We start from the raw sequence: 72,089 nt of genomic DNA, 5'->3' as shown, positions 1-72,089 counted from the left end.
GATCATGAGTATGAATGGAACATGTGACAATAGGATTGTAGAAAAACAAGCCTTCACTTGACTTGCTCCTGTAAATGTGGATTTGGCAGCTTCCCACTTTTCCTTAGCAGCACTTGCAATAGTTAACTGTTAAGTTCCTACTACATGAAGATTGTAGCTATGCAAGAGAAAGAAATTTTTCTTCCTCAAGGACAGGTGATTGCTGTTTCAGGTAGTCTTTACCTGCCATAACATGGATTTGTGTACTGCAAACCAGAGCTTTGGAGGTGGTGTGGCTCATTTTAGGTCCTGATGATTCATATTGTAAGGAGCAGATCAGCCCTCAGTACATTTTTTCCCTTTTGTATGTCACCACCAAATGAAAAAAAATAGAGAAGACTCCTTGGTTTTACTGGGCTCTTCAAAGGCAAAAGAAGCTGTCATCAGTGATTAAGCAGTTAGGATCATTTTTGGCTACGTATGTAGTGCAATGAGTAAATAATTGTACAGCCGAGCTGAAGTTAAAGCTCTTCTGACTACAAATGCTTTAAAAATAAGAGACAGGAAATTACTTAATTAGGCAACATAATAAAATAAGTTGGCAAGTTTTCCTTCATGATGGGAGAATCCAGAAGAACAGAGCTTTCTTGATTAAAAATGTAGACACTGGAAAATATCAATTTATTAAAACCTAAACTTCTTTAAAAAATGATTTAATTTTGGCCAAATTAATTTTCAGGAAGAGCATTTGCCTGGGATGTGAGAGAGCAGGGCTGAATTCTCTGTCTCAGAACAAGTGAAACATGAGACTGAATCTCTCTCACTCCCACAATTTCAGGTTTGGTTTTTTTTCAAGGGCTGGGATGTTTTTTAGGCCTTCTGGTGAAAAATGGGAAAATTTAATCTTCAAACCAATGTGCTAAGAATGAAATAACCAGCCCTGATAACTTTGCTGAAAGGATGGGGTGGTTTTTTTCCTCATAAATCCTCTGGATTTTGCAGTGAGCGTGGGCAGTCATTTTCAACTACTTTAGATAATTGTCTGGTGGTTGCTCTTCCAGTTTGTATCCAAGGGCAAAGAATTATTGGAATGTGTGACTTGCTACGGATCTTTTTAGATTTCCTCTCCGTCTGTACCAATAAGGCAGTAAGAAACAAGCAATGTTTTCACAACTCAAATGGCTTCCTCAGTCTGAGAATTCATTCATAGATTGTAATAGGAGGAACATGACTGGCATGGCCCAGGAACAGCTTCAATGTGTTACAGCAGGAAACAACTTGCAACATCAAACCTGGCACTTCTGTGGGAGTCAGAAGCAGGAGGGATGAATGCAATTCACAACAGAAGGGCTTAATTAACACATTGATCATTGAGCTCCACAAAAGCCATGGGAATGCGATTTCTGTGATGCTTCTGATACTATATGTTACATCATTTTTTCCTCCATCTAGCAAGAATTTCCTCCATCAATTGTAAAGTAACAAGGGGTTCCTCTCCATCTGAACTTCAGACAGCTGTGAACTGCTATCACTTCTAGCTTGAAAATACTTTTGTTTTTTTCTTCCTTCTTGAATAATAGATTCAGATTCCTTCAAGGGAGAGAAGAGACCAACATCCTCTTTCCCTCCCACTCTTGGTAGGAGTACTTTAGTCTGTAATTTTGTTTGAGTGCTGTTAACAGTGATGGCATGTCATGCCATCTGACTTACGCTAGTTCAGGTCACTGGTGCTGCTAACCTAACAGAAGAACTTTCAGGGGGATCCTACCAACATCTGTTCGACCCGATCTAGGTGAACCTGCTTATGCAGGGGGGTTGGACTAGATGATCTCTAAAGGTCTCTTCCAACCCATACCATTCTATGATTCTGTCTGGGGCTTTGAGCCCAAAAAGTTGAAGTGACAGTCTTCGTGTGGGCTACAGAATTTTTTAGGCTAGTCAAACACATTAAAAGGTGCTGTGAGAGCGATAGAAGGGTCTTATTAAATCTTGTCACAGAATTATCTCATAAGTTATTTAAATTTAGTGTAGAAAAAGACAAAGCCTTTCTGTGCCAGTGGAAAAACAGTTATTAGCTGTACACCTAGCTCTTCACTAACTGTCTGTGTTCAGGAAAGGCACTTTGATATCACTGTGACTAGTTCTCTGAAAGTATCAACTGGGTGATGAGAAGCTGTCAGATGAGCTATATGGTACACTCAGGAAAGGAATGGAGAACTAAAAGGGTTACTAACGGGGTCAATATTCAGTGTAGGGTTAGGTACATCAAATAATGTCAGGTGATTCCATCACAGCAAGCACACCAGTGTCTTGGAAAGATCATAGAGTTCTTATCCTCTCATCACCAACAGAGTACAGCACAGAGGAAGGTGTCACAGATGATCGGTGATGTGGCATGGCTTTGCTAACAGGCTCCTCAGCTTGGAAATGCTGAGAGGATTTTCTGAGTCATGAAGGGTAATGGAGAAAGTGAGCTGGAAAAGATAGGTTCATTCTTTCTCACATAATCAGAATAAGGGGTTCCTAGCTAAATTATTGAATGTCAGGTTAAGAAAAAGTAACAGTGTTCCTTTTTAATCACAGTGTGTTGTTAGTGTTTAATGATTAATGTGCAAGTCATTTCCATGGGAAGCCATGGAGGCAAGAAAGATAAGGAGTTTAAAAAGAGACTAGACAGAGCTATGAAAGGAAAGTTAATTAGTAACTAATGAATATGGGCATGACCTTTTGCTGACAAGATGCCTAAAATGCTATTACTGGAAAACTAGAGAGTATAACAAATACAGACAAAAGTCTTATTAGCCTTGTTCAGCTAATGTTTTTGCAAGTATTGCAGCTGGCCATAGTCAGAGACAAGAGATTGTCTCAGGGGCTGTATGGTCCCTAGATTTGGCACTACATGTTTGTTCTTCTGCCACATTGGTTCTAGCAAGTGACGATTTTTAAATGCTTGTATTTTGTTAACCCATAAGCTACTATTCAGAACAAATGCAGGTTAATGATTTCACTTTAAACAGTGACTGCTGGAAAAAATGAAGATTAGCTTCACTAGAAACAGATCAGCATGAGATTAGACATTGCCCTATCTGTGCATATCAACATAAAGGAAAGTGGGAGGGCAGTGCAGTTGAGAGAAGATATGAAAAGGTTTCAAATCTACATTAAATACTAATGCCATAAGTTTGTGCCTATAACATTCTCACTCAGTTATTCAGTGGACAAGAGGATGAGGTTAAAACAACATAACATCCTGCTTTCTGATTATCATAATAGCAAAGTCTTATGTTCTGCCATCTTCTGGGGCTCCTTAGAGATACGGTTTCCTTATTTTCCTGTTAGGACTTCCTAAAGGACACAAGCAGTAAATGATGCAGCATAATGAAGACATTATCATCTGAACAATGCTTTCTCTTCTGCTTCAGTTCTTCCTCAAATACAGCGACCATTTTTAGGAGTCACAAAAATGAGACAGCCTACTGTTTACTTGCTTCAGTATCTTACTGTACATGTTTGTGCACAGGGCACTTTAATCTTTACCAAATGAAATGGATTTTGTCACAGATTTGGTCACTATCTTATTTTAAAGGACTAGCCACAGCTCTGCATTCTTCACTAGAAGTTAGACCTGTACAGATATAGAATTGAATTTACATTCTCCAGTGATATAGTCAATTGGCTCAAATGAATATATGTCACTTGTGAATGGGGAAAGGAAAGCTAAAGATAGTCTACCATACTGAGAGATGAATATCTGATAAATGCATGAACAGCGAGAATCTTACCAGATATACCCCAGATATCTTTTGGGGTTAAATTTTCACTTCCAAGTAATGACAGCTGCTGACTAGGTCCTTTGCTAAGATCATCACTTCAAACATATACATAGAAGCTGTCAGTGGGTTTTTTGAACATCTGCACAGTGAAAACCAAACAAGACATCAGTCAACTCTTCTTTCTAAAATTAGAAGCAGCACCCTAGTGAGCAAAAGATGCAAGAGATCCATGGTCTTTCATAGACACTGGACAGGCTGATCCACAGGTTTTACAAAAAACATGTTATGGGAAAGGTTTAACCAGGACTGCACCGTTTTAAACCCCAAGTTATGCACTGGATAGCTCAGAGCTGCATGGGTTCACATAGCTCACCTTCTGTCAGCTTAGATTTACTCCCTGTTTTGCTTTACCTGTAAACCTACTGCTGTGTTTAAATTGTCATTGTCAACAACTTTTCAGCTGTGTTACTAAAACGCACAGAACAATCCCACGATAGTGCCAATATGAGTTCAATCTCACAAGCAATTAAACCTTTATATTCTGGTTCTGTCTCCATCAAGTTATTCTCTGTAAGGGTGAAAGTGTGAACTACTTCATCTAGTACAATAACCACAATTTGGCCAGATACTTGAACTCTTAATTAACTGTACGGTTTTCAGTCTCTAGACTCAAATGAGGCATGTGTTGTGTCATTCACTTTAGTTCTGGATTTCTAGGTATTCATACTGTGAATCTGAAAAAGGAGGAGTATCACTTTAGCCCTCAAAGAGAGGTTTATTTTCCACAGAAAAGGAGGGATGGAGAGTCCTTACTGAGGTGTCTCCCCAGCACAGATTCAAAACGTGGCTGAGATCTGCAGCTGGACCACAGGCACCCACTTAGCTCTCAGGTGCTAAGAGCTCAGGACTAGAGGCAGTAAGCTATGTCTTCCCAAACCCAATGTAAAGCAGTAATGGGAGGCAAGGAGGAAGAAAAAAGTGGTTGGAACTTAGGTTTAAAATAATTTTTGCAAATTGTGGTCTTCCCCACAAGAAACAATCCACATTGCTCAGGAAACTTAAAATGCTTAGGGCTATAACGTGCTCTTAGTTGCCACGTTGTGCAAAAGAATTTCTGTTCAAATAAACCTTTTTCCTCTTTCTTTCTGTGGCTTATGGGGTCTCATTACTGTAATATCTTTACCTCATAAAATAATACGTTATGAAAGATATGTGCAAAGAGAAATGCTGCCATTCCCATGGGAATATGCAGCATGGAATGATGGGAGTATTTGAGCCACCTCAACCAGTTTCAAGTTCCATTTTCCATTCTGGCTTGAGGGGTTTTAAGATCACTTTATCTCCTGAAACTTCAAAAACAACCTGTACAACTTCTCACTTGTGATGCTTTTTTGACCTACTTGGTTAACCAAAGTTCAGCACCCTGTGGGTTGTATCTATCTGGAGGAGAGATTGATGATGAACTCGGGTATCTTTGATGCACTTCTTTTAGTTCATGTTCTGCAAATAAAGTTTTATTTCCTGACCACAGAGTGCTTTGCGTAGGAAACTCTTCTTATTCACAGCTCCAAGTCCTGTTTTAGTGTGTTTTATCAGATAGTGTACTGCATTTTCTTGAACTACAGATTAATTGTGGTTGTGCATTCCAGATATAGCCATATGCTGCATATCTGCTGTACAACTTCTTAACAATTAGCCAAAGTCTAATTGTGGTTGTGTTGCAGAAAAGCAAAGCTTTAGACTGCTCTTTACTACTGATCACTGTTTTGACCCAATGGGCTCACAAAAAATTGCATCAAAACAGGACAGCATCTTCTGCAAGCCTGTGAATTAAGACTGCTATACAATGCTTTGTTGTGGAACAGTAGAAACCTAAGCACAGGTGGTCATCTAGTAGTATTTTGTTGAACAAACGCTAGAAAACTAGAATGCTCCCAGCACTTAAACTGTTGCCAGAGTCACCAGGAATCATCTGCAAAACAAAGGAAAGGAAGAACAAACAGTCTGCCTTAACACAGTGACAGTCTAAGAGCACAGGCATTTCCTATAAGTGACTGGCTATCTATTGCATGAACCAATGGATATCCAGACAGCAGTGTTGACCCGACTTAATTATCTTTTGTTTTTATAGAGCTGACACCTGGCAGGGAGATAGATTGGAGAAGTGATAATGCATCTATCTGTTTCTCTAAGAAAATCTGTACAGTGGACTGTAAACATAAATTATTCCTAATGTTGATGTTGTCTCCACCTTGCTACCTCCATTGCTTTTGTGGGTGCTTCTTAAGAGTCTGGGCTTACAATCCATTTCCATATATTTTATGTCTTGCTTCTAAAGTGACTGCTTCTACACCCTGTGTGTCGTATGACCAGGAAGTTGATAGTATGACTGTAGTGTTTCCTAAATTTTCCTGCAGAGCACTTCTAAGGGTTTACCTCTCTGTCACAGCTCTCTTTTCTGAAGAAGAGACATAAGGTAGGACAGAGAACTGTGGGCATGCAGGAAGTCATCTTCTGTGCTCAAGCTCTGACAAAAAATGTGTAAAATACGAGAGCTACAGAAAGAAATGAGGTTGAGTCCCAGAGTCCACCATTCATTAGGACTCCCAGGTTTAGGGTGGATATCTGGCAATGGTCAGAGAGGTTTGCTCTGCAGCTCATATGCTGCAGAACCAGGACTGTGGAAGAGGTTGGAAGAGCTCCAAGGATTAATAATCACAGAACTTCAAGTTCATGCTGTTTGACAGGAAACTCCAAATCTGCACGCTAAACTAAGTCTGGGGGAGAGAGACTAAAGCCACGAGTTCTCAGCTAGGAGGACAGGAAAAAAGGAAAGGAAAACTTAAAAAGAGAAAGAAGCTGAACATAAAAACAATTCTCCTTCACTCTTTTCTTGAGTGGGGCCTTCTGTGAGCAAAATCCACACGTGCAGGCTCTAGGGAACCTGTGGGCATGGCAGAGAAACATGGACTTCTCTTTGCTGAATTGTGCCCCAGCGTTTTTAGAAGAAAAATCCCAAATCTTGGGATGAACTCAAAAGAGATCAGATGAAGAACTAAATATATCTCAAGAAAATAAATGAGATGGTGTGTTGTAAAATGAAAAATGTAGCAGCCTGCAGAATGCTCCACTAACTTTTAATAGTTTTTTTTTCCGGGATTTTGCTAGTTCTTCCCATGGATTTACAGACATGGGGTTGGAGATACAAGCCCTGCAAGTTCTCAAATGACTGTATGCTCTGTACTTTCACTTCTTCAGATCACTATTTTCTTCCAAATGCCAGAAGCCTGCCTGCTTGTCTGTACTCTTTCAGAGCCTCTCTCTCCCCTCTGTAATCAAAGGGAGTCTAGACATCACCTTGAGTTATTTTTAGCCTTTACCAGGGAAACTGCTAAATAAGTTAGAAACACAGTGTTACAGGAAATGGAATAAATGAGCAGATCTTTTTAAAAGTGCTTAAAATGACACAGTGTGGTTTTTCCCTGGCAATCTTTCTTAGGCTGTATTTAAACATACAGTTCAATATGTAAACTATAGATTATAGCCTGTATTATTGCTGTAGTTTATGTATTATAAGCTTTTGTTAAAAAAGCATTTACTTAGAAAGAGAGAGGGATTACTTTGCAATATTCAAATCAACTGATGTGTTGGAACTCAGAGCCTTTAAAAGACACTGAAATAGTTTTGATCTTGGGAAAAAGACGTTTCTGACTCAGACTAAAGACTTAGAGAGAACTACCGTGCTTAAAACAAGGGAGCTTGGCTGCGGCAGCAGGTAGCTGAATTTGCTCTGTGCCTAGCTGATGGTTCTTAAGAATGCACTGGACTTGGAGGAGATACTGACATTTCTCTTGCATCTTATAAGCCTTTTGAACTCAAGCCTGAGCTCAGTACATTTTTATAGAAGGTATCTGGAGATGGCTGAACCCTTTCCAAAAGAATTCTTTCGAGCCAATAAAGGTCCCAACCCATTCTTTTCGTTTGATTTTAAAACAAGGGCAGTTAGAAGCCATACACTGCATTCTGGGAGGCTGAGACACAGGTCACATCTGACATTGCCTTTTGAGAATACCAGCAATCTCTGTTTTAACTTTCTTGCATGCCATTGATGTTACATTCCTTTCTAGAATTAAGATAAAGATGGATTTAGATGAATATTCAACAAGCTTTCACAGTGGTGCGCTGCAGGTAATGAACTGGAATTGAGGTAAAGAACTGAAGTGTGTGAACACACAATATAGTCCCACGGGTCACATGGTTAATGTACAGGATATCATGATTACCTCTGTAAATAAATATTTTAATCAGTGAAGTACAAAAAGATGATAATAAATTAGTTTTTATTTCTATCTTTCATACCCAGACTATTCCTCCATTGACATGATTCAGAGTTCTCAAACTTTCATTTATCTTGTTGATCTCAAGCAGGAACTCAAGTTAGTCCAGTGACTCATTTCAGTTAGCTGCTTCACCATCTAACCAGGAAAATCAAAGTCAAGATACAGTATCTTGAGTGCCTCTGTTACAGATTTAGACTTACTATTTCTCCTCTAGGTGCATGCCAAATTTTGGTATCACAGAGGCAGCTTTGCACGTGGCACCTCATTTAAATCTTTTAGAATATTAGAGATTAATGTACTCCCTGGCTGTGGAAGAAGAGCAGGGATGATGAGATTTCTTCTGTCTCTTTGTGAAAGATATAGATTGTTTTTTGCTTTTGAATGAAGGGACCAAATGTAATGCTCAGAACTGAATTTAAAGTGATTTTTTCTAAATTTCTCCTATTGAAGCAGTATAAACAAGTAAGTCTTGTTTGCTCTAGATGTGCTTGTTTAAGATGTATGAAGTACTTGGCAGAGGATGAGGAGGATGTCAGTTTTATCACTTCCTGACATTTTTCATATTAAAACAAATTGCTCCTTTCCAACTCCATTTTTAAACAGCCTGCAGTGTGACCTGACTCCTAGTTCATTACCAGCCTGCAAGAAACACAAAGCGTTTATTATTTTGATTTGTTTTGCTTACTGTATTTTTCTGTTTGTTACTTTTTCTACTGTGACAACAGAGTGTAGTTGCTGTTCATAGTAATAAAGGCACTACTGCAGCTTCAGCTGCTATGGCTTATCAGCCTCAACCCTTTGGACATGCATCAACAAACTTCAAAAAGAAAAGCAGAAACAACTTAAAAATTCAGTACACAACTATTGCTCTTTATTTACCTGAGTTTCCTCAGGTAAAATCCTTTGTTTGAAAGGTTATTTGGTGGAGTTCAGAATTCTCTTTTGAGATAGAGAACCTACATATGTGCTCATGAATGAAAAGTGGTTCATGGCGGAGGCACAAGTGCTGTCCCATGACTGTCTCTTCTACCAACACACTCCCTGGCACAGATCTGGCTTGTATATCAGCCAGCACTCTGCTAGGACATAGCTGCTGTGGTACGGGGATTAGTCCAGGCTAGGGGACTTTTCCCAGTCAGAACTGAAGCTGAGGACACCCTGTTCAGATCTCCCTTTGGTGTTCAGTTTAGCCAGACGGAGAGAGACCTCAGACAACCTGTTTTCTGGCCCATTGCCTTCTTTGTGCTAAGATAACTAAGGGCTGTCACAGCACTTCTGGATCTCTCGAATTAACAGGACAGAATAGTCTATAAATTAAACTTCATTTTATAAGTATGTAGTGGTTTTGCCTTGGCCAGGTTTTGGTAGTGAGGGGGTACAGGAGTGGCTTCTTTAAACAAAGATCTGCCAGAGCTTCCCCTGTAGCTCATAGAGCTAATGCCAGTCAATTATAAGATGGGCCCCGCTGCTGCCCAAGATCTGGCCAATTAGTGACTGAGGTAACACCTCTGTGAATAATGTATTTGAGAAGGGGAAGAAATTGTGGGACAGTTGCTAAACTGCAGCAGCAACATGAAGTGAGAATGTGAAAACATCTCCGCAGACACCAAGGTCAATGGAGAAAGAGAGGGAAGGCCCTGAAAGAAAGACTCTCCTGTGACCTGTAGTGAGGACTAATGGTGAGGCAGCTGTGTCCCTGCAGTCTATGGATGCCACTGGGGAGCAGACACTCACTCGCATTCCATTGGAGGACCCCACACCGGAGCAGGTGGATGCCTGAAGGAGGCTGTGACTCTGTGGGAAGCTCACCCTGGAGCAAGTTCCTGGCAGGACCTGGGAGCCTGTGGGGAGAGAGGAGCCCACACCAGAGCAGGTTTGCTGTCAGGGCCTGTGAGGGACTCAGGCCGGAGCAGTCGGTACCTGAAGGACTGTTCTCCCTGTGGGTGACCCATGTTTGGGCAGAGTGTGAGGAGCTGGCCCCGAGAGAGGCCCCATGCAGTTCGTGAGGAGCTGCAGCCCATGGGAAGGACTAACGTTGGAGAAGTTTGTGAGGGACTGTCTCCAGTGGGAGAGACCTCACACTGTAGCAGTGAGAAGTGTGAGGAGGCTTCCTGCTGAGAAGAAGCAGTGGCAAAGTCCACCTGTAATGAACTGACTTGTAACCCCCATCCCCTGCATCGCTGTGGGGGAAGGAAGTGGAGTTCTGGGAAGAGGAAGGGATAGGGGGATTCGGTTTTATTTCTCATCTGCCTGTTCCAATGGTTCATTAATAAATCAAACCTTTTCTACCCCAGTTGAGTCTGTTTTGCCCATGATGCTAATCTCTGAGCAATCTCCCTGTCCTTATCATGACTCACAAACCTCTTGTTACATTTCTCTCTCCCCTGACCAGTTTAGGAGGGGGAGCGATATTATGACTTGGTGAGCATCTGGCACCCAGCCAGGGCTAAACCACCACAGACTATTAGGTAATAAAAGAAACAAACCCAACGAGCAAGCCTCATTCCTCTTTGTGCAGAATAGTCTACCATGTGAATTCACTAATTTAGCACTTAATTCATGATGTTTCTAATTCACAAGTTCTTGAATTCATAACTTTTGCTTGTAACTCATGCACCTACGAGCAAAAGAGCTACCTACACAACGGTGAGAGTGCTTATCCTTCCTTCTCCATGATGATGTGGACAACCCATATATCACTTTGGGAAGCATGAAAGTCTCAGAAGCCCAGGTGCTGTTGGGTCTGCTTCAAAAGGTTTTTTAGGCTAAGCTGACATATTTATGCCTTCCAGCTTGGAAGTTTTGTCTATACAGTTTCCATGAGTTACTGGATCCTGAAGAAATTGCCAAACAATTGAAATGCAAGGATGATGGCTATGGGAGACAGCAAGCTGCAGATGACAGCGGCTGCATAATGACCTTTAGCACCTCTTGGTCACCATGTTCTGCCTACATGTTGCCCTCACATTGTCCTAGTGGCACTGTTCCCAGCATACATCAGGCCTTAGTATGAACTATGTATTAGCCAAATCTGAGCAAGAGCTGAGCAAACAGTCACAGGGATGCAGGTCTATGAAGCAGTTTTCAACTTTGATGCAAGTGCTGTATTTTCTTAAGACAAAAAAGATATAGGAGCAGGGCAAGGACATGGCAAAAGATAAGAAATGACACTTTGAAGCCTGTGTAATGCAATGCTTCTTCCATTGGAAAAAGTTGGAGCTCCCAATTAGGGATACAGAATTTTTTTTCATCTAAAAAGAATGTGTGCTTTGTGGTACACTGCTACTGTAGGCTCACCTTCAAACTCTACACCATTAATTACACTGGCATCCACCTGGAGAAACGTAAAGTGCAATCTGCATCTTTCTCACATCCAGTGCATTCATCCTTTGTAGCCTTCATAAAAGATATGAGGTGACTTTATTAGCTCATCTAGATGTGGCCAACTATACCAGTATTGGGCTATCAAGGCACAGCAGAAGTTTTTGCTTGGCTTTTTAGGGTATGTGTACACATACTTGCTGAGAGATGCAAATATTCTCACCAATTAGATGTGGTATTTTGTAAGCAACCTCTGTTTCTCTCACAAGACTGAAGCAGGTTATGGGGAAGGGTGAGTTGCTGCATGCCCTGATGGAGGTAGCTGCATTAAGGAGTGAGGACATGCCTGAGAGTGCCACTCAGCTGGCAACTTGAGAACACCTCCAGGTGCCCTCTTTGAGGCAGAGATGTTGGCATTAGAGGACAAGGAGCACTGAGTCACTTTCCCAACTCTGAAGCTGTGAGAGAACTAAAGAAATATTGTAAGGGATGTAAATGTTGTGAGAATTTGGGAAATATTTAGGCACACTGGCAATTTTTTAGGCAGCTAGGGAATTGCTCTCAAGTGGAATGCTATTGATCAAATCTAAAAATATGCAGAGCTTGAAAAGAGAGTAAGACAGTTTGGTAGCATCTTCTCTTTTTCCTTGCCATGCTTGAAAGAATGAGATAAAACAGGAATCTCCTGCACATCCCTTTATTTTCTATTTTTCCAATTGCCTGGAAATGAGGGAAAGAAGTGTAAAGAGGTAGAGCAAGCATCTCAAGAAACTTCAAAACAATCTTACTGCTTATCATTTGATACACTCATACCATGAAAATGACAATTTCCAACTTCTAAGGGATTTATAAGTATCTCTAAATTATAAGTTACGCATAGGTTAATAAACTCTAAGGTGTGAAAGAGACAGGAAAGGATAAAGTGAGGAAGAAAAAGGATGTATAAGGAACAGGATGATGACAGACACTTCAGGTACACATTTCAAGGTTTAGTCAAAACTAGCTGAGTACTGGCAATGTCACTACATGATTTAAATAGTGCCTATTACAGCCTGACAAAATCTCTCCTTGTTGAACAGCTGGATTTTATATAATACAGAAGAATGATATCATTTGATACCTAAACTATCATCTAATGTGGTTTGCTGTAATTCTGGAAGAAAATTCTAGATTAAAATGACCATCATAGTTTACGTTTCAACTATGGAACTTTGACCTTGTGCTCACTGGTATACAAAGGAAGATCTTTTGAAACATTTTGAGAGGACTTTTGCTCTCCTCCTGGGTTCAGATTAATGATGTCATCCTTCACAGCTCTCTCTTGTAAAATTAAGATAAGAAAGCATTTTTATTTAAAATCACAGAATGGTAGGGTTGGAAGGGACCTTTAGAGATCATCTAGTCCAATCCTCATGCAGAAGCAGGGACACCTAGATCAGGTCACATAGGAATATATGCAGATGGGTCTTGAAGACCTCCAAGGAAGGAGACTCCACAACCCCTCTGGGCAGCCTGTTCCACTGCTCCATCACGCTGATGGTGAAATAGTTTTTTCTTATTTTTAAGTGGAACTTTTTGTGTTCCAGCTTCATCCCATCACCCCTTGTCCTGTTGAAGTAGGCTCAGCTGCTTCTTCAAGAAAACCAACTCAAGAGGAACAGTGAATCTCATCCATAAAATGAAAGACTTCACAAAGTGTTTCACCTAACCAAAACACAGTCTATTATTTTTAGTGAAGTTTTTGTGAAATAAGAACTTATACAAAAATACTGGGCTGCTTAGTACTATGTATAAGAAAAATGCCTCACAAGCCATTTGAAGCATAATCAAGCATCAAAGAAGTCACAGCCATGTCATTAAAATGGGTAAAATATTGATTTTATTTAAGACAGTAATTTATAAAAGCATTATCTCCTGCTTACTAAAAAAGGTCAATTTCCATCACTAATTGGGTCAGCTAACCGCAAAGGTACGTGCTTCACTTCCTTTTCAAACATGTCCTTCGGTGGCTTCTGAGAAAGCTACAGCTTGTGTACTTTACAGTAATTTATTGAAACACTCCAGAATTGTTTATGTTTCTTTTATAATCATTACCTTCCTGCTGCTCTGTTTTTCTCCTCTTTACCTCAGTTATTTCCTCTTTTCTTTTTAAAATGTTCAGTTGCTACTCTATATGAAATTTTAAATGTTTGGGTTTGGAGCTTTTTTACCCCTTTTCTGTAACTTGATTAGACAATTTTTTGTTTCCAACTATTCTTGCTTACTTCTGTGTTTAATTTTGCTTCTCTGATAAAGCTGTGCACATATAGCATTTCTCTACTCAGATCCTCAATTCTTTACTAGTTCAAATACTCCTTTCCTCTCTTCTTTTTTACAACAGGTTTGGCTTCCTATTCTCCTTCTCTAATTTGTTTAGTTTAGCCCTACTTGTTTTTGTCATTAAGAGGAATTAAGGACTTTAAAAATGAAACACCATAAAACATTAAATGTTGATAGCTCATTTATGAAACACACTTGGGAAATACAGTGAGATGATGTCAAATGCTAAATGTCAAATTCCTGCCTATAAAGAAAATGGAAAATTCCACAATACAGTGTCCAGGAGAGTCTTTTGAGGCTTAACAACCTACAACTCTGAAGATTTCAGCCTTACTGAACATGACTCACTGTTTTTCAGTTGTTAGTGCTGAGCAGACAGAACAAGTCTGTGGAACAATAGCAAACTCCAGTCTAAGAAGAAAACAGGATATTCCTTGTATTTATTCTACTACCCTACAATGAAACTAGACACTACTACTGAGAGAGGGAAAGCAGTCTCTCCTTGGCTGTCCATTCCCATTCTACCGCTGGTGAGCAGGTAGAAGGAATCAATCTGCACAAGTACACAGGACACAATATCCGGGCCAGAGGGAAAGAACAGAGTAAAGTGGATGTGTCTGGAAAGTGGGAGAACTGGGGCAGGCTGGGCATGGAGTATAAGACTAAGCAGACTAACTCCCATTAAAGTTAGATTAGGAACAAGTGGCTCATATTCTGGTGAGAAGCTTGAGGAATAACAAAATAGGTAAAGTGGGTAGGAAAGAGAACTTGATAAAGAGAAATTTTTGAAAGTGGTGGAGACTGTCTAGACAGGGAGAATGGTATTAGCTATTTTTGTAGCATCATAGTACAGACACTCCTCCCTAGGCCACATTGTTATGTGGGAGTCAGCCAATGTCAGGTTGTTGTCTTAATCATCCATGTGGTGATTAGAGACACCCTGACATTCTTTTCTCTTTACCCTCCACATTAAGTGTATTAGACACAAACCCCATTGACCAAGTCTGAGACTAAGTCTGGATCCAGCTGCACTTAGACTTCTCTCTGAGGAGTGTAGAAAGGAAGGTCCATTGTGAACCTTGTGACTCAATAGGAGAGTCTCTTCTGTTTACAATGTCTGTATCAATCACTTTCTAACAACCCAAATATAATTTCCTCTCACAAATTTCTCCCCTGTAGTAAGAATGAATCTTCCCATCTTAACTCTGTTAAGTAGCCTTTCACAATAAAATCACTTCTGAGTGATTTTTAAGTGATTTAACAGCTAAGTCACTCATCTGGACATGTAGGAAGAAAGAAGCAATGTGGGAAGAGTTTGACAGGACATGACTGTACAGGGGGTGGGAGATGGAGAAATGGGTGTAAAAATTAGAGAAGAGGAAACTGGGAGCTGGTAAGAATAAAAGGACCGTAGTAGTAAAATGTTTGAATGAGCAGCTCATGGACAGCTACACTGAGAAAGCCTCCAGAAACAGGGAAATGACAGGGATACTGCAGGCATTGGTTCTGTAAGGAGGAGGAGGGAATGAGGCTACACGTGAAAGAGGACTATGACTGTGTTTAGAGGTCTAAGAAAATAGAGACTGTGACAACAATCTCACAAGACAGAGGAAGTAGGCAAAAATGTGGCAGATAAATCCCAGTGTGGGTAGATGTAAGATAATGCACATAGATAAAACTAATCTAGGCCATATCTACACAATTCTGAATGCAGAACTGGAACTTACAGCTCAAGAAAGAAATCCTGAACTAAGCAGTGACAGTTTTCTGAAGAGATAGCCTTAATGTACAGCAGAAACCAGAAGACTTCACTAAATGTAGTGAGAATAAAAAGAGAAAGCATCATTCTGCCAAAATACAAAACTTTGGGACACCTGTGCAGTGAGTATTGTTTGAAAAATTGAGTTTTCTTACTTCAACATACAGATGCACTACGCAAAATTATAATTATAATTAAGGGGATGATGCAGCTGTTCCATGAAGGAGACAAGAGGCTGAAACTTCTCCATTTAGAGAGAAGGTGGCTGATGGGGGAGAAGAAACATATCACTGAGACTTAGGCAGTTCTGAAGGCAATAAGTAAGATAAATGTAGAATCTTATGGTACCAAGACAGAGGGTTGTCATTGCAACCAGCACTTTGCTTAAGAAGAGATGGTACTTTGTACAGTCAGTAAACCTTTTGAAAATGGTTTGTATGGATATTTGTAGAGATAGACAGTTTCAACAGCTTAAAAAAGGATTTAGCCACATTAATTGTCCAGATGCTCTGAGGGAAACACATGAGCATATCTTGTTATTTTTAATTCCTGGTAATTTGGTGAGGACCTCCATGCCTTATTTCTTGTCTTCTACTCAAGCCCAGCTCAGAAAATATTTGTTTCTATATGGATTTATTTTTGGTGGTCAGCAGATTTTTTTTTTCCCCAGCATTGGCTTTGCAGTCAGATTCTGTTAACACAGAGAGTTCACTCTACAAATGTGGTCAGGACAAGACAAAGTGCTGATTACAATTTTTGCTCTTTATAGCTGCTGATAAAACTGAGAAAGAAGGGCACATCATAAATCTGGCAGCAAACTAGACATATTTCAGCTATCTTAGCATTAAGAGAGTTATTATCAGCTGAAAAATAAAAACTAGGAAAGGCCAAGCAGGAGTGAAATGCATGAAACTTAGAGACTACAGCTGGTTTCCACCTCTTTAGAATGAGGGATGCTTAAGAAGTCTGTCTTTAGGAACGAGAAGCTGCTAGTCCTCATGTGGATCACATTCATATTGCACATGTGGAATGTAGATGTGAACTAACATGTACCTATTGTAGATAGCCACGCTGTCAAATATTACCAAATATCTGAAAATGTGGAATGAAAAAATATTGATAAAATTAAATCACTTCTTCAGTGGAAAACAAAGTTGCAACATCTACAAGTGCTGACACTACTTTTCTTCTTTGTGACTATTACAGTTCTTCCTTTATTGAGTGTTACAGGGAGTGGCAAACCACAGAAGTATAAGCACAGTGTACTGACACCTTTTGAGCAATGTTCCAGTTGCAGTCTAAGTTGCTGTAGTGCTGCACTGATTGCTATTATGCCCCGTATTTGACGCAGTAGACTTTATTACCGTTGCGTAACCCCACTTGTAGAACAAAATCCTCTTGAATGAGAAATTCAAAGAGTGTTCTAGTGATGTCCATGGAAAATTACTCTTTCCCTTCCAGTGAGGAACTGTTTTCCCTGTAGTCTGCTTTTTTCTATTTTATTTTAAATGTCATCAGTAAAACAATATCTTTAATCAATCTCATTTGAAAATCATTGTTAATGAACAAAACTGATGACCGACTTCAACACTGCAAGAACTATCGCTTTCCAAAAGCACTGTGGGATGCTTCTTCAACCCCTTGCACTACCAGGATGAAACAACTGGTTTTAAAGGAACGGAATTGCTGCCTAGCTTACTTCAGCACAGACTATCCTAAGAATGCTTTTCAAAGAAGGTTTTCCAAGTAGCCGTTGCAGTGAAAACATACAGAAAAACTCATTGACCTTTCATATGCAACTGATTTGTAAATAGAGTGTGGTTTGTCCAGTTTTAAGTTGTTATAACTGGCTGGCATCAGACTTCAGAAGGGGAGATACAATAGCAGTAGTAATTAATAAGTAGTATCATGGATGGGGTTGGTGAAAACACTGTAAATTTATGGGTGAGCTCTTTTTAATATTGTAAAAAGTATCCCCTTGGACAGAGATTTTCCATACTCCACAGTCATTTAAGTTTGTTTTTTTTAAAAAGGGAAGTCACTCAAATCCTCCTCATACCAGGAAAGGCTGCGGGAACTGGGGCTGTTTAGTCTGGAGAAGATGAGATTGAGGGGTGATCTTATTAACATTTATAAATATCTAAAGGGTGGGTGTCAGGAGGTTGGGACATCCCTCTTTTCTATAGTAGATAGTAACAGGACAAGGGGTAATGGGATGAAGCTGGAACACAAAAAGTTCCACTTAAACATAAGAAAAAACTATTTCACCATGAGAGTGAGGGAGCCCTGGCACAGGCTGCCCAGAGGGGTTGTGGAGTCTCCTTCCTTGGAGGTCTTCAACACTCGCCTGGACATGTTCCTATGCAACCTGATCTAGGTGACCCTGCTTCTGCAGGGGCTTGGACTGGATGATCTCTAAAGGTCCCTTCCAACCCCTACAGTTCTATGATTCTATGAAATCCATTCAGAAATTCTTAAAATGAGGCTAAAGAAGAAAACCACTGTGTCTACATGCTTTAAAGTCAGCATCAGGAACACAGCCTTTGTCAGAGACTTGTAGATTGTATTTCTGTGAAGTGCTATGTGGATTTGGCCAATTTCTAAATCACTGCATATTTCACCTCATACATGTTCATATTGGCTAAGAGTTACCAGCTAAGGCCTTTGAATATTTTTCTTTTATGATGTTTTCTCTGATTTCTGTCTATGCTCTGGGGCCTTGGTTTCTGTGCCACCAGAGAGGAAGTGCAACATTCTTGCAATATCCTATTCATAAGTTATTGATGTCCCTTTCCAGAAAACCTAGAAAATTCTGGGTCCTAGCTGCTGTAGATATCAGTGTAAGGAACTCAAGGAGATAGCTTGTGACTGCTCTGTCCAAGGCCAGCTGGGACTATGGGTTAGTTTCTCCCATACATTAGGGTACCTCTGAAAGTTGCCCTTATGTGTACCTCCCTCAAAGCAGTCTATCAATATCACTAGATGATTGCTTTGCTTTATTTTCTTGTTTCCCCTTGTCTACTCTGTCATTCCTAATGACTGGATCTCTGAGGTTAATGACTGAGATGCACAGAAAACATAATGGCAAGGTCCAGAAGAGGAACCTATCAGACACAGAATCCCCTGGAGGGGCAGGAGACCTTCTCTGAGTGAGGTGCAGCCTGCTAGCCATGATCCTTCCCCTCCCATTGTATTTAAGCATCAATAAAGCAACTTTACCCAGTCAGCATGAAAGTATGTCTCATATAGGTAATGTTTTCAGTAAATTGAAACATATCCTTGAAAAGCTGCTCTTGAAGAAAGCAAAACAAGCTTTGAGAAGTTCCTGCTAAGTGAAACAATGGAAAATATCAGTTTGGCAACTTGTCTGACCTGTGTGCTTAACTTTCTAAAAATGGAGATAAGGTCTGTTCTGTGAGATTTATGTTGGAGACAGTTTGTCTAAAGTAGAGATTTGGCTTCTTTCCTTTACTTTAGTCCTTTCCCTTATACCCTTTACCTTATTTGCTCCTTCTCCCAAGTCACCCTGAAACCACTCAGTGCTGCTGAGTGACACAGCAAAACACCACACAAACGAAGGGTGAAGAAATAAAGAGAGTGCTTACTACTACATGAGAACAAAAATTATTGTTTTCAATTCCCCTACATGTAATGTGAATTTCCACCCTTGGCATATGCTGTTAAAGAGGAAAAGGGGAAAAAACCAAAACAACATAGTGCTTTGGTCTGGCTTCTCTTCCCTCCTTCAGGCTTCTGCTGAGTAGCAAGAAACTGAAATCAGGACGATATGAAGCTCCTTCATCACTTGGCAGCGTAAGGGAGATTGAGAGAGTTTAGAGTTCAGAACTGCTCCTCCCATTTGTTCTAGGAATAGAGGACATGTTTTCTCCCATGGCATCACCTTCCTAGCCCTCGAAAGAGTAGCCAGGGACCTGGAGGGGCCATAGGGGATGGTGGGGATATGTGTGAGGTGTGGTATATGGAACCAGACATTATAGTAAATTGAACTTTTCCATGCATCCCAAACAAGAACTATAAAAGCACAGCTGCTTTGTCCATTTTACTTCACTTTCAAACTCTGTGCTTAGCACTCATGAGAGGTGTATACTACCAAAAGCTTACACCACCATCAGTTCAAACTAGCACTGTGATACTAGTAGTCCTTAATTTAGATTTTGTGCTTCCTCTTGTATTCTGCTCATGCATCTTGTCTAAGATGACATCCTCTCAGACAGTGAAATAGCACTAGTTTTAGGGAGACCCCCAAAGGAAAAAGCCTTGAAGTGGTTTGTGCATTCTCTTCTGCTGTTCTCTTAAACTAGTTATATTGCTCAGTCTCACAGGCATGGACCTTCCTTATCTCAGTGTTGTTGCATTGAGCTGCAGAATCATCACAGCTGCTGTGAGCAACAGCAAATGGAGTGAATCATTATTGAGTCTAGTAAAAAGACTTAAAAATTAGCAAATGTTGATTTCATGACAGCAGTAAAAGATACTGTTGAACTGTGGTTAACCTCTGAGTCAAAGCTGCAGCTGTTGGTTGTACCACTTTGGCCCTCTCCCATAGCAAGCCTGATGACATTTGAATGATGGATTTGAATTAGGATTCCAGTTCAAACATTCGTCACAAACTTGCTCCTAAAACTCTAGGTTGCTCTTTTCATAGAATCATAGGATGGCAGGGGTTAGATGGGACCTCTTGAGACCATCTTTTGCAAGAGATCATGAGCAGACTTTTCTCTACTTGCAAACACAGCCTTGTTATACCTTGTAATGATATTCCACTTCACTTTTCTTAATCTTTCTTCTCAATGTGGCCCCAGAAATCTGGCCTATCTTCTTCCTTGCATTCCTTCCTCCCTGCTCATATGAACTCTCTTCTTGCCATCCACTCTGCACCCTAATACCATCCTTTTCAAAAGGCTATCTCTGACTGTCCATGCAGGTCCTGCTCAAATTTTCCTCTTCCTTACACAAATTTGGCATATCTGATGAACTTCAAAGGTCTAAGACAAAGTTTGAGATAGTAATACTTTCTATAGAATTAAAATTATCAAAACACAAACAGTATTATCTCAGAACAGAGGATTTGGAGCAAACAGCTTTGCCTTCCTTGGAAGATCACAGAGACAGTCCTCATTCATTGTTATTGCCATCTTTGTCCTCCCATACGAAAATTTCTTAGTAAGATCCTTTAGTTTTACATATATTCCATGCTCTTTTAGGCAAAGAAGTACATCACAGCTGTTTGCCCATTGCTTTGTGTTATCACAGAATCATAGAACCATTTAGGCTGAAAAAGACTTTTAATATCATAGAATGGTAGGGGTTGGAAGGGACCTTTAGAGATCATCTAGTCCAATCCCCCCTGCAGAAGCAGGTTCACCTAGATCAGGTCGCATAGGAACATGTACAGGAACATCTTGAAGACCTCCAGAAGGAGACTCCACAACCCCTCTGGGCAGCCTGTTCCACTGCTCAGTCACCCTAATGGTGAAATAGCTTTTTCCTTATGTTTAAGTGGAATTTTTTGTGTTCCAGCTTCATCCCATTACCCCGTGTCCTGTTGCTAGCTAAAATAGAAAAACGGGATGTCCCAACCTCCTGACACCCACCATTTAGATATTTGTAAATATTAATAAGATCTCCCCTCAATCCCCTCCAGACTAAACCAAGCCCAACCATTAATAAGGGGACAAGACATGACTGGGATGCAATATTATAAAAATGGTATCATAAATAATAAATATGACAGTAAAATTCTGTTAAAAAGGCAAGGGGGCACTAGAATTGAATAGCTGTGTAATTAAGGGTACTCAAACACTTGAATTTCTAACCCATACTTTCTACAGTGCTCACTTAACCTTTACACTTTGCAGTATAAAGGTCTGGGTATTTTGAGGAAGCTATTTTCTCTGGTAGAATGCTAGGAGGCAGGAAGGCTGGCAACAGTCTTCTTGCACTATCACCCTCTATTGTGCCTGACATCTCAAGACAAAAAAAAGCTTCAGTGGAGACAGTGGAAACTGTAAAGAGGTGAGAAGACTCTGTCTGGCTCATTGAAAGAAAAGCTTAGCATTAACAATATAGACTTCTGGTTCGGAATGTTTCTCAAGGGCTGTGCTTTTCTGAAATATAAACCAGAACTTTGAAATAGAAAACTTTGAACTTCTGTTCAAAACTAGAACTTCTCAGGAGACCACAGCCTAGAATAGTTCCAAATGGTTCCTACTTGCCTCACCTCTTTTCTCAATTAGATCATCATCAGCATTTGCTTTTTTTAGCCAAATAATATTTATCTATCACATTAATTTTCCTCCTAAAAGCATTATCAGAAGACATTTACTACATGTAATTTACTTCCATCAGATAATGACTTGTTTAAACCAGACATATAAGCTGATGAAAATTGTAATACTACTCTTCATCCGTCTGGAGCATGCTAATCTGGGACATTTTGAGGGCAAGGTTGTGTGAATACCCCTTTTCATTGTTCCCAGCTTTTAGTTACCATCAGAGTGATCCAGGAGATTTTGAAAAGTCATTTACCACAGGAGAAGATTGACAAACCAAAAAAGAAGGACATCCCAAGACATTCTTTATAAGTTCACCCCCTGATAAGCTCAGCCCAAACCTCCTTGATGGGGAATAGTCACAAAGAAATCCTGATGAGTACAGGACAAATAAACTGTGATAATGAATTGACCTTCCAGAGAAACAGAAGTCAGCAACAGATGTTTCAGGAATTGATGTCCTACACCTACTTATGTATCTACCAAAAAGGTATTTATGCCAAAAAGGTATAAAACATACTTTACTACCTATCCAAAAGAAGCTTCTCTGCAAGAGATCTTATGGACAGACCAAACGTCTGTCAGAGACACCTGGAATCCATAACGTCGATCATCTTTGAAGTGAGTATTCTTGTGTTGTTAGCCTAACTCTTGGGAGTAGTTTGGTGAGTGTCATACTGGTAACACCTTGCATAATATGTTTCTAAGCATGTTCACAGGTAAAGGTTCATAAAAGTACACTTGTTTCACTAATTGGAATTCTGTAATACCTTGTAACATACACATATTTGCTCTACTTTCATAATAGATATTGTAATGTTTTAACCCCATCTGGCAAGTAAACCTCACAAAGCTTCTCACTCAGTGTCCCCACAATGGGATGGGAGAGAGAATCAGAAAGGAAAAAGTGAGAAAACTTGTGGGTTGGGATAAAGACAATTTAAGGGGTAAAGCAAAAGCCATGTACTCAAGCAAAGCAAAATAAGGAATTCATTCACCACATTCCATCGGCAGGCAGGTGTTCAGCCATCTCCAGGAAAGCAGGAGATGGAATGTAACAGTTACTTGGGAAGACAAATGTCGTAACTCCAAATATCCTCTTGCTGTATTCTTCTTCTCCCAGCTTTTATTGTTCTGTGTGATGTCATATGGTATGAATCACAGAATCTTAAGGGTTGGAAGGGACATCAAAAGATCATCCAGTTCAACCCTCCTGCCAGAGCAGGATCATCTAGAGTAGGTCACAAAGGAACTTGTCCAGGTGGTTTTTGAATGTCTCCAGTGAAGGAGACTCAGCAACCCATCTGGGCAGCCTGTTCCCATGCTCTGTCACCCTCACAGTGAAGAAAGCCTTCTCGGTATTTCTTTGGAATCTCTTGTGTTCCAGTTTATATTCATTGCCTCTTGTTCTACCATGAAATATCCCTTTAGTCCTAACTTCTTGTGCACTCCCAGTCTACTTGCTGGAGGGGTGGTGTTGAAGGCAGAAAAGGCCTTGATGCTGTTCAAGCACTGCTCAGCAATAACCAAAACATCCCTGTGTTACAAACACTGTTTCGAGCACAAATCCAAAACATAGCCCTATGCTAGCTACTATGAAGGAATTTAACTCCATCCCAGTCAAAATCACCACATACATATACTTGCTTTCATAGTGGTTATTTTGTAGTTACTTGCAGCATATTAATATCAATATATTTTAAAAAAATAATTGTAGTTTTATAGTAATCAGTAACAAAGAAATTATCAGAAACTTGACTTCGGTGTCCTTGAGTGTTGCAGAATCTGGAGAATACCATGGTCACCATTTTTAAACACCCACGGGTCAGATAACCCTCACAGAGTGTGACTGTGACTGCTTCATACCCATCTCTGTAGGTACACACACGGGCAAGGATAAAAAGAGCACATGGAAATCCAGAGAAGGAAAGCATTTGAATTCAAAGGACTTCAAAATGGGCTTCGTTTATTTTGGAACATAGCAGCTTATTGTGCCATCTCCAGCTGTATTTACTGTGGGTGGAGAGCTGGTTTTGATTACCAAAATCCAAGCAAGATATTATTTGTAGCCCAATAACTCAATGAATGCAGGAACAGTATTTTATGTAACTTTTGCATCACAGGTCAGTTGCTAATGTTAAGCAAGGACCATGGGAACAGAAGTGACTAGCTGGGCAAAAGGATACACATATCTTTTCTTTTACTCCTACAACAAGGTAGTCCTTGAGTGACTGTCAGTATGAAAAATAAAGAGATGTTAATGAAATTCAGCACAAAAACTCTCTGTGGTTGTTGGTAATACCAATATTGGGAGGTTTTTCTCCTTTTATTTTTTTTCTTTTTCTTATTATTTCCCCCTCCTACCCCACCTTCAAAATGCCAATTTATAGCTATGGTCCACAATAAAGCCAGATAGAATGAATGACTCCGAGGGAGAAAGCATAATGCTAGAAGGACCTGGGACTGCTTAACACCTCTGTCAGCATATGTCAACTCAATTTTAAAGATTTCATCAGCAGAAAACTGGCTCATGAACTACTTCTGTGTTCCATATTACTATTTGCTTTCTTTTGGCTGAGGAGAACACTAGCTCTTAAGGTAATGGAAAGTTTCAGCACAAAACCAAATAATCTCCTCCAGGCAGCTTCAGAAGCAACATGAAATAATTAGTCCCAAACACAGAATTATAGAACCATAGAATCATTTCGGCTGGACAAGACTTTTAAGATGATAGAGTCCAGCCTTTGTCCAGGCCCTGTCAACCTCTAGACCATCTTGTAGAATCACAGAATCACAGAATGGTAGGGGTTGGGAGGGACCTTTAGAAACCATCTAGTTCAACCCCTCTGCTAAAGTAGGCTCACCTAGACCAGGTCACACAGGAACATGTCCAGGTGGGTTTAGAAACCTCCAGAAAAGGAGTCTCCACACTCTCCTTGGGCAGCCTGAAAAGGAGACTCCACACTGTCCCTGGGCAGTCTGTGCCAAGGCTCCCTCACCATCACAGTGAAATAGTTTTTCCTTACCTTTAAATGGAACTTCTTGTGTTCCATCTTCATCCCATTACCCCTTGTCCTGTCACTAGATACAACAGAAAAAAGTGATGCCCCAACCTCCTGGCATCCACCATTTAGCTGTTTATAAATATTAATGAGATCCACCTGCAGTCTCCTCTTATCTGGACTAAACAGCCTTTCCTCATTTCCCTAAATGCAACATCCATCTGTCTCTTAATCACCTCCAGTGATGGTGACTCCACCACCTCCCTGGGCAGCCCATTTCAATGCCTGACAACCCTTTCAGTAAAGAAATTTCTCCTCATGTCCATCCCGAGCTGCCTTGGTGCAACTTGAGGCCATTTCCTCTTGTTCTATTGCTTGTTACTACAGAGAACTGACCGACTCCCTCTTCACTACCACTTCCTTTCAGGTAGTTGTAGAGAGCGATAAAGTCTCCCCTGAGCCTTCTTTTCTCCAGGCTAAACAGCCATACCTTATATGAGATGTGTTCCAAATCCTTTACTAGCTTGGTAGTCCGCCTCTGGATCCCTTCCAGCAGCTCAACGTCCTTCTTGTGGAGAAGGGCCCAAAACTGGACACAATATTTGTAATTCAGTATTCATAATTTGTAATTCACAGTATTCATAACGCAGTCCACCAAGGAAATTATCTTCCCTCTTCTGCAACAAGCTGCAATAACAGGAATTAACATAAAATAAATAATTAAATTTTAATAGCATAAAATATATTAGGGATGCTGCAGGCTGTTCTGGCAGTTCTGAGGACTAGATTCATCATCCCAGAGCAGACAGCCATGATAAAGATTTCTGTCTGAGATAGATTTTAAGTAGACAGAGAGGACAAGTCAGAAGACTACTCCCTGCAACTCTTGGGGATTACAAATGGATCTGTGAAATGAACTCTGTCTTAAGTGCTCGAGTCAGGCTTTGTGAAAGCCTGAGAAACATGGGAGCTGAAAGTCCTGAAGAGCTTGCCCTGAAAGCTGTGTCAAGAACTGCAATTGGGACTTTACAATATGTACTGAAGAACAGTGCATAGATATTGTCAATAAAGAAATAAAAACCTAGTAACAAGCATAAGAGCCATTTTCCCCAAGCAGCCTGATAGTATCAAGTTTTTGACTGAGGGATCATGTTGTAATTCCAGCTGTATTCACCAATGTAGATTACTGCGGCTTTTCATAAGACTTCCTTGCAATTAGGCTGGCATTGGATTCCTACTCAGTTTGTGAACAAAGCTTCTGATGAATAATCTATCAATAACTAATGACAATGACAATACTGTTTATTTGTTATGACATTTTAGCAAAAACAAGGTGAGAAAAGAGAAAAATCAAGGTTTCTGCAAGAACTCAGTGACAATGCCAGTACAGAACTCCTAAACATGCATGCAGCAGACAAAAAAAATTACTCCTTGACAAAATCTTAATCAAAGTATTCTGCCTAATCTCTGGAAGCATTTAGGACAGCACTTATTGCAGTGACTCATGTTCAGACAGTTAAAGCTCAGCCCTATGAAGGACAGCAAATTACTTTGCAAAGGGTTCATGCCCCAGTCATGGGAAATCAATTGAAGCAGATAATTATCTCATTTTATCATAAGCATCATCTTCTACACATCTGCTGCTTTGATTTTCTTGCTTTCTTTTTCTGCAAGGAATGTTACAGTTCAGGCAAAAGTAGCTCTGTATTTTGTTTTCTACATCTCACGCTGTTCTGAGCACCTACAGGTGGTAGGAGAAAGCAGCAGTACCACTATTTCTATGCGCTTCTAAGGAAACTAATCCTTACTTCTAATCCAGGGTGAAATCACCAACATACCTTAGTCTCTCCTGAGATACAGGTTTATTTTACAAAGCTCAGCCCACTGCAAGTTACCTACTGCTCCTAAAGATTCTTTCACTCACCAGATTTCAGGATCTGATGTAATTTTGTCCATGCTTTTTGTGCTCTCCTAGTAACTTGAAGAAAAGCATCCTTGTATCAGTTTTCTCAGGCAACTTTCTCACTCTACAGTACTTGCTGCTTTTGTTCACAGAATTTTAAGGGTATTCTAGCAAGGCCCTGGTTAATCTGATCATAAGCAGCCATTGTACAGTTTGTCCAGACTGTATTTTGTGCTGCCTCTTTCTGACTGGATGAGAAGGCTAAATCTAGGATTCCTCTGCTCACAGTTCCAGGTTCCTTTCCAGAATGTTGCCTTTTATTGTACAATACTGAAGAATAATTTCTGAGCACACATTGTACACCAAAAATTGCAAAAACAGCAGTTAGAGAGCTACTCCATGATAACAACAGATAGATCATAGTCATTACAGATAACGACATTTCAATTCATGCTAGGTATATATGATGGATAAACTGCTTCATCCATCTTACAGACCTCATTGTGATTTAATTATAGCCATTTCAGTTGCATTTCTGCTGACTCACAGAGCTCTAACCCACAAAACAGGATAAGATCTTGAGGTGGATGTGTCAAGCAGAGACACCAAATTGTGAAACTTGATTTTCATTTCAATGACTCACCTACTGGCTAGTAAAGCTGTCACTTGCTTTGCTCTGATGAGCATTGATAATACCAACATACTGCCTCCACCTCAAGGAAGTCTTAAAGAGACCAGTAACAACCTTGAAGCCATTCCAGGATCTGCCTTGAGAACTGCTTCAGTTCAAACCAGAACTATTCAGGTAATGTTAGTAATAAAAGCACATCTGATTTACTTAAGTAGTAACGTGGTAAAGCTGAAAAAAGCTGGACCTACTCACTCACATTGGAATTAAACAATGCTATAGAGTTTCTGTGCACTGAAGGCAAAAAGGAAAAATCCCCAACAACTGTCAGCATTGCTCTCAAGAAGGCATGGAAAAGAATCATGGAAAAGAATCATAGAAAAGATAGAATAGAAGCATCCTGTAAAGAAATCGACAGCGATTCCAGGTGGACAGGAGGAGAAAGGTGCTCTTAGCATACATTCGTAGTTAAGTGTTCCAGTGGCAGCCACGCTGCTGCAGAGCCCTTCTCCACTTAAGATGCAGTTGCATATGGAATCATGCAGAACTGATGAAAGATCTTTTAGATTTTTAAAAGGAAAAACTAGACATCTATTTTTTTATTATAAATGAGATTCCAACTGCAAAGTCTGTCTTTTGAGATAACTGGTCTGTTCTGGTTTTTCACTTCCTTACAATGACAATTCAAGATCAGTTGCTCTATACAAAATAAATTTGCTTTAAGTGCAAATGGATATACTTGATCAAATATGAACTCTGACTCTTTTATGTGGAAATGCCCACAATGTGACTGAACAGGCTTCAATATGTCAAAAACATCTTTCAGGTTACTACCATTTGTACAAAATAGGTCTGACATGCCCTTGAAGGTGGAACACGAAAAGCTCTATTATGATAGCAATGTGCTGTCTGTGCTTTTATGTTTCTATTGCCACCCTGTCCTCTCTGAGAAGAGAGAGCTTTGCATAAGAGGGCATTAAGGGACAGGATTTAGCAGAATATATAGCTAGAATATGTATATATATATATATATACACATATCTACAATGTTTCTTTGGACTTTGGACTTGCCTGACTAGAAAATCAACCACTCCCAGATTTCAGATTTTCTGGAATGAGGACCTTGGTGGGCACAAGTTCTCCTGTTGTTCTAAAACAGGTGTCTTCAGACTACAGAAGACTCAGAATTGGTTTGTACTTTTCAAGATCTATAGATTTTGGTGCTGCAGCGCACCATAGACAGATTTAACTTAGTGTAAACAGGCTCTCTGGCATAAATTTGAGTTTCTTGCTTTCCACATTAACCTATGTTAAACTACAAGTCCAAAGAGCCCTGAGAAGAACTTATATGGAATTACCAGACTGCCTTTGAATTAACTAGTCTGATATCATCATCATTTCCAACATCAGTGATCAATGTGCCAGGAGCTATACTTTTCAGGGCCAACTGGAACAACTCACTGTGTGGCTCTGAAGATCCTCCTGGCCAGTTACACCAGGATATTAAGGGACACAAACCTCTATCTGGCCTCATGGTGTTGACTGATTTCTGAACAATGCAGTTCTGCTTGCAACAATCTGGCATCAGCCCAGAGGTTTCAGCCCTGAAACAAGCCTCAGAGGCCTGCAGTTAGAAGCAATAACAGGCTTTTCCCAATTACGTGTGAACACAGCACATAGGTACACTCACACAGTTGACTGTGTAATTGAGATAACAGGCTGGGTTTTAAAACTCATTTGGGAGAACAGTTCTACAGTGGAACAAGAACAGAAATTTGCAAAACTGTTCCTCTCTAACTGGAGTATTATTAGATACTTTATGATAAATTCACTCACAACACTTAGGGAACTCTAGGAAACATCCTCTACTCTGACAAAAATGCATACTTTGCTCCTGAATCACAATTTGTCAGCGTTGACACTTGCGTGCATTCTTTTGGAAGGGTACTTTTGGTTCATTTCTCCAAAGGGAATGCCAGAGAGTACTTTGGGTTTTTACTTTAAAAGTGTGCTCATGAAAAATACGGGATAGCAGAATTATGAAAAATGATGTGAAACAGATTCTACAAATGACCATTTATCAACATTTATCAAGTATTACGTACATCCAGTGTACAAATGTTATCCTTCCTTGAGACTGCTGGGTTTCTGGCATGCTCCCTATTCTCTTGCTACATGGCAGAGAACTTTCCTAGTCATTGCTACCTACTGGGGGACAATGCTTTCTCTGCAACCCCTGTGTCACCAACTTTTGAATTTTGTGCAGCTAATTAGAAGCACTGTTATTATCCTTTGAATTTTGAGGAACAAAGAATTAAGTAGAGCTATCTAATATCTTTGTTCTTAAGGTTGTTATGGCCTATCAAGTTTCCTCAAGTTAGCCAGTCACCTTAACACCACCTTTGACTCAAAAACAGTGAAAGAAAAAACAGAGAAAAGCATTTTGCACAGCTAAAACAGATACAAGAGCTTGCAAAGGCTTACACACACAGCAGCAGGAGTAGAAATGTACCCATTCAGCTCATAAAGGGTTTTTTCCCACTTTATATCATCAGATAAGCCGGTAAACATTTTACAGCTTTCCTAAACATGGAAAGCTCTGAGGGTCAAGCCAGCTCTTCATTCTGATACTGTCAACATGGAAGAAGGCCAGTATGAGAATCCCTTTTTGCCTCTAATTAGTGTTGACAAAACCAAGAGGGAAGTAAACTAGATTTTCTACCTCCAAAAAGCCAGATCTTCTCACTTGGGAAAGAGCAATGATTCTGTGAGTCTATAACAGAGGATCTCCTCTAGCATTTAATAAGTTAAAACACACCTTCCCACATTTTTCTAAACCCTTAACCAAATTGACAGTCCCTTCATGTTGCTTTGGAAATTGTTCAACCCCCAAGGTGAAGCTTCTTATATTACATTTAAAAAAATTCATATTAAAACATTTGTTTACTTCAATAGGAGTGTAAATAAGTTGAATGCATGTGAATCTTGAATAAAAGCAGAGATGGGGATAAGCTATCACTCTACGGTTGTGTCTTTGAGGCATGACTAAAAGTAAGCTTACAGGAACCAAAATGAAGGAGGTGAAGGCAGACTTAAGGAGGAAAAAGCACTGGATTAAAAACTATGGACAAGGAAACAATTCCAGAGAAGCTTCTCCCTGTCTGGAAAAATTTGAATTTCTCTGTTTGAACATGTTGAATTTCACCATCAAACTAAAGAACAGGAACCCTGAAGGAAGAAACTATTGTTTGAACCAGAAAAGTGGTTCCTGCCGCAGTGGAAGGGACAGCTGACCAAACCAGATAAAAAGTAAACATTTAACATGATGTGAAGCAAACAAAGCTCTGCTCCAAATAGTGAGGTTGAGCAACTTCAGCTGATGGAATACGGGAACGGTGGCACCAGGCATTCACATGTCTGTTATGGTAAATACCAGATAGAAGCGGGTCCCTGCACTAACTTCATGAGTGGGATGCTGCATTCACCAGTGACTGATTTTGCTTTTGCTATACAGATCACCAGTGCAGGTATGGTTACCTCCATCATGTCCTGGATGCACAGTGGTGAATGAATAGAATCTGCTTATTTGAAGACATGAAGTGTCTATGCACCCATTGGGCTGCCAATCAGACATTAGCTCTGCGTGGTGGCAAAGCTGGCACATCAGCTGGCCGCAAGGCTCTCATGCTTTGCAAGATCAGCACGGTCAGTGATTGTCATAAGTCCCTCGGCAGCCTGAAGGAAAACGGGTGTCCACGCAGTGCTGAAGTCAGCTGCGATCACAGCCCGAAAGGGAACTACACCCAGGCGTGGCAGCGAAAGGAAGTGGTTTGATGCCAGAGAAAACGGGGTTAGCTCAAACTTCGGGGAGATGTCCTAAGGGAGGCCTCACAGGACACCACCATGAGGGTCAGCTCGCCTGCCCCGTGTGCTCGCACACCCTCTGGGGTCGGTGGGGGGCAGCCGTCCCACCCACGTGCTCATCCACAACCCTCCAGCCGGCCCAGAGGCGGCCGGCGGCAGCGGCCCGGCCCCCGGGCGGGGCGCAGCCTGGTGCCCGCCCGCTCGTCCGCTGCGTGCCCGGGTCGTGGCGACCGGCGAGGAACGGGGAGCGGATGGAGGTGAGGAAGGGGGGAAGGTTGCAAGCGCCTCACTCCCTCCGGAGCTCGGCTCGGCTCGGCTTCCAGCGCCGCCGGCGTGACGGGGAGGGCAGCGGGGAGTCCGGCTGCGACGGGGACCAGAGGGCAGTTAGGCTTTTCCTTTCCTTCCCTGCCTGTCTCCCGCCGCTGCGTGGTCCTTTTGCTTCATGTGCGGGAGCGGGCGGTGGTGGGGCCGCGGAAGCCCTAGGGTGCCCGCGGTGAAGGCAGGCATCCTCGGCGGGTAGACTCCAGTGCTCATGGTTTCCAAAAAAACCAAATCCCTCTGTTTCTGTTAATTTCAGGTGCGTTTTGAGGCCGCTTGTTTCGATGGGCGGTGCGTTTGCACAGTCCCGCGACCTCTGCGGGTGGCTGCTGATTTTCCAGCTTTTATGGCACCGAATAACTTCCTTGGAAGTAACTTTCTATTTCGCGTTTGTCTCTTTTTTCCTCGTTGTGTATCGCGTTATAGAAACGCAAGTAATAAGTACGGTAGGAAAATGAAGACCATGGGAGCACTGAACACTGTCACATTTTTAAAAGCATTTGTTTCAGGAAGCAGGATAAAGCTTGGCATAAATTTTCTTGACCTGGTGAAACGTAACAGAAACTATTTATTGCATAACTGTGATCAAACGGGGACTCTATTTGATTTTTTTTTTAAACTGTTAAAAGCAAGGCTTTGGATGAAATAAAGGTTTGCAGAAATATCGGTGTCAAACCTGGTGAGCTGTTCTGACAGTCTCAAACCAGAGCTGGTCACTTCCAAGACGGGGCTTGGCGGCTGCCACAACTTGGTAAAGCTACTGAACAGAATCAAGTTTCCAGTTATGTTGCTGGAAGCAACAGGAGCAGCTCTTAAGTTTGGAGAGTTTTCATTAGAAACTTGAGCAAAATACTGGATACATTTTGCTTTCCGTCATAAATTTGGCAACTGCACTTTTGTTTGACTTGGACCATTTGTATGTGCTTAGCTTCTCATAAAACAAGCTGGAGTTGCTAAATGAACATGTATTTCATATAGATTGCAAAACTGGAGCACTTTAAAACCTGAGAAATTGGCATAAATAAAAATCTTGCACAAAAATTGTTTTGTAACACAGAATCTTCAATTCAGATATCTTAAATTAACCCTTAAATGAGAAATACCCATCTCTTTTTATTTTTAAATAAACAATACTTCTGATTTGAGACTAATAGGTCATTTTTAATACTTTATATCACTGTATTTTGATACATACAGTTTCATCTACCTGTGCCTGAGTCTTTTTAAATGTCTCTTAACTGTGGAAAATTAATGACTAACTTTGGCCTTAAATAAGAAATATTAATGTTCATGTTACTTTATATTGACAGGTATCAGGAGTTGAAATGACATAAATGTCTTGAAAGTGCTGACTGCAAAATGAGTTCCTTCCACTTCATGCTGAAAGGAGGTACTGTTTTCAGTTGGTTTGAATACCGATATGATCACTCAGTTCAAGGTGGTTTGTGTTCCCTCATTGCCTGGAAGTGGGTGAATAGCCATCTCTTCACCATACTAGAATCAACTGGTTGAGACCAGTTAGTAAGGCTACAGATACTTTTTAATTATTATTTTTCCATCCTCCTGTGCTTTTGTGAAAGTTGAGGCAGTAGCTGTAACAAATACTTTGTTGAGATTTAGAGTGGTTAATATGTTGTCTCAAAGTTGAATTGGAATTTGGCTTGTAAAGATTTAAGTACTTCAGAGTTTTTTGTGAGTATTCTTCTTTGATGTCTGTGGCTTCATTTTGGTGTAGCTTCCACAGAATATCTTGAAAAATGGGTTTTCCTTAAAGGTATGACTTTTTTGTAGTCCTTCAGCTTGCAAGATTGTCTGGAAAGGAGACATTTAAGGACTAGAGTTTGTGGTCATCACTTCAGTGACAGAATGCTACACTGGATAATCAGAGCCACTTCTAGAGGGTGTTTGTACATTGTTTTGTGTGACTCAGTGTTCATGCATGGCACTATAAAGTGATCAGCTGCATTTTGTTTATATGTTGAGCATGTTAGACAGGAAAGTTGGGACCTAAGGAAACTGGAAACAAGGTATAGTCTGTTAGAAATTTTATCTTGATTTGCTGTCATGGTTTAACCCCCATAGGCAGCTTAACAGCTTACTCCTGTTGACAGGACTCAGCACAACAGGAACAAAGTGTAAGTTGTGTGAATTGTAGTGGGTTGAATCTTGTCTTGGTGGTTGTACTTTAGAGTAAGTGGTCATAGATGAACTGGCTTCTTCACACCCCATTTCAATTAAACTGTATTAAAGTTTTATTTAAAAAAGTGAATGCAATTCTTTCATGTAGATATATCAGTAAATCGGAGGACTTTACATCTCTGTGCTGTTAGGTAGTTTGCAGAAACGGTAATGTGTTGGCTTTAGACCACAATTTATGTGTTCTTCTGTGTGGCTCAAATGCTAAGAATCTGTTAGGTGCCCTTGCTGTAATGAGTCCCCATAGACAGTGATCAATATTGAAAGCCACTTAACAGCAATGTGCTGATATGCAGTGGAGAAGCTTTGGTGCTTTCTATGCTACTGTCTTGAGTGTTTTTTCATTGTCCTGGCCTTTGCAAGAATCTGTCATGTCCATGTATCATAGATTACTTACAAGGAAAAACTTTCAAAAGTTGGAGACAGTAAATTTGGAGAGCAAAGATACAGTTATATGTTTTGCACAGCTTACTGAAGGGCAAGTGTGTGGAGTCTGCTGCATACAGACTTAGGGACCCAGTATATCTCTGAACCCTTTCTTACAGCATTTAAAGTTGGCAATGTGCCTAAGACAAGTAAAAGGGCAAATTCTGTGGAGATACACATTCTGCAAAGACCAAAATGTCTCTATCTTAGATTAGATGCACATGATTTCTGTCCCTATTTTCAAGATGGTAATTTTAGAGATTTGAAGGAGCAGTAGTAAGTTGTATTTTAAGTATGGGAAGATAAATATTAGGAAAGTAACTTGGAAATCAAACCTTTTTTTTTAGTAGCTCAAACAACAAACATGATTGTTTGGTGATGTGGGGTTTTGTTTGTTTGCTGTTCTTCTTAGTTTTTCCCTTGTTTCTTAAAAGTCTTCCTGAACATTTTGTGTGTTTGCTCTTCTTGTTTTTTTGCCCGTATTTCTTAAAAGTCTTCATGAACATTTTTCCTTGATCCCAGCAAGCTTTGAGCTGAAACAGTTTTCCAAACTAAATGTGTTGGCAATGTCATCAGTTTAATTGCTATTCTCTCTACACAAGTGGTTTTTTTTTGAGCTGTTGTGGTTTTATCACAGGGCCATTTCATATTGCTGAGATTGAGATACAAGGCAGAAGACTAAAGTTAATAGGTATGTGAACTGTGTTTCAAACACAGCTTGCTCTTTCAAATTTGTGGATTTTGAGTAGTGTTTCTCTGTATGTTCTGCTTAAGAAAAAAGTGTAAAAGCCTTGTGTGGTCACTTGAAACTGTAGTGACCAGAATGGAGATGCTCCACATACTGTGAGGTATTGCGACTACAAATACTAGAAACTTCTCTTCTTTCTGTAGTTTTTGAGCTTTACTGGTGTAATCTTTGAAGGTGACGTGTGTGAGTTTTGAAAGAACAGGACTTTAAAAAACTTGAGCTTTAGCATAGAGTGTTAGAAAGACATCCACTCTTGGTACTGGAGACCAGTAATAGATGCAAAATGTAAGGCTTAACCTGTTGGATTGCTTAGTTATTCTTATATTGCCCTAAAATTAAGTATTTTTTGTTTCCACTTTGTGGTTAAATCTGTCTTTACGAGGTGGCTGATTTTGCTGCTTACTTGACACTTGCGTGATGTTATCTTGCTTTTGACAGAAACTTCATTTTCCAAAGGTCTTCAACTAGGATTCTTGGTCAATCTTTACTGCAGATTTTACTGTTACTCTTTTATTTTAAGTAATCTCTCTAGTATAGGCAGAAGGATGCCCTTGCTTTTACATTTAGATTGTCTGCAGAAAATTTAGGTTTCTGTATGTATGCTGCTGTCCAAATTATACATTTTGTAAAATCTTGTTTTCCCCCTTCTCTTCACAGGTAAACTGAAACTGTAAAAATGATCATCAACCCTTTGGCAAGTTACAAGAAAACCACATATAAGGCAACTAAATAAAGACTGTGGTATGAGTGCTTTGTCAGAAAAATTCTCCAAAAGAAGTTCATACTCAGAGGCTGTTATATTAAGGTGTTGAAGTCTGCTCCAAGTGTCCATCCCTGCTGCCCAACACTTCTATATATGAAATGTTTCCAAAGAAGGAGCTGGTGTGGCTTATTTGTCACTAAAGTGAACTGCGTTGGATATAAATGTAAGTCAAGGCCATGTGTTTTTCAGGGAAAACCATCTCTTCTTCCAGCCATTTCTAGCTGGGTGGAAGGCAAATATTAACTAGGACCTGTGCAATGAATGTTTTGCAATGGACTGCTGTGTGGGAAAACAGAGCGAGGGGCAGCAGCGTGCAAACTAGTGAGGAGCTGAGGAAAGGCAAGACAACTAAATGCAGACCTTAACCAACAAGAAGCTGTCAGAAGGTAATGCGGTTAAATGTTTGCCGATGGCTGAAGCAGGAGAGCGGGTGCATCTGATAGGGGAGCAGGACTTGGTTAGGAGTGAGGTTTCATGGAAGCACTTGCAGGCCATGAGGGCAGCGGGTGTCTTTTCAGTCACATCTTTGTTGGAGACAGCTGCAAAGACAACCTGAGGTGTGAAATAAAACTACAGTTCTTGAATACTTTTTTTTTTGTGTGTCTGACCACAGCAATTTGCTGTGGTTTCCACACACGTTTGACCTTGGATGCCAACTGAAGTGCCAGGTCACATTGGAGTTGGTGTGCTTGTCCTTCTGCAAAGAACTGCGAGTTCATCTGCCCTTAAACGCAGTACCGCCTCAACTAACTGTACAAGAACAGTTCAAAGAATGAAACCTGATACATGTCTGTGATTGTATCTCTTGTAAACATGTGGAAAGAAAAGTAACTTAATCACCCTTGGTTCTTAAATTATAAAGTATGCTTAAAATCATTTTATGCAAGCGTAACTTGTCTGTGCTTGAGGGTTGTGGGGTTTTTTTTGCCAAACTATGCTGGGAAAAGCAAGTTATACTTTATGCAAGAGTTATTCCAGTGGAAATGTGGAAAAATTCCAATAGAAAGCTGAAAACTGAAAGCTGCAGCTTCTGTGGAGGCCAACAGTTGCTGTAGTTGAAATCTTCAAAGGCTAATGCTAAATTACCAAACCCATTTTTTTCCTTCCTCAAGATAATTAAGGCTTCTCCTGATTTTTTTAAGGACCTGATCCTGTGTGACCTGATTGAGGTGGACCTGTTTTGGCAAGGGATTGGACTAGATGCTCTCTTAAGTTCCCTTCCAACCCCTACCACTCTATAATTCTAATATAATGCAGGGTGCAGAGGACAGTGCAGCTTGAACACTAGTACCACATTAATGGAGAAAAATTTCTCTTTGCAGCAAAAGATGACATCTAAATTTTTACTCATTGGTCTTCATATTCTGCTGATACCTCTTTCCAGTACTGGTAAGTTAAATGCATTAAAAAAGAAAACCTGCAGAAGATGAGTTGCATATATTTAGTAGAAGAGAGTTATTGAGATGGATTTGAGGTTTGGTTTTGCTTCAGCATATTTAAGATATACTGAATGCCTCTTCTTGGATTGTTGTTGCACCAGGGATGGAATGGACAAATTGGCTGGCATAACTATTTTTAAATCTAGCCACATTTAGGGTACTGATGCTTTGATTATCCTCTCCCTGATTCCTATGAAAAATGTCCAAAGAGATTGTCTTCCTTGACTGTTGCATACCCTCTTCAAGAGACATGATGTAGCTCAAAGCAGTAGGACTCAGTTTATTTTACAGTTAATAATATTTTTAGTGTTAAATCTATTTTTTGTTAACATTTGGAACTATGTAAATTAATGATGCTTGTCTTGCTGCTCTTGGCATAAGCAGTCTAATATTAGTCTCCATCGGAATCTACTTGGAAACTATTAGGACAAGGGAAGAAGGTGGGACTGGCCAGATTACTGAAGACTTTTTTTAATTTTGAAATTTAACACATTAGCTTTGTATTTATACAATCATTCATCAAGTGTTTTTCACATCAGTTCAGTCAGATGTTTTGCAGTTTCATAGAAATTTACGTTGCACATGTATGCAAAAGTTTGAAAGCTTTTAAATCTGCTTTATAGCCAAATTGCTTGCTCTGTTTGTGCTAAATTGATAGTCTCCAATTAGTTTTTGCTTTTGCGTGTGGTGACTTTTTGTAGTATCTATCCTTATTTCTCTAGTATTTTTTGGCTGATATATAGAAAACTGGTTGCTAGGCTTGCATGATTGTGTCTTGTCAATTTGTTACACAGCCATAATTATAAGAATTCTGTTCATGCTCACCTTTTATGTGATGTTTAGCATACTGTTCATAATTTAAAGGGCTTTCTGGATAAAGGTGGCAGAAATTGCAAAAGTAACACATTATAGTCTCTCCAAATTTGTTTTCTAGTGTGATATGTTGATTCACAGATTTCTTTGATGTGTTGAGCTCTTGATCTCATTCCATACAGTCCTGTGCATCAGGTCAAAAGCCATCTTTTTTTTTCTCCTCTCCTCTCCTCTCCTCTCCTCTCCTCTCCTCTCCTCTCCTCTCCTCTCCTCTCCTCTCCTCTCCTCTCCTCTCCTCTCCTCTCCTCTCCTCTCCCTCAAATAACAAGGACGTGATGTGTGACTTGGGAAGCTTGTGTTACCTGGTGAATCCCATGTATATTCTTATGTCTGGATTTGTGCTGAGTTTGTTGGACTTACATATGCTTGTTACTGACTACCTTAAGAGAAGAAGGTTGTGGCTTAAGTTTTGTAAAATGTGTGTTTTGGATCCTAAACCAGAAGGTGCTAAACAAACAAAACATGGTAGCCTTGCTGTGTTTTAATAATAAATTATTCCATAAAGTTTATTTTCTAATTCTATGTAACTTGGAATGAATATTAAAACTTACAAACCATAAAAGTATAAGATTAAAAGCACTGACAATATTTTTCTTTTTTTTTAATAGAAGAATGTGTTATTTGTGATTACTTTGTACTTGTTGGAGAGCCGATAGCTATTAGCTGCCCAATAATTACATTGCCACTGCTTCACTCTGATTCCAATCTGACCTGGTATAAAAATGGGAGTGCTACACCAGTAACCACAGAGAGAGACGCTAGGATCCATCAGCGAGAGGGTTTGCTTTGGTTTGTTCCCGCAACACTGGAAGATTCTGGACCTTATGAATGTGATGTAAGGTAAGGAAGGGAGAAGGGAAACAACTGAGCTGCTGATGCTTACAACTGTGATAACACATTTCATAGAATGATAGAGTGGTAGGGTTGGAAGGAACCTTTAGAGATCATTTGTAGAACTTGAGTTCACAGAATCTTTTGTTTTAGGTAGATATCTTAGATCAGTTAAAAGCCCTGTTTAGATCATGCTTTTTCTTTCTGTATACTGCCTTTTTTTCTTTTCTTCCACACATGCTGCATTGCAAAAGTGATTCATAGAGAAAACTATTTTAAAGCATGATAATGTTAACAATGGTCTGTGTGGGTTTGTCTATTTGTTTGTTTTGGATGAAGTGTAAGGTCAGGGGAAAAGTCTTAACTACTTCAGCTTTTCCTGTGTTCAGCTTTCTGTTTGATACTGACAGATCAGAGGAACGTTTTGGTTTTGTCATGGAAGGTGGTTAAATGGAAGAACAATCTAGGAGGAGCAAACTCTTCATGTTACACAGTAGCACCATGTACAGACTTTCTGGAAAGCTTAGCAACTTTTGGGGGAATCCTTTTAGAAACTGAGAAATAAAAAGGCAGAAAACTATTCTTATATTTTTTTTAGAACATTACTAGATGTTTCTGCTTGACAGTGAGAATGCACATGAAGAGGAAATCAGTGCTACACAGCTTTAGAGACAGTGAAAGTAATGCATCCTCAAATGTCTGAGTGCACAGAGGGGAAATAGGAATAGATTCTTTTAATCTCTGGTACTTTAAAGCTCTTGCCATATTTGCAGCTTAGATTAGTGCTCTGGTCTTCACTGCATTGGGTAGTCAAATATAATTTAAAATGGCTGAAGTGCAGTGAAGTGCTTGATGAACGGGAAATTAGTTTGGGAAGGCACACAGAAATTGTTCTTTTCCTCATGGTCTTCCCATGGCACATGATAACATCCAAAGGACGCTTTTTGGGTGATCCAGAATTTGTTTTAGTTGAGTGTAGTTGTGTGTACTGGTGTGCCTACAATACACCAATTACACTGAAAGGGTTTAGGTTGTGAATGCAGTAACAGTGAGCAGCAAAAACTTCCAGTGTAGGCACAGGTCCTGGGCCTTTGCACCTTGCTGTTCTAGAGTTTTAGTTTTAGTTTTAGTTTAGTCTTCCCTGATATGTTTCTAGTTACCCTAGCTGTGAGATGTGTTCTTACAGGCATCTCTCATCCCTGCCTTGCCATAAAATCAGCGAGACAAAAAATTGCTAAAGTTCGGTTGTGTTAATTATAGGCTACATTTTTTGCATCAATCACTTAAACCTTAGTATAGAAGTTGGAGCCAAGACTGTCAAAACATGCAGTTCACTCTTCTGGAAACTTCTCCCTTAGCATAGTGTTAAGAAATGAAGAGTTAAGCAATGAATTAATAAAGAGTATTCCTTAATTTCTGACATAGGTTTCTAGTTTCTAGTGCCATCTCTTCCCTGCAGAACTATTGTAGCAAAAGTTCTTGTGGGCTCTTGGTGTGGTTTCTTGGTGTGATGTTGTACCTTGATGTACATGTTATTGAAAAGTGCTGTCTCTCTTCTGCTAGGAGTTACAGCCTGTTTTTCTTGATATATCCCTTGAAGGAATGCTGAGGTGAACCTGTCCTCTGCTGTTCTAATTACAGGAGCCTTAACCACTCTAACCGAAAGAGGATAAATTTATCGGTTTTTAAGAATGATAATGGTTTGTGTTTTAATGGAAAAATGACGTTTGAACAAAAAGTTATGAGCACAAATACTGGAAAGATTATATGCCCTGACCTAGAACATTTTAAAGATGAAGATAATAATCAACCTGAAGTACACTGGTATAAGGTATTGTGTACGTGTATTTCAGATATATAAGATACAAAATATTCTGTTTAAAATGTGTTATTAAGTAACTGTGAAAAGCAGCTTTTGGAAAGGAAGGTTTGTTTTCTCTACAGCTTGAGTAAAATGTCTATTTAGGAAGAGCTTTTTCACTAAGAGTGTTATTAAGCATTTGAATGGGCAGTGGTGGAGTCAACATCCCTGGAGATATTTAAAAGATGCATAGATGAGTTGCTGAGGGACATGGTTTAGTGATGGGCTTGGCAGTGTGAGATTAGTGGTTGGACTCAATGATCTTCAAGATCCTTTCCAATGGAAATGATTCTGTGATTCTGTCTTGCTGCGCTGTTAGGGAGGTGTAAGGAGGTATAAGAAGCATATTTTAAGAACAAGCAAATGTGAATTTTTTGATTCTTTCAGAGTAAAAAACATGTGTTTTAGTGTGATGATTTGTAAAATCTAATTTATCCTTTGATTAAACTTAATACCTACATAAAATAAAAACTTATATGTCTCCTTAAGTACAAGGCTCTGCATAATTATTTTGGTATTGCAGAATGTTAGGCTTGGCCTATCTGTTGATCATGACTTGATGTTCTCAGGCCTGTTGTTCTGATTCTGTCAAAATATTCTGTAAACTATGTAAGCTTAGAAACCTATATTTTGTCTGTGTTAAGGTAAAATTCTGGAGCAGTTAAACTTTCACTTCTGATGTTGGTATTAAAGTAGCTACATGAGCGTATACATGCACAATAACCTCAGTGCTGCAACTGTGCATCTTTTTTCAAGATAAAGTGATTCTAAACTGCTTATAGGTCAGGGAAGAGAGGGAAGTTTTATGCTGTATTTGCATTGCCCAGAAATAGTATTACGCTGAAGAGCAGAAGGCACTACTATGGCAGCTGTCATTGATCTCAGTGAATTAGGAATGCGGGCATGCATTCTCCATCTCATATCTCATAAACTCCAATACATGCATAGTAACTTCATTACACGTGATGTAGGTAACTGTCAAGCTATTAAACAAAGGCAGTGAACTAAACCACAGCATTTGAAAGCTTAAAGGGTTGGTTGCAGTGCTTTTTAAAAGCACAAATGCAGAAACGTGATCAGGCTTCATGTTAGAACATACAGGTGCTTGGACAAGAACTCACACTGTGGCTTTCATAAAAAAAACCCAAAGTATTTGGCAAGTATTTTAATAATCAGTAGAGTTTAGTAACTTATTTAATTATCAGATTATTAGTTCCTTTAAATCACAGATACTTTTCGGTATATCTAGGAGTGTAAGCCTGGATTTCTTGATGGCAAACGACTGACTTTGGCAGAGGGTGAACACGCTGTCTTGATTCACAATGTTACTGTACAAGACAGAGGAAACTACACCTGCCGTATGATATACACATACATGGGAAAACAATACAATGTCTCACGAACCATGAGTCTAGAAGTTAAGGGTGAGTGCATTGGGATAATTCTTTTTCCTCTGCTGTAAATATTTGTATGCAGACATAAGCTATTTGACTATGGGTTTTTTTTCTTAATTTATTTTTCTACTTCTCAGCTCTGTAAAATTAGAGTTGCAAATTTTCCTTAATTAATTTTTTTGTGAATGTAAAATTAAAATAAAATAATGAATGTTGCTACCCCTAAGCATTGCTTCTGAGGAGGAATTGTCATGGGGAAATGAGAAATGTGGGTTTAGGAATGAGAATTGGAAGGATGCAGTGGTTACTAGAGTGGAGGTTGTTTTTGCTAAAACAAATAATGCACCGAAAAAATTAAATCCTTTCTTGTTTTTAAAAAGAGGATTTTTTTTTCTTCCTGAGACCATCACAGCAAAATACCTTCTTGCAACCCTGTTGGTGAACTGGCAGAGTTCACTAGACTCTCAGTTGATAGCAAAGGAGATGTGATCAGCTTTATAAACATTATGAAATTAATAAATTTTCCTCTGGAAAGAACTGGCTTACTGTTGACACTTCCTTGTGCTTTTCTGCATGCAGGAAAGTGAGCTGGCTGTCTCACTTTCCCTATACTGTCATATAGGGCTGTAATCATTGGGATTGTATCTTTGTAGGCAGCATTGCTGATGACCTGACCAGTACCACGATAGCAGTCCTACCAGAAATTGTGGCTGGAGATGGAGTTGTCCATCTAATTAAATAAAAATCCTGAGTTTAGATAGTTAGAACAAGAACAGTAGGTCGCTGGCAGCAAGTCTATACATTGTGCAGAATGATGCAATTCCAGCCTAGTTTAAGCGTGTGCTTTTTTACTCTTTTACTTATAAAGATGTTACATGATCTAAGAGGCTGTTGATAACAGTCCTTCTTTCTCTTCCTTATCCATCTCTCTTGCAAATTTCTTTACCTTTTTTTGGTTTTGTTGTTTTGGTTGTGTATTATTTCTATATCAACTGCCAGCAAATTTGAGATTTTTTTTTTAAAGGTATTGTGAAGGTAAGATAGAGCTTTTTGATAATTTGGAAGCTAAAATAGTGTAATCGGGATAGAGTACAACAAATTTTAAGAGACATTTTCTGTTGTATGTTTGAAACTGGTAGTGAGTATGGTGCTACAATAGTACAAAACAATAAAACAAAATAATTGTAAAATTGTCATCTGTTAACGTAAGTTGTGGAACTGTTCTTGCCTGAAGACTTAATTTTTCTCTTTGTTTCTTTTAGAACGTCCGCTGCAAACAAGACCAGAGTTTATTTATCCAAAGAACAATACAATTGAAGTAGAACTTGGTAAGTAGTGACTATTTAAGAAGCAATTAACATTCAGTAAAGCAAATAAGCTCATGGTCTTTTGGAAATAACTTGTGAACAGTTTCACTGACTTCAGCAAGACTGGGAGATAGGCACCCGAACTGAGGATATCTGGAAGACAGGTGATAGAACATGATTCCCGATTCCCTCAAGTAATTTGTGGAGGTGATAGCTGTGTGCCTGAGATTGGTGTCTTTTGACCAGCGGTGTCAAGTGGGATGTACTTATTTTTTAATTTATTATTGCCATCTGTCCCTTGTACTGCTTCTCAGTATCTGTATCTTAATGTATCTTCAGTATTAGTAGAAATATGGTTACACATAGGTATCATGTTAGGATAGTTACCAGTTGACCAGTTCAGTATTGTTTCCTCCTTCTGTATGTTTCCTTTCTCCCTTCCTTCTTTACAACCTGGAATTTGTTCCTTGTTCTAGCATACTAAAAGGTTTCAGATACTGATCTTTTGTGAAACAGTGAGGTTGATACTTGATGCATATCCCAATTATTGCTTACATAGAAATTTCTTGCATAAGAGATTCTGGATGTAAGAAATAACTTCCCTGTGAGGGCAGCCAGGCAGTGCCACAGGCTGCCCAGAGAAGTTGTGCAGTCTCTGTCATTGGAGGTTTTGGAACCTGACTGAAAAAAAGTTCTAAGCAGTCTAGTCTGACCTCAGAGCTGGCACTGCTTCAAGCAGGAAATTTGGATGGAGACTTCCCAAAGTCCCTTCCAACCTCAATTATTCTGTGATTCTATGGGCCAAGTGGAGTCTTTTCTTAAGCAAACTTAAACATATTTAGATTGCACCGTATGTTGGATGGAGTTGTGTTCTACTGATGTAGTACATAAGAATGAGTTTTGGAGCTGCTTGAACTGTAATTATTGTTTTCCTCATTTTTCACCAAGGAGGAACTTCATACAAAGTATTTCATTAATACTTAATTCATTTTTGAATGACATGGCTGGAGAAGGCTATGTGAAAACTTAACAGTACATTCATAAATGTATGGAAATGGAGGACATGAAACACTTGTGTTTTCTTCCTTCTGAAGACCGGTGCAATGCATTAAGCCACATCTTTATAAAAATTGATTATTGTGGTGGAAGGACATGAGGGAAGAGATTGGGGCGTATCTGTGATTTCAGTGTGAACTCTTGTTCAAGTTGTCTTGGTGGAAGCATCTGGATCCAATGTGGTTCTAGGAAACGAAACACTGAGATCTTTCTGCAACTTATCTTGCTTTCTTAATACTGAGGCATTCTGTAAGATCTGAACTCCTAGTGGCAAAGGAACAGAGTGACAGGTGAGCTTACTCTGGGAACGGAGTGTAAGACTATTCAGAAATCATCCCAGTGGACAGTGTTGGCCAAAAGACTCTGATCTGGACTAAAGATATGTTTGGTCATGAAGAATGAGGGCGTCTCAGATGCCACCATACTGTGTACAGGCATGATTAGAGCCTGTATTCTTTTCAATGGAGTCTGGAGAGCCATTCAGCTGATAAGGTCCAGATGTCTACTGTAATGTGAGTGGACTTCAGCAGAGCTGAACTCTGTTACTAGCTTAGACATCCAGCTTACGTGTAGATGTGAACATTTAGACACCTACATTTAGGTTGGAATTTATATCCAGATCGGAGACACTCAAATGTGGATTACAAGTGGATGAGTTTAAGGACTCTGCTTTTCATAAGGTAAGTGGGTTTTTCAACGTCCCTCCTTTTCCCAGCTGTTGCCCAGTTGCTTCATCCTGCTTCTGTTACAAGACATTTAATTACCATATTTAAATATTTTTTGGTTTTTTTTGTAGGCTCTCACATAATTATGGAGTGTAATGTATCAAGTGGCATAAATGGCTTGATTCCATTCTGGCAAGTTAATGATGAAGATGTTGATAGCTTTGATAGCACCTACAGGGAACAGTTTTATGAGTAAGTATTGTTGTACACTGAATTTTCAGTGCATTTGTAGATGAAGTAATCTTAAGTAATTTTCACTACTAGTGAAATGTCAGTAGTCATTGAAAGACTGATTAGAATTCTGCATCAAGTACATTATATTCTTGTTGCTTGTTAAAAAAACCCCCACATTTTATTATAGTGATGTATATGATGCAAATATAACTATGCAATTATCTGATGCTGTTGTGAAACATATAATTTAAAAAGGCTTCTTTATGCATTTGTTCTTAGGCAGTCATTTTTGCTAATAGATTAAAGCTCGCCTTTAGTCATTAATATGGAAAGGATAGGTTGTTCCAAATCAAAGCAATCACCCAACTTACTTTTATTTTTGAAGTTGGTCCTTTTCTATGTATAAACACAATTGCTAATCCTCAGTAACACAAAGTGGAAGCTTTTGTTGCAGGACAGTTATGGGTTTTTCTATGGTCATGAAAATGAAACACAAATAAAGCTGATAAAATGAACAATTCTTTCAAGAGAGCAGGACCCTTGTTTCTTGGTCTATGCTGTAGCAGAGCAGTCTGTAGTGCTGATATACTGTTTGCTCTGTTATTGTATCAATCAAAAAGAAGAAAGAAAAGAAAAAAATCTCAGCTGATCACTTCACACTGATGCAGAAGCATTGCCATCTCCCATCTAATGACAAAATCAATGCAAAATATGGTTAGAGAGTTAGATTGCAGCCTGCTTTTAAAATGTTGAATTTTATTCATCTATATTTGGCCTCCAGAAGGAACTGTAGTTCTACTTAATCCCCAAATTATTTTAGAGGGAATTGCTACTTTCATTATAGATCTATATGCTTGGTTGTTTGCCTGTAAATTTTATGCACCGAGCTTATGGTCTCTTAAAGCACAAATGAGTCCATTATTCCTTAAGGCATGAAGTTTCTCAGCTTCACCAGTTAAGAGACATCTGCAGCTCTCTGTAGCAATATTTATAATAGCTGCCACTTCTTCTGAAACCAACTTGGTGCTGCTGTTAAACACACTTTCTTGAGAAACATTTAATGTATTTAACATAAAGTAATTATCTGTTAAGATTTTTGGCTTTCCTGGAAGTGATCTCTATTTCTAGTCATTACCCTGCTTGGTAATTTTCCCGTACCAGAGATGGAGACATGAAAAATACATCTGTGTTAAGTTCTAATTAGGAATAATGGTTCAAAGTATGTTATCCAGTATCAGATAAATTAATCTAATTGCAATAATAATGTTTTATTTCACAAAATGGTAGCAATTTCTCAGCAATTTGAGGAGTGTTTGCTAGTAGCATAGTGCACTGTAGGCATGGCCAATGTTATGGGCTTCAGGGCTTACACCTAGGAGGTGACTCTTCTGCTGGAGGAAGGTTAAAACTGACTTCAACAAATCTGAACATGTTACAAAATGATGAAGTTTGGTATTGGCATCCCATGACAGAAGGTGATGGCAATTATATATGTAATAGGAACTGGTTCTTCAGGATGTTCTGCAAAAGGAGTTTTCCTCCTTGAGTACATAAGGTCACATCACTCTGGTATGTAGGGTAGGATGCCATTTTGTAGGTGCCTTCCTATTGTGGCTTCTCTCACCCAACATTTGTACCTTAGAGCAAGATAGTATTTAGCATCTTAGCATATTATATCTCCAAGCTTCTTGTGGGAACAGCTATCAGACATAAAGGCATTATCACCATGTTTGTTGTCATTTGACAGCAGAGCCAGACAGCTTTTTTGAGTTCTGTTCAGCATTATTTCCTAAGTTGGTTAGTGCCACTGACTGTGGATACTGGGCTCAGGGAGCCTCTTAGTAGGCTTAGAAGGGTTTCTTGTTCTTTATCAGTATAAAGAGTCCTGGAAGATGGTTTTTCTCTGGACACTTTTATTACTAGTTATTACTGGTTTAAATAATCTTTTATTCACAGAATTGTTTAGGTTGGAAGGGACCTCTTGAGATTGTCTAGTCCAATCCACCTGCTCAAGCAGAGTCAGATAGAGCAGGTTGCTCAGGGCTGTGTCCAGTTGGGTTTTGAATATCTCCACAGGTGGAGACTTCTCAACTTCTCTGGGCAACCTGTTCCAGTGTTTGACCACCCTGGCAGTAAAAAAGTGTTCAAATGGAATTTCAGATGGGAAAATGTTTCAATTTGTGCTCATTGCCTCTTGTCCTGTCAGTGGGCACTCCTGAAAGGAGCCTGGCTCCCTCTTCTCCACTCTCTCCTGTCAGGTATTTACACACATTGATAAGATCTAATCCCCACCCCTTGCCCTCAGGCCTTCTCTTCTCCGGGCTCTCTTGCATGACAGATGCTCCACTCCCTTAATAATTTTCACAGCCCTGCTGGACTTTTTGCAGTAAATCCATACATCTCCTGTAGCGAGGAGTCCAGAACTGGTCCTACTACTCCAGATGTGACCTCACCAGTGTTGAGTAGAGGGGGAAGGGTCATTTCCCTCAACCTGCCAGCAGCACTCTTCTTAATGTGGTCCACATTGCCTGGGGACTGTTTTTTTCCTCCTCAGGTGCATGATGTTCCTGTCAGCCCATTTCTCCATCCTGTTAAGATTGCTCTGGATGGCAATGTGACCATCAGCTATCAGCTGTCTATCTGAGTTTTGTATCATCTGCAAAACTGGTAATTGTGCACTCTGTCCCACCAAGCTAAAAAAAAAAAAACAGCAACCCAATAAGTATGGAAAATGCCAAGTCACGTCTGGTCATGAGGCTGTTAGTTATAGGGGTGTTCTTTGCTTTGATTCACTGGCTTCTTATGTTTATAGAGGTAGAAAATGAATGTTCTTGTATATGTGGATAGATTATCCCATATTAAGCACTGGTATTTCAGTTTCTCTACAGATGTTTCCTTTTTACCCTTTTTTAATGACAGAGAGGGGATGCCACATGGACTTTCTGTATCTGGAACAAAATTTAACATTTCAAAAGTGAAAGTAAAAGATTACACTCATAAATTTTTCTGCCACTTCATATATGGTTCTCAACAATTTACAGCCTACATCAAATTGGAACGCCCAGGTAAGAGATCTCATCTTGATAAAATGGTTTTGCACTCCATTGATGATCAGTAATGCTTACTTCTCAGTTAGTTTGACTCACCCTACTTAGAGCTAAATGTGATGTACCCTTGTGCAAAGTGGGCAGTGCAGAACCTTTGTGATTTTTTTTTGTCATATTCTTAGCAAAATTAAAGAGAGTAGCACTTTTCATTTGCCTTGTCCTCTCACATTCAGTGTTTTAGGAAACATTACTGAAAGACTCCAGTTTATTTGAAGCACGTATGAGAGAGACCTCAGTGGAAGAGTCTGCTTCATTTTACACATTTAAGTGTAAAAAAGGCATTAAGTGTAAAAAAGGATCAGAGGAAACTGCATCTAGAAGAGTAAACGGTCAATTCTTCTAAAAGAGATGGAGGGAAGACATAACTAAGTGTGTAACAAGCTGTCCAAAGGACATGAATGTATATATGGACTTGGTTGTCCTGTCCTTCACTAACAAATAATGAGCTCAGATTGCCAGGAGAAAGAAAAAAAAAAACCATTATATCTATTCAGTAGGAGAAACTCTGACAGTGATGATAATGAAGGATTGAAATAGATTGCTTGGAAAGATTATGGACTTTCTATCACTGATTCACATGCTGTGTTATCACCTTCTGGATAGGCTCAGGTGTATTGGTTGAGAACATCTGCCACTGGTTGGGGACCCCCAGTCTTGTGCTCAAAGGCAAGGATAAGTTTGACTTGTTGCTGGCTAGCGTGGACTTTTCTTTTAGCAGATAAACTTCATTGTAAAGTGAGTTTTAAAAACTCAAATGCAAGGCTGAAGAAATTAGTTCTTTTTATTTAAAAACAGCTACAGAGAAAAGCAAATCACCAGACTTAAAAAAAAAATTAACTGCCTCTGGTTTATTGAGCTTGGATTGAACTGGCTTTGTTGACTGCAAGCTAATCCTTTGACAAATGTTATTCTCAAACTTACCTTTAACTGGCCACATTGTAAACAAATAATTGACTGAAAGTGGATCTGAGCTCCACCTTTTTACATAACTATGAGTTCTTCATAAAAATGATCAGGGTAGAATTTAACCTCAGAAATCCTTTAATACACATGAACTAAAAAATACAGTTTGTGGAGGGTTGTGGTTTAAGGGAAACAAATTAGTAGGTTCAAGGACAGATCTTAAGTGGCTAGGGATAATAGAAAGCTTATTGGTCAGGGGAGAATAATATGGTCAAGAAATCACCTTCCCCAACCTCTGATTTTCTGGCTTTCTGACTAATAAAATTCTGTACAAGAATTCTCACTCTATTACTGCACTGAGATATATGTCAGTATTTTGGTGTTGCAGCTGAAGAGTAGCCTCGTTTGTTGCACTGCTGAGGTATAAAATAGACTTGACAATTAAGAATATTTGCAGAAGGCATACATGAAAAACTTTCAGCCCTATTCATTCATTCATTCTCTTTAAAAAAAAAACAACAACAAAACCCATGCTTTAATGACTAAACAATTTTGAACATCTCTTTTGTAATTCTGTGGTTATAGTGTATAACTCTTTTGCTTGTTTGTTTCCTCTCTTCTTATTCCGGTCTATTGCAGCTCAGAACATTCAGGGTTACTTAATTGGAGGAGGAGTTTCTTTGGCGTTTTTAGTATTTTTTACAGTCTTCATCTACAAGATCTTAAAAATTGATATTGTACTTTGGTATCGGGATTCCTGCCATCTTTTCCTGGGTAAAAAAGGTATGTTTGTACAACAGTGCTGTGTATTGTAATGAGCCTTCACCTTCACTTGTAAAACAATGAGTTAACCTCATGGAGTGTGATTTGTCTTCCTTAGGAGTTTTGAGGGAATGTTTAGAATTAGTTCAGAGAATAAAAGCATCTATAGGGTGCAAATCAGCAACTTTTTGTCATTCCTTTCCCTGATGCCCTGCTTCAGTGGTTTGGATGTTGTTCTGACAGTAATTGTTCAGATTTCTTTCAATTACTGTCCTCACAGAAAGCAGTAACACAGTGGAATTGTTGGCTGATTTTTAATTTCCATATTTTCCATTCTATTTTCCATATTTTTCAGGACAAATTTCATTTTCTTTTATTTCTATTTGAAGGGCCTTCTGATTATTTTACTTATTGTAAATTCCTGGCATTCAGACCAATGTTGATAAGGTTGCTTCTATGGGAGTACGTTGAAGTCTGGCCATTTCCAAACACCTGAGAAGGGGTTACATGGCTAGAGAAACAGAAAATATCTTCTAGACGCATTGAGGTTCTATTAGACTTCTTTGAAGTCTTTTAAATTTGGTCTTTCTGAAAAGTTTGTTCCAAAATATCTAATACAATTGAATCCTTGAAATTTGCCAGATATTGTTTTTCTTTTCATGTTTAAGTGGCTGTTGTGTTTTGAAACTTCAGGTTGTGAAAGTGACATATGAGTTATACGGCAGTTGGGATTTTAAATGTTCAGTTGTACTACTGGAACCACTATTTTCCAGATAATTCAGTGATAACATTTTTTTAATTAGGGTTCAGTTTTTCACATCTGTCTATCCAGATCCAGACTACTGAATTCTAGTATGCCAGACTCTATAAATATGTCATACTTTGTATAATTGTATAAGCTTAAATAATAGCAGGATTAGGTCCGGAAACAGTGATTCAAATGAGGAAAAAGCAAGAGTTTAGGTTTTTCTTTTTGTTTGCTTTGTGTCTTTAGAATCCATTTTTATATTACTCTTCTTGCTCACTCTTTAGTTTCAGATGGGAAGATCTATGATGCTTATGTTCTGTATCCAAGGAATAGAGAGAACTGCTTGTATTCATCAAATATTTTTGCTCTGAAAATACTGCCAGAGGTCTTAGAAAGACAATGTGGATATAACCTCTTCATATTTGGGAGGGATGATTTACCAGGAGAAGGTGAGCTATCTGAAGATAGATTATGTTAGTTTTCTCATTGGCAGCTGAAAATACAACTCTGAATCATATGTGATCTAAATACCAATCAGATATGACTCTAAATATCTCCCATGATTGAATGAGCTATGATTTTCTTACTCTGATGGAGAGTGAAGAATACAGCACTGACTGCTCAATGAAGTCAGCATTTCCCTTAACATTTTCTAACTGTTCCAGGTTTTTTCAATGTCTGTCTAACCTAGACATAGGGATATGGAAGGATGCTGAGGGGGAGAGGAGTTGGAATTGGGGTTCTGAATGATGACTAATGGCGGAAAATGCAGAAAAGTAGGTCTCATGAGGCCTGTGAAAAAACCTGTTGCTTTGGGGTTCCATTTGACACGATAACCTCTCTACTGTTGCATTTTTATTTGCTCTGAGAATTGCTGTCAAACCAGCAGGATGCAGTAAGGGTATAATGGATACTTAGGGCAGTTGTGAAAGAACAAAAGAATATAAAACAATACTCAGTCATCAAAAATGATCAACTGTATCAAAGACTACTTGTCCCTAGTGGAAGTTCTTACAAAACATTGACTTCCTTGCACTGCTTTAAAATCCTTGTGGAGGTTTCCTCTGCGTGCATATGTGTATCAAATTTAAATGTCTATCATCTAAGACTGAGAACTACAAAGTCTGCCTCACCAGCTGCATATGTGAAGTGAAATGATGAAAGTCTCCTGAATACTTCCTGGTCTTTAAAAGGGTAAAATTGAGACTAAATACTTTTGCAGAGTAGGCCTTAAGTAAAAGTTTGTATTTAAAAAGAAACTGGTGTTGAACAAACCTACATGAGGTGATCACTTTTTTGCATCTCAAGGTTTTTGGTAGTGGTTTGAGAAGGAATGGTTCCCCAACAAGCAGGCTCTAAAGTGCTGCTTTATTTTTCAAGCTTGAAAAAAATGCAGTAGTTTGTTCTCAGGGTTAACCTGTATGTTTCTTGTGTGGTATTTACCATATTTTGCCGATTTAGAGTTAATCATCTGGAATGCCCTTGAAGTGAGGATTCATTAAAGTATATCAGAATGAGCTGTTCATGGAAAAATGTAATAGTTTTATCTAGGCCTATGTTTTTAGAACTTGTCTTTTTTACAGTTGTGCCTATGATGGTAATAAAATGGCATTAACGAGATTGGTAGTTGATAGTTGGTAGCTCTTCTGTTTAATGCAAACCAAGAAGATAGATGTGCAGCCTGATGGGGTCGGATTGCATCACACTAGCCAAATCTCTGCTTGTTGGCTGACCTAGTGTAACTGCTCACATTCTCTGATCCTGTCCTTGTTTGTGAGGTAAAGCACGTTGGCTCAAATGTCAGTGGATGAACTAGCTGCAACACGTTGGTCACAAAAAATAGGAACATGTAGCCTTAATTTTTCAAAACCTTTTTCTCCACAGCTGTGATCAGCGTTGCCGATGAAAAAATCCGTCAAAGTAGAAGAGTGATAATCATTTTAGTACCAGAAGCCTCCTGTTACAGTATTCTAGAAGATGTGTCTGAAAAGCAGCTAGCCATGTACAATGCTCTTATCCAAGATGGCATTAAAGTAATTCTCATTGAACTTGAAAAAATACAAGATTACGCAACCATGCCAGAATCCATCAAATATATTAAGCAAAAGCATGGATCTATCCGATGGAAAGGGGACTTCTCAGAAAGGTCACACTCAGCAAGTACCAGATTCTGGAAGAAAGTGCGTTACCACATGCCGTCCAGAAAAAATGGGTCTTCATCAGGACTGCATTTGCTACCAAAAGACTTTCATTCTCCCTAATTAACAAAAGAAAAGTGACAGTGACTAACTCAGTTTGCATAGTTGTTGATGGATTGATTGAAGGTCACATGTATCTGTTTTCTGCAATCTTACCCAGAGTTTCTGGATTGGAGGTACTACAGCATCATCTGCAGATGTGAATTGTTTTCTCTTCTGTCCAGATCAACAGAATGCCTTGAAATGTCATTGTTAACACCATGCACGAAGTACATGTGCCTTTTCCAAGGATTGAACTGTGATTTGTTGGAATTCTTTTGGTATTAAAAATGTAAGGCAAAAAAAGCTATAAAAAACCCAGAAAACTTGGGTTTTGCCATTAAAGGTTGAATATGAAGGGAACTATGTTAATTATAATTGTGGTATTATGTAATGGATATGGTTGATGCCAGTGTAAACAGGTCTGTTTCAGGTCTTTTAATGACAAAAACTTTGTTACAAGTTCATTACTTGCCTTGTGCAGTTTCCTGAAAGATAAATCCCTCTGTGTTGTTGCATCAGTATGTTGTCATCCAAGAGAAAAAGTAAGAGACAATTCCAGCCACCTCAAAAGTGCTGTTGAACAAAGCATAAGTACCCTTCCTTGATCTTTTTTACATTTTAAAGATCTGTACCATTTTTTGTCATTTGTCCCATGCAGACATTGCAAAAATACCTTTGTAATGCTGTACTGAGTCAAAAAATTAATCTCCAGAGGATTTTCATTTTTTCCAAGTTGAGTGTCTTAATATGTTTCTTCTTATTTTGTCCAAGTGGAACAAGTAGATACAAACTCTCTCATGGGGAGTACAGGATGGTTTGCCTCATCTACCTTGCCTTAAGGACCAGATCAAGGGGTTTCAGGGCACCCACTTCTTATGGGTCGCTGTTGTCACCAGAGAGCAAGTTGTTTCTCCTGTTCCCAGGCAGGGTGCCGAAGCTACTTGAGTGTGGCAGAATTTTTCTCTTCCTTGGGGTAGTATTCTCCCAGATTAGTATGTTCATCTTGTTCCCAGACAGTTCAGAGTGCAAGGGGAGAAGAAAAGGAGTGATGGGATCATGGTTTTTGGTTCCATATATGTTTAGAACATATCATTGTCAGCCAATACTCTTTAAAGTGAGAGATGTCCCGTGTTACCCCTTGCACTCACTTGCTTTTCCCCTTTTCCTCTGTCCTGGTGAGGTAAGGATTCTGAGACAACTGCCTATGGAATTTGGCTGGGGCTGGAGCTGGAGCTTCCAAACATCTGTTTGTTAAAAAAACTTACTGTATATGCTGAAGCCTTTTTCTTGCCTTTTTTGTTTTTTAAACAATATTATGTATGCCACAACTGTTAAGTCTGAAGTTATGTTTGACGTGTGTGTAGGCAGTCATGTAATTTTATAACAATTGTTTCTTTTTTTCAAGAGAGGGAGTTGATTTGATAAACTTGATAATTTTTTTAAAATCAGTTTAATGCCATGTTTATAACTATGAATTTTGTAGGAGGAGACATAAAAGCCAAATTACCTGTGCTTTTCAGTCTGTCTTTGAAAGTTACATTTTGAAGTAATGAGATGTAGTTGTAAATGAAAGCTTCAGGATTTGCCTTTAACTGCTGCTTGCAACTCAGGAGGTCCTATGTGTGTCCTATCATCTTTCTTGCAGCACCATTTGTTCTCTTCCCAGTCAAACTGCAACCTGTTTTTTCCCCGTGTAAGTTCCTGTATCTTGGAACAAGCAACTCAGTGTTGTGTCAGACTCCATCACTTTCTGGGCTGTCTTTGAAGGCTATTGCTAGTATTAGGCAGAATTTTTTCCTTTCAGTTGGTCCTTTGGTACCTCTGCTTGTTCATCTGAAAAAAAACTCATGCTGTGCATCCTTCAGAATTTGCCTACTCATTTTGACACTGAAGACATGTTTTTTCTTCTTTCATGACTCAAGCATTTTTTACCTTATGCCTCCATCCTTAACCAAATAAAACTGATAGTGTCAAGTGCCATCCCTCAGGAAAACTGCACAGTGAACATGAGACATTGTGACCTTTGCACTCTGCCTGATAAGTGACAAAACCAGTGGAAATAGGTTCCTTTCCTACCTAAAGTGCTTTGGTTGCCTTGGTGTAAACTGGAAACTTGAAACTCTGCTTTTGAGAGACAGCGCCTTCAGAGCTTTGTGACTTGAGTGTGTGTTTGGCCAGAACAGACTAAGAATCTCTTCATTTCAGGTTAGGAGGGAAGAAAATGTGTTTGAAACAATAGGCTATTCGAAATTGTCATGGTACTGGAATGTTCTATTGATCAATGTCATGTATGTAACAGACTAATGGCAATGCTTATATTCTGTTCTTCTGTGTTTTAGTCAAGATGTAAATGTCCAGGGAGGATCAGTTCTGGTCATGAAGTGCCACATTCACGTAGCTGCTGCACACAGTATGTATTTAAATATGGAGTGTGTTCAGTGACAGCCTGTTGTAGGTTAAAAAAACCTCGAGATCCATCTGAAATTACTGACATCCCTCTGAGCAAGACTAATTGTTATGGTCCACGTCGACAGAAGAATTTAGTAGGGCAGAAGCCGTATAGTTTGGTCACAGAACTCTTCTGTAAGAAGATCCCTATACCAAATGTGAAGACTAGACACTGGAAGTATGGTATTTGTACTCTGAGGACTAGGATATAATACTGACTTTGCACTTCCACCTTAACAGCTTGCAGTATGCAGACCAGCCAACAGAGTTCCAGTGACCTCAGGCCTCCTGAATTTTTTTTTGCTGACTGGAATAGATTGATGGAAAACTGCTATTTGCTATCCCTACCTTTAGGGATAAGAAAGTTATTTTACTGAGCCAAAATATTGTTTTTTAAAAAATAACATTTATTCCTTTTGATATATTTATACAAATGATGCTAAAGTTTTCATGTGTGCTATGTAGAGGCACTTTGAAGAAAAGTCCCATTTTTAAATCCAATAAAGGCACTACATATTTTTTTTCTTACAACACTTGTGTTTTTTCCTCAGTCCTCCACAAAAGTGTGCTGAGAATGGACAATGGCAAGCAGCAGTCTTGACATGAAGTGTCTTAAACAAGACTGATACATTCATTCAGGCTATGGAATGAGTAGTGTGGGGGAAATGATGTTCTTAACCACGGTGTTAATCTGGTCTTGGCACAGCATTAGCACTGACCACCTCATCCAGCCTTGCCAAAGTGGGAGCAGTGAGTTGGCTTTGCTCTGTCCTGTACTCTGCTTGTAGCAAGGTGAAGCTGGAGCAGCCTCAAATGGAGCTTAGTAGCAGTAGTGGTCAGCTGTAGTGGAGAGGCAGCCTTCTGCTTGTCTCATCTGCTCCAGGAAAGCCAGAGCCTTGCAAGTAGGGCTGTAAGGGGTGGTCTTGTACAAGACTTCATGTTGATTTCAGAGGGGCTAATGGGCTTAGCACAGGGCTTACAAAATCCTGTTCAATCCTAATAGATAAAGGAGCTTATAAAACAGGAATTTTAAATTTGATCTGTACTTTTTGCATTCTGGTTGTTTTGAAATTCTTGAAAGCTCTTACGGAATACCATTTTGCCCAAATTCTAGTATAAGTAATACCAGCTCTGTTTCCTTGCTAGTTTAATCCAAGGCCTGTTTTTCGTTCTCTCCAATAATGAATTATAGGACACGAGGAAATGGGTTTAAGTTGTGCCAGAGAAGGTTCAGATTGGACATTAGAAAGAACTTTTTCATGGAGAGGGCTATTAAGCATTGGAATAGGCTGCCCAGGGAAGGTGGACCATCCCTGGACACAGTCAAAAGATGCATAGATGAGGTGCTGAGATATGCGGTTTAGTTTAGTGATGAGCCTGGCAGTGTGACACTAGTGGTTGGACTCAATCTTAAAAGTCTTGTCCAACTGTAATGATTCTATGATCGTTTCTAGCAGGTAAGAAAGCCGAGGCATTCTTCTGAAATGAGCTTTTATATCATAGAATCATAGAATGGTAGGGGTTGGAAAGGACCTTTAGAGATCATCTAGTCCAACTCCCCCGCAGAAGCAGGGTCACCTAGATCAGGTCGCATATGAACATGTCCAGGCGGGTCTTGAAGACCTCCAAGGAAGGAGACTCCACAGCCCCTCTGGGCAGCCTGTGCCAGGGCTCCATCACCCTCACAGTGAAATAGTTTTTTCTTACATTTAAGTGGAACTTTTTATGTTCCAGCTTCATCCCATTACGCCTTGTACTGTTGCTAGTTACAACAGAAAAAAGGGGTGTCCCTGTATAACTCTCACAGTAGTTGTTTTTCAGAACCTAAGAACTTTTGTTATCTTCTGTATAATCAGCAGTAATGTCTAATTCAACATTTTCATGTGAAATTTCCCAAATTAAGTATTTTCAAGACCTGTGTTGATAATGCTTTTGCTTTTTTTCTTTTTCATTTTTTTTAAGACCTAATCTATACTTTACACTTGTCTAAAACCCAGGCAAGGGTTCAGGCTGTAAATTAACATGTGTTTGAAGGTCCTGTACATTTGTTACTTCCTCTGAGGAAAGGGATCACTATAAGCACCACTTCCATGCTGACAGCAGAGGCAAATTGTCCACTATTTCCTGTTTAAAAAGAATATATACTCTGCTGCTAAGACGCTCTTTGAGGAATGATGCTCTTCCACGATGGAGTAACTTTGAACTGCATACTTTGAAATTAAAGAAGAAGATGTGAAGACGTAAGACAGGAAAAATAATCATTACCTGATAAATGGACTCAGCTTGGTTTACTGCAAGAGCTGAAGCCAGCTTGATCAACAAGTTTGTAATGCAACCAGAAAAATGAAGATGTGAGAGTGAGTGGAGGATGGCAGGACCGATAATTATTCTTTTTTGTTAGATTGATTGCCTTGGTACATCAGAATGCAATGCTGCTTCCCTAGACTTGTGTGCTGATTTCGTTAGAAGTCAATGACAGGGTAGTATTTAGGAAACGAGGATGAAATAATCTAACTGCGACAAACCAGAATGCTTACACAATGTCAGAATGCTTACTCAATGTTTTTACTTTTATTACATGACAAGCTGTAACAAAATATGTTTACTGCTGGCTTCTGTTATAATAATGGAATTCATTATGATCAAGTGATAACCACAGTGACAAGCTTGAATATTGCGTGTCCTTACCAGTACCATTTCAGAAGTAAGAAAGAATACTTTGCCCATTCACTGACAGAGGTTGTGAGACATTACCGTGACTACTCTTATTTAATTTTTAGTTGTATAATTAATTTTACAGTGTTTAGAACTCAAGACAGGAACAGAAGGAGAAATGAATAATCATATAATCTTTTTAATAAATAGTAGTGTAACTAAAATATTTTTAATTATTTATATGCATTGGGATGAAATTGAAACTAAAGTCATTTTCAGCTTCTGCTTGAGTAGTGAATGCATCCTATTGTAAAAGGCAAAGATGTTTATGTAAGACAGGACTTTGTATATCAAACTTTTGTATCTGTTTAAATTACACTTAGAAAGGACATCTTAATGTCATTTATGTATATTCACACAAATGTGGGTGATAAAGTGGTACTTCCCTTGGCTGGAATGGCTCTAGAAGTGAAGGCTATTGAGAGTGCTCTCAGTCCCACTGCCCATATTGCGGAGAAAGATGTTAAAAAGTGCTGGTTCCAGTAACGATTCCCTAGGAACACCACTTGAAACTGGTCTCCACTCCACTTGGACCTCGAGCCACTGACCATGACTTTTTGGGCAGGACCATCCAGCTAATTCCTTATCTACTCAGTGGTCCATCTGTCAAATCCATGTCTCTCAAAGATGTTGTTCGGTACAGTGTCAAATACCTTGCACGAGTCCAGGTAGATGATGTCACTGGCTCTTCCCTTATCCACCAACACTATAACCCCATCATAGAAAGCCACCAAATTTATCAGACATGATTTACCTTTGTGCACAATTTGCATTTACACAAAATCACAGTTAATTACTTGGGAAAAAAATGACAATATCTGTGTAAAAATTATCAACCTACTTTCAATCTTGTGTAATGAAAGTGGTGCAATTCTATGGCTTTTCTATGATTTTACTATCTAAACCCAACAGCTGGATGTGATGATTCTCTGTATTCAGGATGAATGTTGAACTCAAACACCCAAGAAAATAGTTTTCTTCAATTATAATAATAATTTTTAAAATATGAAGTTAGAATAGGATTATTAACAATCTGTTAATAGTTTTGTGTGTTGAGAAGCATGTTCATTGTCAAATTCAGAGCCCAATAACCCAGCTCTTACCCGGTTACTTTTTATTGGTGCTCTTGTCAACTGCTATTCTTTCCTAGTAAAATGATCTTGGTTATGAGTGGAGAGTGAAAATTTGAGGTGAAAATCACTGGCCTGGAAGTTACTTCAACACTTGCAAGTTCTTCAAAGTTGAATGTGCTGAGTAACATGCAGGTCACAATATATGGTACTTCATCAGGCTGTGTAGCATGAACTTGGGCAGTTTGGACACCTTCCTAGAGTGGCATAACACCGTCATTGCCTCAGGAGTGGAAGAAATGCAAGTTGAGGCAGGTAAGTGTTTTGGGGACAAACAGAAGTGTAAATAAAACCTTTGAAAGCTCTCCATGGCTATGGCTGTATTGCAGGACATGTTAGTTAGTTTATGTGCACACCTATACCACAGCTGTATTCTGATCCCACACTGAGATGTAATGTGGATTCAAAGCAGCTCTTTGGCTTTCCCTTGGAGAAAACAGAGTCTGCAGCTAGAAGGGAGTCACACAGGCAAGCTCTCCAACAGAGCCTCAGTATGCTTAGAGATGATGAATGGTCAGTGCTTCAAGAGACTGAAATATGAGAAGTTCCAATCCAAACACTTGGTTAACACTTAGTTAAAGTTGCCAGCCCCTATTTCCCACTGGTCACAAAGGAATAAGAAGCAAAGACCTGTTCTGTCAGTAGCTAGTGCTGCTTTTTTCAGTTGCCCTTTTCCAACTCAACTATTGCTTTATTCACCCAGGAGTCCTGGATGTTACTCCTTCCTTGAGCAACCTCTGCCTAGGCTACCAGAACAAATATAAATATTGTTACAATTCCAGTGTTCTGGATTTTTTTCCAACGAATCACTGGTATGACTACAAAATTTGAACAATTACTAACAGAATCCATCTGTTTCTAGAAATCTTGTGTAACATTACAAAAGGACTCATTTGTTGAATTTAATTATTTACATGCATCTGAAAAAGGCAACAGGGAGTTACAGAAGTCTGGAAGCTGTGTCAGTAAAAGCTGATGGTAAAGGTGTTTGCTTGTTTCTGGCTTAAAAAAGAAATAATGGAAAGGCTGGGTTGAGGTGGTGAACTGAGAAGTAGATGGGTACTAACCAGTCAAGAGATTGGTCAAAAGGCTATTTTTTTAGTTCTCATTTGTTGTTAACTGAGTAATTTGAATATTCATCTACTACATAGGATAAGTATTTCTGAAGAAAGCTTTATTTTTATATAAAATGATATTGTTCTGGTATTTCTAGTCACATTTCTCCTCTTACCAGCCCGTGATACTTTTGTTAGATCTCTTGGAGAATTTTTTGTTCAATGCCACATTCAAACAGAGCAGCCCAAACAAGCAGAAAAATACTTCTTTCTAAAAAATGGTTGTACCAGGTGCAAAGAAAAAGAATTGAGGTGCAGAGCTGCTGTTAGTATGTTTTGAAGGGATTTGAGTGACTTTCAAGCACTTAAGATGATAAAACATGTCATCATCACTGTGCTCACAGAGTGGGTCTTCTAGTATCAAGTTGCTTGTTTTCCTTTGTATATTCAAGATTCTTTTCTTGATGGATGCTGCTTCTCTGCAGTGTAGCTTAGTACCTTAGAAACCCTGACAGAAGGCTACAACTACTGCTTTGCATGCCATATTGGCCATGTTGCAGCATACATTGCTTTAAAATAGAACTGCAGAATCATAGAATCGTTACGGTTAGAAAAGACCTTTAAGATCATCAAGTCCAATCACTAACCTCACACTGCCAGGCCCATCACTAAAGTAAACCATATCCCTCAGCACCAAGTTATTAAAATAGTGAATACTTCCCTAGTTAGGAATAAGAAAGTTACCCCTAATCCACTACTGTGAGAACAATTTTATGTAGAGTCTTGGCCAACTGATCCTCTAGAAGGAATGTTAATGAAAACCAGAAAATTGTAAGTCATACATTTCTGAATAAGTGTAGAAAGTGTGCATTGAAATTGTACCAAGCACTTGATTCAAGGATTTGCTCTTTGCTGAAATGCTCTGCTCCTTTGCTTCTACTGAAGAAACTGACGTTTTATAGTGAAGTTCTTACAAAGAAACTGGAATAATTCCTTGACTAGTTTTAAATAACAAAAACCCTCACTGCAACTAAGACATTTGACTATGAATTACCAAGAGAAATCCTTGTAAGCAGCTTGAGACCTGAATTTGTGACTTGCATTGCTTGGAAGTCACGATGACTGATTCAATACTTCATTACATCTTCCTTTTGCTCTGCTGGTTTAGCTCAAAATTCTTGTGGTTTCTAGGACTTGTTGCATTGGCATTTTTAATTGTTGCAAGATGAAAGTATTACTCTACACATTTTTAAAGACTGATGTTGTACCTTGGCATTAAAACCCCTGTCATCTTTGCGTGCAGAAAGGGTGTATGCTTGCAAAATCACACAGATAAAGTACAGTACAAAGTCCTAAGACTGATAAGACGTTCTTTAAAAAGTAGGCAAGTGTGAAGACTTGCAGGAGATGACCTCATGGGGGAATTTTGTTTGCACTTTCCCCATGTTATCTCTTCTCCAGCTAAATTCTAATTCCCAGCTCCACCCTCTAGTTTTTAGGGGTCTTCGTCTCAATTCTCCTAGACACTAGTTTCTGCCAGTGAGTCTCACGTGCATGTAATTCTAAAAACATTTTTTATTCTTGTCTGTGACCAAGAACTTGGTTGTGCATACCTGTGCAATGTATATATAGCACCTAGAAGGCCCTAGATTGGGAAATACAAGAAGGGAAGAGGCTTCCTCTGCCCTTGGCTAGTTCATTCCCATCTTGGGTGTTCAGTTATGTTCTCTCTGTCATTTATCATTATTAGTCTTTGTAAGGCAATTGGTCTTCTCATCTCTACTATTGCTGTTCAAGAGTCTCATTAAATCTGATTCTTAGAAATTTGCACATTTGTAGTTTTCATATATTAACTGATGGCTGAGACTTATTCTTCTCCTTAACTGGCATCTACTGAATACATTATTTATAGACAGCAGTTGTAGTCTGTCCTCAATGTAACCTAGACAAGCCAAATTAACTTAATCCTTCCTGAAAGGTATGCTTCTCATTTTCCCTCCTTCACTAGTCCTCCTCTCATGAGAAGTCTCTTCAAATTTGTTAACATGTTGACAAGGACAGCACACAACATTTCAGCTGAAAGTGGGCTGTTACTCTGAACAGTACTGTCAGGGTCCTAAATAGAAAATGAGTGTGCACAAATGGGTTAGAGATCCACGTGAGAGCTGGTGCAAGCAGGCACAGGCCTGAGCTGCGTTGCATGTACTATGTGGCTGCAGAACAACCAGCTCATCCTAACGGAGAAGCCTAGGGGCAGGTCCCACTTGGCACCTAGCAATGATTCCAACTACATGTTTCAGCTTAACCTGAAAAGAAACATCCTGTTTTCATATAACATCCTTAGCTTGACAGACGGTTTCTACTTCAAAGGACACATTTCAAAATGTATGAAAGCTTCAGTGTTGGCAAATCTCACAGACAGGACTTACGTGGCGTGCCATGCCCTGACTAGAGTTCTGACCAATGCTGCACAGCTCCGGTTCTCAGCACCTCAAGAGTCGTAAGATTATCTGTGCCATTGCATTTTACTTTCTTGGGTTATCTACAATAAACCCTATTTTAATCAATATCCTGTGGAGTCTTAGTGCTATTCTCATTGGGATCTATAATGAACACTTATACTGGTGCATTACAGGTGCCTTAGGTACCTCTGTAACTCTACAGGAAATACTTCACCTGATTTAAGACAGCATTTGGTTTATTTTGAATATTTTTTAAAAAATAGATCTAACATACTGATGTGTCACATGGATCTTGACACTCAGTTCTTATCCTTAGTCTGTGATTCTGGATGGCAAGCTTTTGTTCCTGTATTGTTATTTTTTTTAAGAAAAAAAGTGGTATAGTTTTTGAATGCATGAGCAGCATGTGAGCACTATGAGCCAGGCCTCTGGGTCACATACTTCTCTTCCAACTGTTGTTTCATTGGTAAATTACATGCAAAAATATCAACTTTTTTATGCTAGTGAGCTTTTTTTTTCATCACTGATGAAAACATTGATATGAAGACAATGGCTGATTTTTGCATTTTCCATTTCCAATTTTCCTCTCCTATTTTAACCCTACTGAATCAAAAGTTTTTATGTAACCTGCAGTTTACAGTTTGATTGATTTTGAATGCTTCTTCCTCAATAGAATATTTTCTGTTCTCCAACTGTATAACATGTACATTTAAAAAAATACTGTAGAATGGGGGTTTTTTTCTGCAGAAAAGCTTGTCTGCTCCTCCAACTAATTTAGATGGCCCAAAGAAAAGTATTGCCTCTTGTAGTGGCTCTTGCCATGCCTCAAGATTACTAGCTACTGGGCCTGCAGCTTCATATACCAGTCTCTCTGGACAGACTGCTTAGCCACTCTGAATGGAATTGGCAGAAAACTCAACAATTTTTTTCTTTCTTCTTGGTTATTATAATTTCCTAGATTGTATCTTTATTTTTATTAGCCTTCTTGTCTTCTCCTCCCATAGTTACCATGATAAGAGGGTTAATATAGTTTTGTGGACATATGTAATTCTTCTGCTCATTCTAATGATATAGAATTCCTATTTCATTGGCTCTTTTTATAGCTAGAGAATACTTTATTAAATTGTGAAAAGATCTCCTTAATATTTACAAATATCTGAATGGTGGATATCAGGAAGTTGGGGCATCACTTTTTTTCTGTTGTATCTAGCAACAGGACAAGAGGTAATGGGATGAAGTTGGAACACAAAAAGTTCCTGTTAAACATAAGGAAAATCTATTTCACTGTTCAGGTGAGGGAGCCCTGACACAGGCTGTCTGGGGAGGGTGTGGAGTCTCTTTCTTTGGAGGTCTTCAAGACCTGCCTGGACACATTCCTGTGTGACATGATCTAGGTGACCCTGCTTCTGCAGGGGAGTTGAACTAGATGATCTCTAAAGATCCCTTCCAACCCCTACCATTCTACGATTCTGTGAAATGTTTTAATTTACCTTCTGAAGCTAAACTCCATTCAACTTTTACCAGTGCTTGTGCTTATGATCTTGAAAACAAATGTTTTGCAAGTCACTCCTATGTCCAATTTCTTTTTTTTTTTTTTAATTTTATTTTTTTTTTCTCCAGGACAGATTCCCTTGGCTGAATTTTAAGCCTTATAACCTTCAGGTAAAGTAGGAGAAAGTAAATTTGTTGGAAGCATGAAAACTGATGAATCATTTTATCTGAGGGACAAACAGATAGTTTTTGCCATAAGAAGTATGCCTGGCTTTTCTGCTGGAAATCCGCTAGAAGTACAAATTCCTTCCTATGCTCTACTGGTGAATGATTTGTAGCTACAAGGCATTTGATTACTATATTTACAAATTCAGAGTAAGACTTGTAAGATTAATGTCTGCAACATGTAAATGCTAACTAGTTGGCTTAGTGTTAAAACAGGAAGTGGAATTGATTAGTAAAATGGAATTACATTATCAGCGTTGCAAGTACATTTAGATACATTAGACATTCCTAATATTCTGGTTTGGGATGATAGGTATCAAACAACCTAGTTTATTCAGCCTTAACTGTATCTAAATAGTCACCTGTGTTTACATTTCTTGATATTTTTCGTGTAGTTTTAAGAGTCTTGTATATGCAATGATGTTCTTAATCTTCATCAAAGTGATCTTGTGCAATAAAGCTTAGAGTAGAGATAGTAGGAAAATATACTTAAAAGGCTTTAAAATTCTGTTATGTTTTTATTTGCCTTGTTCAGTTTTAGATGAGAAAGATATATGATAAATATGTATTGCAGCCAAAACCAGAAAGTAAGATTGTGGTCACAAACCACATAATTTTGCCCTAAATATACTTCTGTATGTCTTAAAGGTACAGTGTAACCACCATCTCTTTTCACGTAGAAGGGACTTTTTAACAGGAACAGGTAAACCACAAGCTTACTGAATGCTGTCATTGCCTTTACAATAGTAGCATTTACAAGGTAAGCATTGCCCCCTTACCCCACACACAACTGGTGTGAAGGACTTGATGTCCACACAATCTGTATTTTAAGAGACTATTTCAGACTAACTGCTCTAAGGTACTGCTGATAACATGCCCAAATAGTTTGAGCTTGTCTTCAAGTTCTGTCTCATCCAAATAAATCTGTTCCCTAGGCTCCAAGATTGTTTGATGATACAAAGTGTGAGGAGTTGAGCTGAGAAGATCAGCTTTAAAAGAGCTCTCATCTTAGAATCATAGAATGGTAGGGTTGGAAGGGACCTTTAGAGATCATCTAGTCCAATCCTTCTGGAGAAACAGGTTCACCTAGGAACATGTCCAGGTGGGTCTTGAAGACCTCCAAGGAAGGAGACTCCACAACCCCTTTGTGCAGCCTGTTCCACTGCTCCCTCACCCTCACAGTGAAATAGTTTTTTCTTATGATTAAATGGAACTTTTTGTGTTCCAGCTTCATCCCCTTATTCCTTGTCCTGTTGCTAGCTACTATAGAAAAAAGGGATGTCCCAACCTCCTGACATTTAGATATTTAGATATTTGTAAATGTTAATAAGATTTCCCCTCAGTCTCCTCTTTTCTAGACTAAACAGCCGCACTTCCTTGCAGCCTTTCCTCGTATGAAAGATGTTCCAGTCCCTTGATCATCTTGGTGGCCCTGTGCTGGACTCTCTCCAGCACTTCCCTGTCCCTCTTGAGCTGAGGAGCCCAGAACTGGACAGAGTACTCCTGATGAGGCCTCACCAGGGCAGAGGAGAGGGGAAGAAGGCCTCCCTTGATCTGCTGGCCACACTCTTCTTGATGCATCCCAGGATGCCATTGGCCTTCTTGGCCATGAGGGCACATTGCTGGCTCATGTGTAGCTTATTATCAATCAGGACTCCCAGGTCTCTCTCTGCAGAGCTGCTCTCCAGTAGTTTGTCCCCCAGCCTGTACTGGTGCAAGGGGTTGTTCCTTCCCAGATGCAGCACTCTGCACTTGTCCTTGTTGAACCTCATGAGGTTCCTCTTTGACCAACTCTTAAGCTGATCAAGATCCCGCTGAATGGCAGCACAGCCTTCTGGGGAATCAGCCAGTCCTCCCAGTTTGGTGTCATCAGTGAACTTGCTGAGGGTACACTCTGTCCCCTCATCCAGGTTGTTGATGAAGATGTTGAACAAGACTGGCCCCAGAATCGATCCCTGTGGAACTCCACTGGCCACAGGCCTCCAACTCGATTCTGTGCCATTGATCACCATCCTCTGGGCTCTGTCATTCAGCCAGCTCTCGATCCATCTTTTCCTAACAAAAATGCTAATGCAGACACACATATATGCTGAAGGAAATGAATGTATGTGAAAAGGACGAGTGGTCAGTAGTATAAATTAATGCATATGGGTGATTTTGGAGAAACAACTAAAAGATGTAGAAAACCAAGTCATTAGTAATGAAAAACAAGGTCTAAATTCAGCCCAGGCAACTTCCATCCCATCCCTACCTAAGTCAACTCTCTCAGTCTGATTTCCTTCTAACTCAAGAAGACTGACTTGTTTATTGCAGGTACCTTTATCCCTTCATTGGTCATATAATGTTTATCAAATAAATAAAGCAGATGCATGAGGCCATCTGATGGAAAAAAAAAAAAGACTTCACAGTGATACTTCATTCAGCAAATGCAACATTTGGGGAAAATGAAATATATTAAATGCTACCCCCAAGTCCAGTCTCTATGTTTGCACAGAAGTAGCCTTTTTTCAACATCTCATCAGTCGCAGAATCATAGAATCATAGAAGGGTAGGGGTTGGATGGGATCTTTAGAGATCATCTAGTTCAACCTCCCCACAGAAGCAGGTTCACCTAGATCCACCTAGACCTCCAAAGAAGGAGACTCCACAACCTCCCTGGGCAGCCTGTGCCGGGGCTCCATCACCTTCACAGTGAAAGAAAAGTAAGCCGTGGCATGATGAGTGCTCTGATGCAATTCATTTTCAAAGATGACAGTGATGAGTTGCATTAGAGCCCTCCTTGTGCTAATTACACCAGAACATTCGACCTTGGAGCTTAATGAGTCAAAATACTTCTGATTGCTTGTGTAGATTTTTTTTTTCTTTTTAAAGTAAATTCCATTGTATAGATTTGATAAGGTGGGTGCTTGGATAACTCAGATTAGTTATCTGCTTGATAACTCTGCACTGCTAGAGCTGGTGGTTCTTGGTCTGCTTTGAAGTGTTCCTTGTGACCACATTAAATGATCATGCAGGCTGCTGTCATTCCCCACTTTCCTCAGACAACTCACTTCCCTCCAGGTTTTTTTTCTGCTAACTGACATGTTCTGTGTATTTTGTTGTCTTATAAAATCCAGCCGTTTCAGTTGACGTTCCTTCAGCTTTACTATGATGTGTTTTTACTAAATTCTGATTCACATCAGTCACTGAACAGCTGAATGATTGAATAGTTCTCATTTTACCTATTCATTTTGGTAACATTTTAATAACACCTTTTATAACAGAAACATCTTTTTACTATTAGTTATTATAATGAAGATAGGAGAAAAAAACCCCACAGAACTGCATACAGCAGAACTCGTATCATATATGACTCAGAAATAAATTCTTCAAAAATATTTTTATTTTTAAATCAGTGCCTCTAGAAAAACTGTAGTAGAACAGATGTCGTGGTTTGGCCCAGCTAGCACAACAGCACCACGACAGTCTCTCGTTCGGTGCCCCCATTCACCCCCACCCTCGTTAAGATGGCGGAGGACCCAGCGAAATGGGAGTAAAAAGATAAGCAAGATTGTTGTGGATTGAGACAAGGGCAGGGAGGGCTCACTGCCAATTATGGTTCTGGGCAAAACAGACTCTAGTACTCGACTTAGAGAGGAAAGTAGGAAAGTTTATTCTACAAGAGACAGAACAGAATAAAAGCAAAAAGGGAGTAGGATGATGAGAAAATTACAACCAGCACTTTAAGATCTCCCTCCCCCATCCCTCCTTTCTTCCCGGGCCCAGCTCACTGCTCCCGATATCTCTACCTCCTCCCCCCTCCAACGGCTCAGGGGGGCAGGGAGTGGGGGATGTGGTCAGTCTCTCACAGATGGGCTCTGCTGCTTCTGTCTTCTCAGATGAGGATGACTCCTGGCATTCTTCCCCTGCTCCAACACGGGGTTCCTCCCCCGGAACACAGTCCTTAACAAACTTCTCTGGTGTGGGTTTTTCCCAGCAGCTGCAGCTTCTGCCGATACAGGTTCCCTCCCACGGGACACAGTCCTTGGTGAATATCTCTGACGTGGATTCTTCACCGTGGTTGCAGTTTCTGCACTTGCAAGGTCCCTTCCTCGGGACAAGGCCTGCTCCGGCCATAGTGATAAAGGGCCCCTCCTTCGGGACAAGGCCTCCTCCAGCCAAAATCACTGTCCCTGGCTCGGGGTCTTTAAAGAAATGAAAATAAATCTCAGCTTCACCAGTTCTCTCCATAGAATGCAGGGGAGTCTCTGCTACAGCACACCTCCTCCCTTTCATCACTGACCTTGGAGTCCGCATGGTTGTTTCTCTCACCATTCCTACTCCTTGCACCACCACCAGCCAGAAGAAGGAAGAAGGGGCAGAAGAAGCAAAAGAAGATGGAGGAAGACACCTCCCCTTCCGGCTTCTTCTTAAAAAGTGATCGTGGAGGCGTCTAATTGGCTCAGCCCCAGAAGTGGGTCTGGCTCTGAGCTGGGGAGAGTTGTGAGCAACTTTGCAGCCCCTTCCCCCTTACCAGAAAAGGCTGTTATGTCAAACCATGACAACAGATTAGGGAACACTTGACTTGCCTTTATTATAATCAGATTTATCTAACAGATATTTGTTGGTGGTGCACTTGAACAACACAGAAACTAGAAATCTTGAATAAAAATTACCTGACCTAATGCAGTGAGTTCACAAGAAACCTTCCCAAATGAAATATGGATAGAATCGCTGACCACAGAGAGACTAGCTAGTTACATAAAACATGCTGTCTTTGCTGAGCTAGTAATTAATTAATGAATTATCTACGCGTTCCCAACAGCATAATATCTGGAGCTGTTACACCGTGCCTCCAACAAGCACTACCTACCTTGCATTGATGGAGGATGACAAATGCATGCATAGTAGGGCATATGTAATCTCTCATCTTTGCTTATCTGTGCCCACCACATGGTGAGTGGGCAGAATGGTTGAACATGTTTCTGTTTGGTAAATACAACAGTATCAGAAAGTGGAATGAAAGAAGTGCCTGAAGTGGAATGAAAAATCAGGGTGGAAGGAGCATGACACATCTGGATTATTCTGCATGGGTTTGTTGTTTTTTTTATATACTTGTAATTTGCTTAGGAGATGCATTTCTGATGTATTTTTAACAATAATGAAAACATCTACCTTGATAATTCTAAAAGGTTCATGATTGCTGCCTACTTTGAGAGGTACCTAAGAAAGAGCTTTCCTTTACCTTACCATCTATTTTAGTAGTTAGTCAATAAGTAAATGACAACACAGCCCTAAAAATACCCAGATCTGATTCACCACTGGAAGAACTTCTGCTTTGAAGAACTCTGGCTCCAGCTGTGGCATGCAAATGAAACTGAGAACTACGAAACATAAAATAGAGAGAACATACTGTTCCCAGACAGCCACACGCTAAGAAACATCTGGAAAAAAAAATGTCAGGAAAACTTAACAGTGGTTGGGTTTGCAGGTAAACACTTAAGGGCTACATGGGTCTAAACCTGTATGTTTAAGCTTCGGAGTGATGTATCTCAGTGCCATGTGGCAGTGTAAGTTGAACTTAGACCAAGCTAAGTAGCCTACTGAAGAAGCAAATATAACAGCTGATGTCCCTGAGATGCTCCTGCCAGCAGCCTCCATAGCCTTGAGGGGATCTTGCTCTTCCAGTGACAAGGTCAACTCAACTACGGAAGCATACAGATGCCCGTACTAGAAAACAAACCGAACCAAGTGGCCAGTCACGCTAAATTTTGCAATGCTTTGGAGGACTTGCTGCCAGCTCCCCCCGCGCCTGCCGCTGGGCGGAGGCCGCGCCCTGGATGCATTAGCGAAGGGCTGAGGGGGCGGCGCTTCGGGCGGCGGTTCAAGTGAGGCGGCCGCCTTTTTCAAGAGAAAGTGGCTTTTGCTCAAACGCGGTATTTTTCGCAGCCCGGATTTAATCAGCACCGCACCGCGGCCCGGCACAGCCCTCACGCGGGGGACACCTGACCGTCACGGCGAGGGTGAGGCCTCGCTGGCAGGAGCTACCCGGGGGACGGGTCAAGCGCCGGCAACCTCGCTGCGATTCACAGGCTGCCTTGGGCTTTCTAGGAGCCGGCAGCTGGGGACTCCCCCCGCTTCGCTCCGCCCCTGCAGAGCCGGGCCGGGCCGGCAGCAGGTAGGCAGCAGAGGGGATTCCCCGTGGCGCTGGTCCATCCTGAGGGAACCTGCCTGCACTCAGCGCCGGTTGCCTGCTCCGCTGGGGAGCGGGCTGGCAGGGCTTCTCCAGTAGCTGAGCGGCAGTTTCGTGGCGGGGGCAGCCGGCAAGGGTCGAAGCGACCACCGTGGTAATTTCGGCCGGGGGAAGAAGGGTTGCGCCCGCCGCCGAAAGCCGGGAGTGGCCCAGGGCGGCAGCGGGTAGGAGGCGGCGGGGAACGATCAGGTGTGGCGGGGACCGCTCTTCTCGGTCGGCCGTGGGACGGGGCGGACGGCGACATCCGTACGGCGACATCCGTAGAGATGCGCCGATGGTCGTACTTTGCGCCCATGTCCCATTTTGGTGCCTGGGAGGTGGCTGAGAGCGAGATGATGTCTTTTAAGGAAAGTGAGGGACAGTTTGCGAGGGAAAGATGTTTTAAAAGATCAGCGTTTTCTTCCGCGTGCGCTATGGCTCGGTTTCCGAGAGAAAGCGTGATAGCGTCTTGTCTTTGAAGCGAAATCTTGGCCGTCAGGTATGCTGGGTCTCCCGGGAGGCCGCCGCGCCCTGCGGAGGGTCCTCGGCAGCGAGCCCTGTCCCGACGAGTAGCGACAGCCCCCTCCAAGTGAGTCTTTCCGGGAGTATGTACGAATTTGAATGAAGAATATGGAACAAAATGTTTTTCCTACCATTCCTGTTGAGGTATATCAAGCTAGTCATGGAGAAATGACTATTCGAGATAGTCACGAGGCTGTAACTGCATCCCAAGGGGAAGGGGAGCTAACTCAGCTCTTCAGCACTAGTTAGGTATGCCTCAGTAACGAAGTAACACATCTATTTGTTGTAATCATTTCTTCCTAGACTGAAAGTGAGATGCTTGAATAAGTTCTCTTGGAGAGGCATGATGTACCTTTCAGTTAACAGAAGCATTCAAGGTAACACGAATATTTGTACAAAAATCTATTGCTTATATAATGTAATATTGCATATATATGTAATATATAATATATATAATGTTAAAAGTAGATATAAACCAGTAAAGTGTGTCTCAGTAATAAAGGTATACATGTATTCATTGTAGTCATTTTTTCCAAGATCAAAAGTGTTCATGGGCTTATGTAAGAGAAATGATGTGATACTCTGACTTTCTGTCAGTTCTCTCAGTTCTGAGAACAGGACTTCTGCATGTTTTAATCTGTCCGTGTTTTTGAATAAGACATTCAAAGGAAATGTGCTACAAATGTGCAAAAATCAGAGAAAACCATGATTCTTCAAAGGTCTGATGAGATTATTTTCTTTTTTTTTAGTAGATCAACTTTGAAAGGACTAGAGATCA

General features: G+C 39.9%; 2 protein-coding genes across 7 annotated transcripts in view; both read left to right on the top strand.

Moving 5' to 3' along the window:
* The first annotated feature begins 31,359 nt into the window (after window positions 1-31,359).
* Window positions 31,360-57,370, top strand: LOC104564189 (interleukin-1 receptor type 1). Of its 5 annotated transcripts, none has more exons than XM_061997507.1 (14): window positions 31,360-31,438; window positions 32,810-32,889; window positions 34,759-34,812; window positions 35,527-35,795; window positions 36,955-37,021; window positions 38,553-38,784; window positions 40,417-40,606; window positions 41,886-42,060; window positions 43,293-43,358; window positions 45,190-45,310; window positions 48,212-48,357; window positions 49,942-50,085; window positions 51,097-51,261; window positions 52,697-57,370. In XM_061997507.1, the coding sequence occupies exons 5-14, from the start codon at window positions 36,961-36,963 to the stop codon at window positions 53,071-53,073; spliced, it is 1,677 nt and encodes a 558-aa protein (XP_061853491.1). In that variant the 5' UTR covers window positions 31,360-31,438; window positions 32,810-32,889; window positions 34,759-34,812; window positions 35,527-35,795; window positions 36,955-36,960; the 3' UTR covers window positions 53,074-57,370. The 5 variants fall into 5 exon arrangements, with proteins under 5 accessions (XP_061853491.1, XP_061853465.1, XP_061853474.1 ...); XM_061997490.1 differs by lacking the exon at window positions 34,759-34,812 and adding an exon at window positions 31,759-31,870 and having other exon boundaries at window positions 31,382-31,438; XM_061997481.1 differs by lacking the exon at window positions 34,759-34,812.
* A 13,175-nt stretch (window positions 57,371-70,545) lies between these two features.
* Window positions 70,546-72,089, top strand: part of LOC104549953 (interleukin-1 receptor type 1) — a 17,993-nt gene continuing 16,449 nt past the window's right edge. The window contains exons 1-2 of one of the 2 annotated variants that reach the window (XM_061988489.1): window positions 70,546-70,735; window positions 71,615-71,688. The gene's annotated coding sequence lies outside the window, so the exon portion shown is untranslated. Of the gene's footprint in view, window positions 70,736-70,814; window positions 70,905-71,614; window positions 71,689-72,089 lie in introns of those variants that run through there. The other variant, XM_061988490.1, reaches the window with a different exon arrangement.

The sequence above is a fragment of the Colius striatus genome, chromosome 1, assembly GCF_028858725.1.
Source record: "Colius striatus isolate bColStr4 chromosome 1, bColStr4.1.hap1, whole genome shotgun sequence".
Classification (NCBI taxonomy): domain Eukaryota; kingdom Metazoa; phylum Chordata; class Aves; order Coliiformes; family Coliidae; genus Colius; species Colius striatus.
Note: the sequence above shows the minus strand (reverse complement) of the source record. Positions and strands in the feature narration are given on the sequence as shown.

Coding starts and splice junctions, on each gene's coding strand:
- LOC104564189 (XM_010210904.2), top strand. CDS start 36,931: ATGGAGAAAAATTTCTCTTTGCAGCAAAAGATGACATCTAAATTTTTA. Junction 37,022..38,552: donor GATACCTCTTTCCAGTACTG/GTAAGTTAAATG, acceptor TTTTTTTAATAG/AAGAATGTGTTATTTGTGAT. Junction 45,311..48,211: donor TACAGGGAACAGTTTTATGA/GTAAGTATTGTT, acceptor TTTTAATGACAG/AGAGGGGATGCCACATGGAC.